Here is a 72,089-nt window from a genome sequence, read left to right on the forward strand (position 1 = left end):
CCCAGACACACACACAGCTAAGTGGCCTTTTAGCCAGAGAAGCAACGGCATGTGTGATAGGATGTTGTTAGGACCAAGAGGACGGGTAGGCCCAGGAGGTGGATCCACTGGGCTGAACACCTCACCGAGGGCAAGGTGCCCGGTAGCCGGAGCACTACAGGTAGCAGGACAGTCCGTTCAGAGGAGTGGAGTGAAGAAGTCCCTGGGACCACGGAGTCTCTGAAGGTAGTCCGGGTGACGGAGCTCAGGTTCGGAGGCCGAGATGACGTCAGGCAGAATCCGGAACCAACGGAGCGAGGAGCTGGGTCACCATACGGATCCAGGGATCGGAGATGGTAGGGACTGACGGGATGGCAGGCAGTCACCGTTCGGGGTTCGGGAGTCGTCAGGACCGGTTGGCGAGACAGGGGCGACTCTACAAGACAGATAGGTAAGTATGGCACAAGACACAAGGAGACCTGACTCCTAGCTTAGCAAACACGAAGAACAGGCCCCGCCCACTTGGAAAGGATCCCCCTATATACCCTGTACCTGATTCTTCAATATCCTGTTGGAGGACACTGGCCCTTTAAGAGAGGGTCAATGACCGCGCGCGCGCCCTAATGCGCATGCGCGAGGCCCGGGTGCCAGATGCCAGAGCAGGGAGCGGTGCACAGGAGGCAGGAGTGCCGGGCTGGCTCAGCGTTACCGATGGGCGCCGGGAGCGGGGACCGGGCTGCCTGGGGACCGCAGGTGATGGGGCATGAAGGCTGTGAAGTGGGGGACCGGGAAGCCTGGCACGGGAGCGGCAGAGCGTAACCTGAGAGCGGGTAAGCATGGCAGGGGAGCCGGTGAGCAAGGCAGGGGAGCCGGGGAGCATGGCAGAGGAACCGGGGAGCGTGACAGTACCCCCTCCCCCACGCCTCCCCTCCCCGCAACCGGGACAGGAAGGCACGTATCAGAGGAGTACCCACATTCTCCCGGGGTTCCCAGGACCTATCCTCAGGACCATACCCAGCCCAGTCCACCAGGAAGAACTGTCGGCCCCGCACGGTCTTCATGGCCACGATATCCCTTATCGCATAGATGTCATCATCAGCAATAGGAGGAGGAGCAGAACTGGCAACAGCGGAGAAGGGACCAAGGACAACTGGCTTGAGCAGGGAGACGTGGAAGGAGTTGGGTATCCTCATCGTGGCCAGGAGCTGCAGCTTGTAGGAGACCTCATTGATCTTGCTGATGACTTTAAACGGCCCGATGTAGCGAGGACCCAGCTTGTATGATGGTAGCTTCAATCATACGTACTTGGAAGCAAGCCAGACCAGATCTCCTGGAGAGAAACACGGAGGATCCAGGCGCCTCTTGTCTGCGTGTCTCTTCATCCGCAGGGAGGCACGTCCAAGGGACGTCTTGACAGAGTCCCAAATTGTTGTAAAGTCACGGACTACAGCATCAGCAGCAGGGACATCCGAGGAAGAAGATACAGGTAATGGGATGGAAGGCTGAAGTCCGTAAACGACATGGAAGGGAGAGCTGGAGGAGGACTCACTGACGTGGTGGTTATGGGAGAATTCAGCCCAAGGAAGAAGCATGGACCAGTCGTCATGATGGGTATTAACGTAGTGACGCAAGAAGGAGGTCAGGATCTGATTGACTCGTTCCATTTGGCCATTTGACTGAGGATGGTAGGCTGAAGAAAAGTCCAGAGCCACTCCCAGATGTTTGCAGAGGGCCCTCCAGAAGCTGGAGGTAAACTGAGTTCCTCTGTCGGACACAATGTGTGATGGAAAGCCATGCAATCGGAAGATGTGCTGTATGTAGGCGTCAGCGAGTTCCTGGGCAGAGGGCAATCCAGCCATAGGGACGAAATGAGCCATTTTGGAGAACCGATCCACCACAACCCATATGACTGTGTGTCCGGCGGACAAGGGTAAGCCTGTAATAAAGTCCATAGCAATGTGTTGCCATGGAACGGAGGGAATTGGCAGAGGCAGAAGTCGACCATATGGCAGGTGTTTGGGCGTCTTGCTCCGGGCACAAGAGGAGCAGGCTGAGAAAAAGGACGCGACGTCCGTGCGAAGGGATGGCCACCAGTAGTGACGTACAATTGTACTCCATGTTCTCTTCTGACCAGCATGGCCGGCTATTCTCGAGGCATGACCCCAATGCAACACTTTTTGTCTGTCAGTCTCAGAGACATAGGTCTTCCCGGGCGGTATCTGGGCCAAGGTGACAGGGGCCACCGGAATGATTTTACTTGGGCAGATGATGGGCTGGGATGTCTCCTCCTCCTGTTCCATGGGCACGAATGACCTGGACAAGACATCTGCTCGTACATTCTTATCCGCGGGCCGAAAATGGAGCTGAACATCGAACCTGGCAAAGAACAAGGACCACCTGGCTTGTCGTGGGTTCAGTCGCTGAGCAGACCGCAGGTATTCCAGGTTCTTGTGGTCCGTGTAAATGATCACGGGGTACACTGCTACCTCCAGAAGGTAGCGCCACTCCTCCAGAGCCAGCTTGACTGCTAATAGCTCTCGGTCACCGATGGTGTAGTTGCGTTCAGGCGCTGAGAAGCTCTTGGAGTAGAAACCGCAATTAACCATCTTCCCAGAGGAGGACTTCTGCATGAGCACTGCTCCGGCTCCCGAGGAGGAGGCATCCACCTCCAAGGTGAACTGTCGGTTTAACTCAGGACGGTGGAGCACAGGAGAGGAAGCAAACGCCTGTTTCAGGGAGCAAAACGCGGCGTCGGCCGCAGGTGACCAGTCCTTTGGATTAGCCCCCTTCTTGGTCAAGGCGGAGAGAGGCGCAGTCAGGGCAGAGAAGTGAGGAATGAACTGACGGTAATAGTTCGCAAATCCAAGAAACCGTTGGATTGCCTTCAGTCCGGAAGGAGGGGGCCAGTTGAGAATGGAAGAGACCTTTTCTGGGTCCATCTGCAGACCGGTATCGGAGATTATGTAACCCAGGAAGGGAAGAGAGGACTGCTCGAAGACACACTTCTCGTACTTGGCGTACAGATGATTCTCTCTCAGTCTTTGTAGTACCAGCTGCACGTTCTCTCTGTGGGTCTGGAGGTCCGGAGAGAAGACCAGGATGTCATCCAGATACACCACCACACAGACGTAGAGAAGGTCCCGGAACACGTCATTCACCAATTCCTGAAAGACTGCTGGTGCGTTACACAGACTGAAGGGCATCACACAGTATTCGTAGTGCCCATCGGGAGTATTGAATGCGGTCTTCCATTCGTCCCCAGAGCAGATGCGGACCAGGTTGTAGGCACCCCGAAGATCCAACTTGGTAAACACACGAGCTCCTCTAAGCCGATCAAACAATTCGGGGATGAGCGGCAGGGGGTATTTTTTTTTTACAGTGATTTGGTTTAATCCCCGGTAGTCAATGCATGGGCGTAGGTCACCCTCTTTCTTCTTAATGAAGAAGAAGCCTGCTCCGGCAGGAGAGGAGGATCTCCGGATGAATCCCCTTGCCAGGTTCTCAGTGATGTAGGCAGACATGGCCCTTGTTTCAGCAGGAGACAAAGGATATATCCGTCCTCGAGGTGGTGTAGTTCCCGGGAGTAGGTCGATGGCACAGTCGTAAGGACGATGTGGCGGCAGTACCTCTGACTCCTTTTTATCAAAGACGTCCGCGTAGGACCAGTAGGCCGAAGGCAGTCCTGGTAGGGACTCCGGAACCGGAGGTCGTCGGATGGGCTGTATGGATTTCAGGCAGTTCTCGTGGCAAGAGGAGCCCCATCGGGTAATTTCACCAGTACGCCAGCTGACCGACGGTTCGTGTGTCCGTAACCAGGGGAGTCCCAGCAGGATTTGATGAGACATGTGTGGGAGGACGTAGAGAGTGATGTTCTCGGTGTGCAAAGCACCGATACGTAGTCCTACTGGCTTGGTGATCCACGAGATTGTGTGAGAGAGGGGTCTCCCATATACAGAGGCAATCACGAGGGGTTTGTCGAGTGGAGTAACCGGCACCTGGTACTTGTCCACCGTGGCCTGCTGGATGAAATTGCCTGCTGCCCCGGAGTCGAGGTGAACCGCGTCTCTCCCGTTGTCACTTGAACGGTCCACGTAACCGGGTCTGAGAGAGTCCCAGCACATAGGGTGGCCTCTCCTACCAACCCTAGGCTTTGGAGTTTCCCGGCCTCTCTGGACAGGAACGTAGCAGGTGTGTGACCTCTCCGCAGTAGAAACAGAGACCCTTAGCGAGCCGTTCTGCTCGGCGTTGTTCGGACTGCCTCAGACGGTCAATCTGCATGGGTTCGTGGACAGAGACGCCAGACGATGCCGACTGAGGTACGACGGGCTTCTGCGGAGGAGAGGAATGCCGTATCGGACGTCTCTCGCGGGACACCTCTTTGGATCGTTCCTGGAATCTGAGGTCCACGCGGGTGGCTAATGCAATTAGGGCATCCAGTGTGGAAGGAACATCGCGGCCTGCCAGCTCGTCCTTAATACGACTGGAGAGTCCTTCCCAGAAGGCGGCGGTGAGGGCTTCATTGTTCCACCCCAATTCTGAGGCCAAGGTGCGAAAGCGGATGGCATACTGCCCCACCGTCAGGGTCCCCTGACGTAGCCTGAGGAGTGATGAGGCGGATGCGGCGGCACGTCCGGGTTCGTCAAAGGTGGTTCTAAACGCCTGAAGGAAGTCCTGGATGTTCACAGTTACAGGGTCCTCCTTCTCCCACAAGGGGTTCATCCAGGCCAGTGCCTCACCCTCCAGATGGGACATCACAAACGCCACCTTGGCTTGATCAGAGGCAAACAGGTGCGGAAGCAGCTTAAAGTGGAGGGAGCACTGATTTAAGAATCCTCTGCAGGTCTTGGGATCTCCGGCATAGCGGGGTGGAGAGGCCAAGCGGAGTTTAGAAGCTTCCGAGGTAGCCGCCACGGGAACTGTGGCCGTGGCCGTGGCCTGTGCTGTTGAAGCCTGAGATGCCAGGGACGTGGCAGTTGCTTGCAGCGTGTTCAGGCGGGTATCCACCGAGGACATGAAGGCCAGCATGCGGGACTGGGTTTCGCGCTGTCGTCCGAGTTCCTGCTGCAAGTTGCCCAGCTGGGCCGCTAGTGCTTCGGCGGGATCCATGGCCTGTTCTTACTGTTAGGACCAAGAGGACGGGTAGGCCCAGGAGGTGGATCCACTGGGCTGAACACCTCACCGAGGGCAAGGTAGCCGGAGCACTACAGGTAGCAGGACAGTCCGTTCAGAGGAGTGGAGTGAAGAAGTCCCTGGGACCACGGAGTCTCTGAAGGTAGTCCGGGTGACGGAGCTCAGGTTCGGAGGCCGAGATGACATCAGGCAGAATCCGGAAACAACGGAGCGAGGAGCTGGGTCACCACACGGATCCAGGGATCGGAGATGGTAGAGACTGACGAGATGGCAGGCAGTCACCGTTCGGGGTTCGGGAGTCGTCAGGACTGGTTGGCGAGACAAGGGCGACTCTATAAGACAGATAGGTAAGTATGGCACAAGACACAAGGAGACCTGACTCCTAGCTTAGCAAACACGAAGAACAGGCCCCGCCTACTTGGAAAGGATCCCCCTATATACCCTGTACCTGATTCTTCAATATCCTGTTGGAGGACACTCGCCCTTTAAGAGAGGGTCAATGACCGCGCACGCGCCCTAATGCGCATGCGCGAGGCCCGGGTGACAGAAGCCAGAGCAGGGAGCGGTGCACAGGAGGCAGGAGTGCCGGGCTGGCTCAGCGTTACCGATGGGCGCCGGGAGCGGGGACCGGGCTGCCTGGGGACCGCAGGTGATGGGGCATGAAGGCTGTGGAGCGAGGGAACGGGAAGCCTGGCACGAGAGCGGCGGAGCGTAACCTGAGAGCGGGGAAGCGTGGCAGGGGAGCTGGTGAGCAAGGCAGGGGAGCCGGGGAGCATGGCAGAGGAACCGGGGAGCGTGACAGATGTCCATGTCACATGTCCCTGCATTATAAAAATGGACATTTTCCTCCAGCACGCCATTATCTGCCTTCTGCGTCCTTGGTGTCAGACACCGCTGGCGCAGCTCCTATCTCCGATACTGCTGTGTACGCTCTATACACAGCGCTGTACAGAATAGGGATAGAAGTTTCTATCAGTCCTTTTAAGGGCTCATACCGGCAGGGTCAGAGCCATAGGTGACAGAGTTTCAAATAGAGTTTAACAGCAAAACAAGATGACAGCGTCTGTGTAGCTAAGGTCAGGGATTTCCTCGCAGCATTTCCCCATTAGGAGGGATAGAAAGGCAGGCTTCCTTTCCTCTACCCAGACCCACAACCCTGCCACTGTACCCTCCTGCCCTTTGCACACTCAAGCTCATTGTTACTAAGCCATTATACTAGCAAACACTGAGTGAACTAAGTGGCATCCTAAACGTGGCTGTTGGACTTTTGTTTTGTCCCACTAGTGCAAAGATATTTGCAGCACGTCTGCCTGCATTGCACACTCAAACTCATTGTTACTAAGCCATTATACTAGCAAACACTGAGTGAACTTAGTAGCATCCTAAACGTGGCTGTTGGACTTCTGTATTGTCCCACTAGTGCAAAGATATTTCCAGCACGTCTGCCTGCATTGCACTCTCAAACTCATTGTTACTAAGCCATTATACTAGCAAACACTGAGTGAACTTAGTGGCATCCTAAAAGTGACTGTTGGACTTCTGTATTGTCCCACTAGTGCAAAGATATTTGCAGCACGTCTGCCTGCATTGCACACTCAAACTCATTGTTACTAAGCCATTACACTAGCAAACACTGAGTGAACTTAGTGGCATCCTAAAAGTGGCTGTTGGACTTCTGTATTGTCCCACTAGTGCAAAGATATTTGCAGCACGTCTGCCTGCATTGCACACTCAAACTCATTGTTACTAAGCCATTATACTAGCAAACACTGAGTGAACTTAGTGGCATCCTAAACGTGGCTGTTGGACTTCTGTATTGTCCCACTAGTGCAAAGATATTTGCAGCACGTCTGCCTGCATTGCACACTCAAACTCATTGTTACTAAGCCATTATACTAGCAAACACTGAGTGAACTTAGTGGCATCCTAAACGTGGCTGTTGGACTTCTGTATTGTCCCACTAGTGCAAAGATATTTGCAGCACGTCTGCCTGCATTGCACACTCAAACTCATTGTTACTAAGCCATTATACTAGCAAACACTGAGTGAACTTAGTAGCATCCTAAAAGTGGCTGTTGGACTTCTGTATTGTCCCACTAGTGCAAAGATATTTGCAGCACGTCTACCTGCATTGCACACTCAAACTCATTGTTACTAAGCCATTATAGTAGCAAACACTGAGTGAACTTAGTGGCATCCTAAAAGTGGCTGTTGGACTTCCATTATTGTCCCACTGGTGCCAAGCTATTTCTAGCACCTGTGCAGGACACCCTCCTGCTCTGTTTTTAATAAGCTATAATGATAGCAAAAAATGCTGCCATTTAGTGGCGTACAAGAAGTGACTGTTGGACTTCCATTTGTGTCCCACTGGTGCAAATCTATTTGCAGCACCTCTGCATGACACCCTCATGCACATTTTGCTACGCTAATTTTATAGCAAACTCAGGGAATTCCTTGCTGCATTTGATCATTCGGACGGATAGAAAGTGAGGCTTCCTTTAGCTTTTCCTTCTGTTCATAGACAGCATCTCCAAGTCCACACCCGAAGAGCAATTTCTCCTCCACGTCTAAGTGTGGAGAGGCAGCTAGTGCGCATGCGTGTGCCGATTTACCCCAGCCGCAGCCTAACTACAGTGTTTCGCCTAGTGAGTATGCTCAGCCTGACTGTGCCATTCCTGAGGCTAAGTCTTCATTTCGGGATACAGCGCATGCTCCCACACTTAGTGCGAAAAGCCTCTTTGCACGGGTACTTGCATTCCGTGCCGGGTCTAAGTCCTGTTTTGTACCTAGACACCATGCTAAAGCTGATAGTCTTTTTTCAGAGACTGTATTTCATGCTACTGAGCATGCTCAGGCACTTACTGCATCAGAGACTAGGTCCGGTAATGAACTCTTTGGCCCTGCCCCTGATGTGGGGGGCCCATATAGACCACAGGGCATCAGGTGTCCTGACGATGTGGCCAGGCCACTGCCAAATGGCTTGCAGAGGCCCGCCCCTATGACTTGTCACCTCATTATTGATGGTCAGACGATCACTGGTGAGGTGTTTGTGTCGTGGCAGCCATCAGGTCATTATTGAAGTTGCGGTTCCAAATAGGACGCTAGTTATGCCACTCATGACGTGTCACTCTGCTTTTGTCTCCAGGAGGTGCATTGTGGTCCACCCTGGTTTGGGGCGGACCCAAGTTATAAAACGGGCTTGAGCCAACAAGGAGGTGCGCAGTCTTCTATTATGCTCCGAAAGAGCACACCTACATGTGTTGAACCCATTGCGGCTTTAGGCCAGAGGTAGGCAGGGATAGGGCGTCGATGCAGGCCGCCACCACAGTTGGTAACGCAGAACGGTTAAAACCAGCTCCTGTACTACAAGTCCTGCTTGTGCAGCCCAGTGGCATTAACAGGCCTGCTGCTGCTGATGCGCCTGCTGTCCACAGGTGTGGCCCCAGTGCACACGGTCAGCATTCTGAATGGCCCCTGTGATGTTAACAGGGAGTTCCTGGGCTGGGTGGGCGTGTGGACCCTGTGACGCTAACAGGGCTCCCAGTCTCCAGATACGAGTGGCGTCTAACTCGGTTCAGGCAACTATTAGTTTCATAGCCACACAGATCTGTATCTTCCACCTAACCTTCCAGTTGCCAACCTCTCCTTTTCCATCTGGGAGCACGGTGGACATTGACTGCTGACGGGGATATATACCTTTCTCTTTCTTTTCTTATTAATTTTCGTTATATAGCGGTAATATAGTATATACCACCTTATCCAAATCTGCCAGTCCCACCGTAACAGATGGTGTTTCTTCATCAAATGTTACTTTTGCTTAACCACCAAACCCACGGACAAAAACTTTTTTCCCCTTTCCAACACAACTGTTCCCCTTTCCACCAGCATCTGTCCTTTTTCAACTCATTTGGTATATGACCAAAAGTGCAACTCTGCAGGGACACCGTACTCAATGCCATCTCAGCACAGCAGCCAGCCCTCGGTCCCTCAGATGTGGACAAGTAAAAGACCATTTCCTCCTATCCATGACAAAGCGTTGAGATTCATTCTGTGCAGCACTGGTGTTTACTGGAAAAGCAGATCTAAGAATCCGTACCACCTTCTGCAGATACTCCTGTATACGTGCGTCCCTTTCTATGGCAGGAATTATTTCGCCAAATTTTGTCTTGTACCGGGGATCTAACAGTGTGGCAACCCAGTAGTTAGCATTACTTCGAATTCGTACAATCCGATGGTCATGTTGTAGGTAGTGCAGCAAGAAGGCGCTCATGTGTCTTGTGCATCCAGGAGGACCAAGTCCTTGGTGTGTTGGTGGCAGAGAGGTGAGAATCGTGCCTCCTTCCTCTGCCCTCTCCCCCCAACCTCGCACAACCGAAATGTGAGCAAGCTCTCACTCATCTGCTGAGTCTTCCATGCCCATCGCCAGTTCGTCCTCCATTTCTTCATGGGCTCCTGCACCTTCCTCAACAATTTTTGCTGATACTATGCACCCTTGTTAATCCCTCTCCCCCACGGTCCCTTGAATTCCACCTAGGTGCCGCTCACCATCTGGACCTTGTAGATCTTATTATCCCTTCTGCATATGACTCCTCCTGTACTTCCTCCCCTTCCTCTTGGACCAACACCTGACTCCGAATAATGCTTACAGTGTGCTCCATCTTGTAGATGACCAGAATTGTCACGCTGAGAATGGCATCGCCAGTACTAAACATCTTCGTCGACATTTGTAAACTGTGTAGAATGGTGCATAGGTCCTTGATCTGACACCACTCCAGCAGCGTGATCTGCACCACCTCTGGATCAAGTTAGCCCAGGGTATACGTCATACCGTATTTCAGCAGGGCTCTGCGGTGCTGCCACAAACGCTGCAACATGTGCAGATTCCAATTCCTGCGTGTCGGAACATCGCATTTCCGGCGTTTAACCGCCAGACCCTAAGACTTCAGGAGCGATGAAAGTTGTTGAGCTGCTGGGTGCGAAGGATGAAAGTGAGCACATAGCAGCGTGCCTGCTGCACAAGGCCATGTAGGCCGGGATGGTATTTTAAAAATTGCTGGAGAATAAGATTCAACACGTGAGCCATACAAGGCACGTGTGTCACATTGCCCTGACGAAGGGCCGCAGACAGGTTTGCATCATTGCCGCACACGGCTGTTAAGTCACCAACGTAGTCCACTCAATCAATTTGTACTCCGGTCGCCAGGTGACAACGTGTTCCTTTCGTGCATAGTGCTGATGATGGGAAAGGAGTCGATGCCAGCGGCGCAGGTGGACGCAGGTTATGGTCACCCACTGGGTTGCGTTACCTTGACAGATACAGAACCACAGGCTGAATGTAGGTGGTGGGTATCTCACAGATGAAGTACCATCATTCAGCTACAACCAATGGGAAGACACCACACCCTTTTTTAGGCCCCTCCTGTCTGCAGACCACTGCCAGACAAAGCTATGAACCTCTTGTTACTGTTACCCCCAGTTCAGTTTTATGATTTTGTGTGCTTGTTACCTGACTACTTTTCCTGCTTGCTGTTTATGTACCTCGTTGGCCGATCCGCATTTCACCTCTGCTTGTTTTCTGATTAAGTCCTGGCCATCCCATTCTGTTCCTCTTCCTCAATTAATGTTTTTGACCCTGCATGACTACTAGTCTCTTGAACTGCAGCCTTCTTCAGGTATTGATCAACTTGGGCCCTGTGTAATTCCAAATCACTGTATAGGGGTTAAAGGGTTTCAGGGTTCTGGGTGTCCAGCTTGGTGAGTGGCTTGCCTCTAGCCTATCCTTTACAGCCCATCTGAGTGTGTCGATCCAGGCAGGCGTTACACCGTGCCCTCTGCAGAAGGCCATGTAGGCCGGGATAGTGTTTTAAAAATTGCTGGACAACCAGGTTCAACACGTGAGCCATACAAGGCACATGTGTCACATTGCCCTGAAGAAGGGTCGCAGACTGGTTTGCATCATTGTCGCACCCGACCTTCCCTGGCTGCTGGTTGAGTGGAGACAACCATTGATGAAACTCGGTCTCACTCTCCAGAGCTTACCGTCCACAACTCCTCAGCGGTGTGACTCACATTTCCCAGACATTTCTAAGTAAAGAGTCGACCGCATCATGCTGTTGAGCTGTGCTGCCAGCATAGTAAGGAGGTGTGTGGGCTTCCTTGGGCGCAGTTACAAGGAAGGGTGGCCTGACCACACAGGGTTTGGGCCGAGGTAAAGGACCCACACGAGGTTGAGGAGTCAGAAGCAGTGGAGGAACTTGTACATACAGAGGAAGGATTGACACACAAGTCGTGGGGACGGCAAGACTTGTACAGCAAACCCTTCTCCATCTCTCACCATAGTTACCCAGTGCCCAGTCAGCAACATGTAACTCCCCTGTCCATGCTTACTGGTCCAAGTATCTGTGGTGAAATGCACCCTGTCACACACAGAGTTTCTCAAGGAATCGGTGAGGTTGTGTGCGACCAGCTGTGGTAGCGCGGGCACGCCTTTCTTGGAGAAGGAGTGACGACTGGCCATTGGCTCTTGGGGCACTGCAATGGGCATAAGGTCTCGAAAATCCTCGGTCTCAAAAGGGTGTAAAGGCAGCCTTTCTGTTGCCAACAAGTTGAAGATGATGAAACTCAACCTCTTAGGCATGTCATGCCCTTTGAAAATCATGTAAAACACAGCGAGGCGACTACAACCACAGTCTCCCTCGTTGCCACTAATTGGGCCACACACACCCCACTTGACTGGCATCAGTTGACCCCCCTTTTGAAAAAGAAAAAGATGCTTTGCATGAAGCACTCTCAAAAATACGCGTGCCTTTCGCCTCCCCTGGCTGACCCAGGGGAAGAAAAGTCCTCTGAGAGCCATGTCCACATTGTCAGTGGACAGACATGTGTGCTTATCTGCCAGCAAACCCCCAGCAGCACTGAAGACAGGTTCCGAGAGAACGCTGGCTGCAGGACACGACAAATCCCCAAGGCGTACGTGGCAAGCTCAGGCAATATATCCAGATTGGAAACCTAAAATGAGCAGGGCTCAAGTGGCACAGTAATGGCATCGATGTTTCCTTGCATATACTCATATATCTGTGTGTCCTCCTCTTTTTCCTTGTCCAGCTCTTTTGTTTTCGCATGAGTATATGTCCTTGTCACTTTCCCATGTGTTTGTGTTGTGTTGTGAGTTGTTTGTCACCTTTTGGACACCTTTGAGGGTGTTTTCTAGGTGTTTTTCTGTGTTTGTGATTGCCTGCCATTGTTTCCTATGCAGTTCGAGTTCGGTTCGTCGAACCGAACTCGGACGAGACCTCCGTTCGGCGAACCGAACTCGAGCCGAACTGGGACCGGTTTGCTCATCTCTAGTCACAAGTATTATGTGAATTAATGTAGAGTCAGTTTCTCACTTCTCTGTGTTGGTGTAGTGGTAGGCTCTTTGCTTGGGCTGCGAGAGGTTGTGGGTTTGACTCTGAAGCAAGGCCCATGAACTTTGTATGGTTGCATGTAATTGCCAAGTCCAATGGACTGTGTTACCTATGAGTTTCCATTGGATTGATAAGCCAGGTACAATCTATTGCTTTTTGTAATTGCCTAGTCCACAACCCACAACCTCTTGCAGCCCAAGCAAAGAGCCTATCACTACACCAACACAGTGAAGTGGGAAACTGATTCTACATTAATTCACATAATCCTAGTGACTGCGCACACCACATGGCCAAACAAAAGCACAAGACAGTACCTGGCCTGTCAATCCATTGGAAACTCATAGGCAACACAGTCCATTAGACCAGGCAATTACATGCAGCCACACAAAGTCTATGGGCCTTGCCTCAGAGTCCAACCCACAACCTCTTGCAGCCAAAGCAAAGTGCCTACCACTACACCAACACAGAGAAGTGGGAAACTGATTCTATATTAATTCACATAATCCTAGTGACTGCGCACACAACATGGCTAAACAAAAGCAAAATACAGTACCTGGCCTATCAATCCAATGGAAACTCATTGGCAACACAGTCCATTAGACTAGGCAATTATGTGACGCCCTGGGTAAGCCAGGGGTCACAGGTCAGAACACCACCACACCCTACACCCCAGATAGGTACACCAAAGCTACACAAAAATCCTTGTTGCCTTTCTCCAGGGGCCGATGTCCACACCAGGGGGTGGGCCAGGCGGTTGGCTCCGCCCACCGAGGAGTTCACAGCCCTGGAGGCGGGAAAACCAGGCAGAACAGTTAGGGAAGTGAAAGAGAGAGCAGTGAGTGAAGTAGAAGTGAAGTGGAAAAGGAGCAAGAGAGAGGAGTAAGGTGGAAGAAAAAGTGACAGTTGAAAGCCTGAAGTTGGTCCGGGTGTGTGCCCCGGGCTGAGACAGCAAGGTCAGCAGACGGCGGTGACTGTCTGCAGGAGAGGCTGCTTGTAGGTTGCCGAAAGGACCGTGGACGGGTGGTGGCCCGGCGGTACCGGAGCGGTATACGAAGAGCAGTCAGCACCATTGGCAGGGGCCTTTCGGATCCCGGCAAGGCTAGGAGTCACCGTGAATTTGCCAAATCCGTCAGTTAAGGTGACCTCTGGGTCTCCCAACAACCAAGTCCCGATTGAAGGCAACAGTCCAACCGTTAGAGAGAGACACCACCAAGGCACCAGTTTCTCAGGGCCAGCGCCTGCGGGCAAAGTAGGGCTCCTCCGGCCCATATCCAAGTCGGGTAGCGGGTTACCGGTGGGAACCCATCGCTACCATCATCATCTTAGGTGCAGGAAAAGGGACTGTCACCGTCAATTACTGGGGAAAAGCAAGTGCAGCCGTCCGTGGGAACCGTCTTTCCAGCCGTGTGTTTTACCGAGAACTGTGTCCCCGTCTCAGGCTGAGTGAGTACCACAGTGCCGTGAGGCACAGCGCTGCCCCTGCGTCCCTGCACCCCACCAAGCCCTGCACCGGCCCCGCCATCCCTCATCACCCACCTCATCACTGGGCCCCGGGACAACTACCCCCTACCCACGGAGGGGAGAACCAACAACTTTGCTGCTCCCTGTCATCGCTCCCGGAATCCCCATACAGAGCAGCGGTGGTGTCCACACAATCACCACAACCGTGGGTGGCGTTGTAAGGGGTGGACGGACCCCTTACTAAGAGGTACAGTTTTCCCCCCCTGAAGATACCCCACGCTGGGGTAGACAAAGCCGTTAATGTTAATGTGTATGTTTTACTGTAATTGCACTGTATAGATGGGTTCCCCTAGTGGCCGGGTGAGACGGCTGTCCCCATAGAAACAGGGCAAGAGAAAGGAGGAGCCGGCAGCAGAAGGGGGAGGGAGAGAGTGTGGTAGAGGAAGGAAGGAAGTTTTTGAGTCAGTCGAGTCCGGGACGGGAGAGAAGAACAGCGGGGGCAGAGTGTGGAAGCTAGGTGGACAGTTAGCAAAGGAAAAGAAAGAGTGTCCTCTGTGGTGAAACAGGTTTGGGTGGGTCAAGTCTGTGGTAGCCGGAGTGGGAGCCCAGATGAAGTGGAGTAGCCGGGCACAGCCCCATGAGAGGATACGACCAGAAGAGTTTTCCCCAGCAGAAGGTGTGAATCGATGCTATCAAATTGCTGCCTTTGTTATGAAGATACGTGTAATAAATATGTCTTCTGATTCAACTGATCTCCGTCTGCAGAGTCTCCCTACGTCTGACAACATTCTCAGTACCACCACACTCTGCCCCACCAAGCCATCTCCTGTCCCAATAGTGACGGCGGAGCCGGGGGTTAGCCTGATAGAAAAAGGGGCCACGACTACAACCCCCGAGGCACCCCCGGCACCCCGTTACATGTGGCGTAGTCGGCAGGATCCGGATTATCTGCAGGGGGTCCCGGTCCCCGAATGTGAAGACCAAGTGGTGCCTAAGGCGTTGGACCAGGCACGGGACGGTACTAAAATGGCCGCCATCTTCACGAACACAGTGAGCGCGCGAAGAATTGGCGCCAAACGAAAAAACCTGAGTTGGCCGACGAAGAAAAAGAAGTACAGAGTGCGCCGCCCAAAGAGGGGAGATGCTGGTCCCAAGATGTTGCTGAAGACATGTGAAGAGGGCGGCATTACAGAAAAGAAGAGGCGTCGCCTGTGCTGGGTCGATTTGATGTGTGAGACTGGGGGTGGAGTGTATACAACAGCGGGAAAAGACGGCCCGCCTCCACCTTCCTTAGCATCTCCACCGTCCCTGGCGCCATTACGAGAGGAGCTGCAAGAGACGCAAACTCCACAACTGACCTTAAGTGAAATGGAGACTCAGATGAAGCAGCGAGCTGCAGCGGGCGCGCTGGTGGCAACCAGCCTGGGGAGAGGACGCCCGAGTCAGACTGCAGCTGAAGAAGCCCTTACCATTAAACTACCGGCTGTGCCAGGAGGTCCGGAGCGGCCTGCAAAAGTAACATGGGTCACTTCCTGGGATGCCGTGACCGGCGAGACATCTACGGAAGTCCGGGCCACCTACAAGACACTACTACAGCCGGGAAGCGAAATGCTGGGAACACCTCTCCAGAGTCCGGAGGTGGTTACACCCGACAAGGTGGGTCCCCCAGCCCCCACAGAAGTTCCGGCCCCGGGAGAGCAGCATGCCCGGGAGTTAGAGGAAGATGAGTGGGGATTCTTCTGGGAGCCGGTAAAACCGGCGCCCCTGACTCGACGACAGTCCCCACCGCCTGAAACCGATCCGGTGCAAGAGAGGTTGCTGGCCGAGATCGTGGCCCGTGAGATGATGGCCGGTCCCCTTAGCGAAGAGTTTGACCGGCAATGCACCGTTGGCACCGTGGTCAAATTCAATCAGGCGGAGGGCTATGGATTCATAGAGGACGAAGAGACCGGGGATCATTTTTTCTATAACCGGGTTAACCTGGACACTGAGGGCTTGCCCCAACGTCTGCATACCCTGTACCTGGGAGAAAAAGTGAAATTCCGGAGAGAAGTGGGATGCCGGGGCCTATTTGCCGTAGGAGTGACCCGGACACCCACTGCTCAAGAGGCCGCCCAATGGCAACAAGAGATTGAATGAGAAGAGTGTCAGGGCCGGAGACGTACACAGCGGAGACCGGTGCTGGCTGAGGCCTACCGGCCGAGAAACATGCTGGCGGTGTCGCCAGAAGTCACTACAGGACTGATAGCTGAGCCGGAAAAGGAGACGCCGGCGGTATTGGCGATTCGTCAAAGCATGGTGACACACCCGGTGGTTGTCGTCGGAAGTCCACAGCCGTCCCGTCCAGCTACCCCGTCACCTCCGCCGGGAACCGAGGGGCCAAAGCCGGAGCCAGAAGAATCGGAGACACCGGTTAACTACGAACCGTTCCGGAGGCTGCGCCGCTTGCCAGGTCAGTCCCTTTCCGATTATGTGAAGGCCCAGCGGGCCGAATGGCTACGAGCTTACCACCCCGTGTGAATCCCAGCGACCGGAGGTGAGGGACATATCTGTGCTAAAAACCGGTATTGTTGAGGAACCGGTGAAGGTTTAAAGTTTGTAACCACGTTTAAGTTACCGAGCCCGGAAGGAGCCTGATGCCGGACTGGGCAAGGACTCCCTCTGTGATGTTGAAGGAGACTTTTATTATCCGTGCTCCCCTGCCTGCAAAGACCGGGAGTGCTGTGAAAGCCTCCGGGCAGAAGACCAGCAAAGACCGGGAGTTCCTATTGGAGGCCTCCGGGCAAACTGCCTACAAAGACCGAGAGCTCCCTTGGAGGGACTCCGGGCGCAGAACTCGTGCGCTCAGTAATTGTTTATGTTTCCTAGAGGGTTTTAACGTTTTATTAAAGGTTGCCTTGCTGCTAAGCTTGTGTTTCACAGGTGCGAGCCTTGTCGGGAGGCTAAGGCAAAAAGAGGGGAGGAATGTAAGGGGTGGACGGACCCCTTACAAAGAGGCACAGTTTTCCCCCCCTGAAGATACCCCACGCTGGGGTAGACAAAGCCGTTAATGTGTATGTTTTACTGTAATTGCACTGTATAGATGGGTTCCCCTAGTGGCCGGGTGGGACGGCTGTCCCCATAGAAACAGGGCAAGAGAAAGGAGGAGCCGGCAGCAGAAGGGGGAGGGAGAGAGTGTGGTAGAGGAAGGAAGGAAGCTTTTGAGTCAGTCGAGTCCGGGACGGGAGAGAAGAACAGCGGGGGCAGAGTGTAGAAGCTAGGTGGACAGTTAGCGAAGGAAAAGAAAGAGTGTCCTCTGTGGTAAAACAGGTTTGGGTGGGTCAAGTCTGTGGTAGCCAGAGTGGGAGCCCAGGTGAAGTGGAGTAGCCGGGCACAGCCCCATGAGAGGATACGACCAGAAGAGTTTTCCCCCAGCAGAAGGTGTGAATCGATGCTATCAAATTGCTGCCTTTGTTATGAAGATACGTGCAATAAATATGTCTTCTGATTCAACTGATCTCCGTCTGCAGAGTCTCCCTACGTCTGACAACATTCTCAGAACCACCACACTCTGCCCCACCAAGCCATCTCCTGTCCCAATAGTGACGGCGGAGCCGGGGGTTAGCCTGATAGAAAAAGGGGCCACGACTACAACCCCCGAGGCAACCCTGGCACCCCGTTACAGCGTCACGGACAATAAACAATCCCAAAAACCAATCCCCTTTTCACTCACGGGCGAGGAGCGCCGTTCGAGTCCCCGGTATCCGGCCCATCGCTCGAGCCACCGAGCAGCAGCAGGCCGCAGCCGGACCCGAGCAGTGGGAGAGCATGGCGTCCCCTCCTCCGCCCGCGACAATTACATGCAGCCATACAAAATCCATGGGCCTTGCCTCAGAGTCAAACCCACAACCTCTCGCAGCCCAAGCAAAGAGCCTACCACTACACCAACACAGAGAAGTGGGAAGCTGACTCTACATTAATTCACATAATCCTAGTGACTGCGCACACAACATGGCCAAACAAAAGCAAAAGACAGTACCTGGCATATCAATCCAATGGTAACTCAAAGGTAACACAGTCCATTGGACTGGGCAATTAAATGCAGCCATACAAAGTCAAACCCCCAACCTCTGGCAGAACAAGCAAGGAGCCTTCCACTAAACCAACACAAAGAAGTGGGAAGCTGAGTCTACAATAATTCACATAATCCTAGTGACTGCGCACACAACATGGCCAAACAAAAGCAAAACACAGTACCTGGCCTATCAATCCAACGGAAACTCATAGGCAACACAGTCCATCGGACTAGGCAATTACATGCAGACATACAAGGTCCATGGGCCTTTTCTCAGAGTCAAACCCACAACTTCTAGCAGCCCAAGCAAAGAGCCTACCACTACACCAACACAGAGAAGTGTGAAGCTGGGTCTACATTAATTCACATAATCCTAGTGACTGCGCACACAACATGGCCAAACAAAAGCAAAAGGAAGTACCTGGCCTATCAATCCAATGGAAACTCATAAGCAACACAGTTTATTGGAAGAGGCAATTACATGCAGCCATACAAAGTCCATGGGCCTTGTCTCAGAGTCAAACCCACAACCTCTCGCAGCCCAAGCAAAGAGCCTACCACTACACCAACACAGAGAAGTGAGAAAATGACACTACATTAATTCACATAATCCTAGTGACTGCGCACACAACATGACCAAACAAAAGCAAAAGGCAGTACCTGGCCTATCAATCCAATGGAAACTCATAGGCAACACAGACCATTGTACTTTGCAATTACTTGAAGCCATACAAAGTCCATGGGCATTGCCTCAGAGTCAAACCCACAACCTCTCACAACCCAAGCAAAGTGCCTACCACTACACCAACACAGAGAAGTGGGAAACTGATTCTACATTAATTCACATAATTCTAGTGACTGCACACACAACATGGCCAAACAAAAGCAAAAGACAGTACCTGGCCTATCAATCGAATGAAAACTCATAGGCAACACAGTCCATTGGACTAGGCAATTACATGCAGTCATACAAAGTCCATGGGCCTTGCATTAGAGTCAAACCCACAACCTCTAGCAGCCCAAGCAAAGAGCCTACCACTACACCAACACATAGAACTGGGAAACTGATTTTACAATAATTCACATAATCCTAGTGACTGCACACACAACATGGCCAAACAAAAGCAAAAGACTTTACCTGGCCTATCAATCAAATGAAAACTCATAGGCAACACAGTCCATTGGACTAAGCAATTACTTGCAGCCATACAAAATCCATGGGCCTTGCCTCAGAGTCAAACCCACAACCTCTCTCAGCCCAAACATACTGCCTACCACTACACCAACACATAGAACTGGGAAACTGATTCTACATTAATTCACATAATCCTAGTGACTGCACACATTACATGGTCAAACAAAAGCAAAAGACAGTACCTGGCCTGTCAATCCAATGGAAACTCATAGGCAACACAGTGCATTGGACTAGGCAATTACATGCAGCCATACAAAGTCCTTGGGCCTTGCCTCAGAGTCAACCCCACAACCTTTCATAGCCCAAGCAAAGAGCCTACCACTACACCAACACAGAGAAGTAGGAAACTAACTCCACATTAATTCACATAATCCTAGTGACTGCGCACACAACATGGCCAAACACAGTACCTGGCCAAACAATCCAATGGAAACTCATAGGCAACACAATCGATTGGACTAAGCAGTTACATGCAGCCATACAAAGTCCATGGGCCTTGCCTCAGAATCGAACCCACAACCTCTCGTAGCCTAAGCAAAGAACCTACCACTACACCATCACAGAGAAGCGGGAAACTGATTTTACATTAATTCACATAATCCTAGTGACTGCGCACACAACATGGCCAAACAAAAGCAAAAGACAGTACCTGGCATATCAATCCAATGGTAACTCATAGGTAACACAGTCCATTGGACTGGGCAATTAAATCCAGCCATACAAAGTCCATGGGCCTTGCCTCAAAGTCAAACCCACAACCTCTGGCAGAACAAGCAAGGAGCCTTCCACTAAACCAACACAAAGAAGTGTGAAGCTGAGTCTACAATAATTCACATAATCCTAGTGACTGCGCACACAACATGGCCAAACAAAAGCAAAAGACAGTACCTGGCCTATCAATCCAATGAAAACTCATAGGTAACACAGTCCATTGGACTAGGGAATTAATGCAGCCATACAAAGTCCATGGGCCTTGCCTCAGAGTCAAACCCTCAACTTCTCGGAGCCCAAGCAAAGAGCCTACCACTACACCAACACAGTGAAGTGGGGAACTGATCCTACATTAATTCACATAATCCTAGTGACTGCGCACACAACATGGCCAAACAAAAGAAAAACACAGTACCTGGCCTATCAATCCAACGGAAACTCATAGGCAACACAATCGATTGGACTAAGCAGTTACATGCAGCCATACAAAGTCCATGGGCCTTGCCTCAGAATCAAACCCACAACCTCTCGTAGCCTAAGCAAAGAACCTACCACTACACCATCACAGAGAAGCGGGAAACTGATTTTACATTAATTCACATAATCCTAGTGACTGCGCACACAACATGGCCAAAGAAAAGCAAAAGACAGTACCTGGCATATCAATCCAATGGTAACTCATAGGTAACACAGTCCATTGGACTGGGCAATTAAATCCAGCCATACAAAGTCCATGGGCCTTGCCTCAAAGTCAAACCCACAACCTCTGGCAGAACAAGCAAGGAGCCTTCCACTAAACCAACACAAAGAAGTGTGAAGCTGAGTCTACAATAATTCACATAATCCTAGTGACTGCGCACACAACATGGCCAAACAAAAGCAAAAGACAGTACCTGGCCTATCAATCCAATGAAAACTCATAGGTAACACAGTCCATTGGACTAGGGAATTAATGCAGCCATACAAAGTCCATGGGCCTTGCCTCAGAGTCAAACCCTCAACTTCTCGGAGCCCAAGCAAAGAGCCTACCACTACACCAACACAGTGAAGTGGGGAACTGATCCTACATTAATTCACATAATCCTAGTGACTGCGCACACAACATGGCCAAACAAAAGAAAAACACAGTACCTGGCCTATCAATCCAACGGAAACTCATAGGCAACACAGTCCATCGGACTAGGCAATTACATGCAGACATACAAGGTCCATGGGCCTTTTCTCAGAGTCAAACCCACAACTTCTAGCAGCCCAAGCAAAGAGCCTACCACTACACCAACACAGAGAAGTGTGAAGCTGGGTCTACATTAATTCACATAATCCTAGTGACTGCGCACACAACATGGCCAAACAAAAGCAAAAGGAAGTACCTGGCCTATCAATCCAATGGAAACTCATAAGCAACACAGTTTATTGGACTAGGCAATTACATGCAGCCATACAAAGTCCATGGGCCTTGTCTCAGAGTCAAACACACAACCTCTCGCAGCCCAAGCAAAGAGCCTACCACTACACCAACACAGAGAAGTGAGAAAATGACACTACATTAATTCACATAATCCTAGTGACTGCGCACAAAACATGGCCAAACAAAAGCAAAAGGCAGTACCTGGCCTATCAATCCAATGGAAACTCATAGACATCACAGACCATTGTACTTTGCAATTACTTGAAGCCATACAAAGTCCATGGGCATTGGCTCAGAGTCAAACCCACAACCTCTCACAACCCAAGCAAAGTGCCTACCACTACACCAACACAGAGAAATGGGAAACTGACTCTACATTAATTCACATAATTCTAGTGACTGCACACACAACATGGCCAAACAAAAGCAAAAGACAGTACCTGGCCTATCAATCGAATGAAAATTCATAGGCAACACAGTCCATTGGACTAGGCAATTACATGCAGCCATACAAAGTCCATGGGCCTTGCATTAGAGTCAAACCCACAACCTCTAGCAGCCAAAGCAAAGAGCCTACCACTACACCAACACATAGAACTGGGAAACTGATTTTACAATAATTCACATAATCCTAGTGACTGCACACACAACATGGCCAAACAAAAGCAAAAGACTTTACCTGGCCTATCAATCCAATGGAAACTCATAGGCAACACAGTCCATTGGACTAAGCAATTACTTGCAGCCATACAAAATCCATGGGATTTGCCTCAGAGTCAAACCCACAACCTCTCTCAGCCCAAACATACTGCCTACCACTACACCAACACATAGAACTGGGAAACTGATTCTACATTAATTCACATAATCCTAGTGACTGCACACACAACATGGCCAAACAAAAGCAAAAGACAGTACCTGGCCTGTCAATCCAATGGAAACTCATAGGCAACACAGTCCATTGGACTAGGCAATTACATGCAGCCATACAAAGTCCTTAGGCCTTGCCTCAGAGTCAACCCCACAACCTTTCATAGCCCAAGCAAAGAGCCTACCACTACACCAACACAGAGAAGTAGGAAACTGACTCCACATTAATTCACATAATCCTAGTGACTGCGCACACAACATGGCCAAACACAGTACCTGGCCAAACAATCCAATGGAAACTCATAGGCAACACAGTCGATTGGACAAAGCAGTTACATGCAGCCATACAAAGTCCATGGGCCTTGCCTCAGAATCGAACCCACAACCTCTCGTAGCCTAAGCAAAGAACCTACCACTACACCATCACAGAGAAGCGGGAAACTGATTTTACATTAATTCACATAATCCTAGTGACTGCGCACACAACATGGCCAAACAAAAGCAAAATACAGTACCTGGCCTATCAATCCAATGGAAACTCATAGGCAACACAGTCCATCGGACTAGGCAATTACATGCAGCCATACAAAGTCCATGGGCCTTGCCTCAGAGTCAAACCCACAACCTCTCGTAGCCCAAGCAAAGAGCCCACCACTACACCAAAACAGGGAAGTGGGAAACTGACACTACATTAATTCACATAATCCTAGTGACTGCGCACACAACATGGCCAAACAAAAGCAAAAGACAGTACCTGGCCTATCAATCCAATGGAAACTCATAGTCAACACAGTCCATCGGACTAGGCAATTACATGCAGCCATACAAAGTCCATGGGCCTTGCCTCCGAATCGAGCCCACAACCTCTCATTGCCCAAGCAAAGAGCCTACCATTACACCAACACAGAGAAGTGGGAAATTGATTCTACATTAATTCACATAATCCTAGTGACTGCACACAGCATTGCCAAGCAAAAGCAAAAACAGTACCTGGCCTATCAATCCAATGGAGACTCATGGGCAACACAGTCCATTGGACTAGGCAATTACCTGCATCCATACAAAGTCCATGGGCCTTGCCTCAGAGTCAAACCCACAACCTTTCGAAGCCCAAGCAAAGTGCCTACCACTACACCAACACAGAGAAGCTGGAAACTGATTCTACAATAATTCACATACTCCTAGTGACTGCGCACACAACATGGCCAAACAAAAGCAAAAGACAGTACCTGGCCTATCAATCCAATATAAACTCATAGGCAACATAGTCCATTGGACTAAGAAATTACATACAGCCATAGAAAGTCCACGGGCCTTGCCTCAGAGTCAAACCCACAACCTCTTGTAGCCCAACCAAAGAGCCTACCACTACACCAACACAGAGAAATATGAAACTGATTCTACATTAATTCACATAATCCTACCGACTGCGCACACAACATGGCCAAAAAAAATCAAAAGACAGTACCTGGCCAATCAATCCAATGGAAACTAATAGGTAACACAGTCCATTAGACTAGTTTAATTACATGCAGCCATACAAAGTCCATGGGCCTTGCCTCAGAGTCGAACCTGCAACCTTTTGGAGAACAAGCAAAGAGCCTACCACTACACCAACACAAAGAAGTGGGAAGCTGAGTCTACATTAATTCTCATAATCCTAGTGACTGCGTACACAACATGGCCAAACAATAGCAAAAGACAGTACCTTGCTTATCAATACCATGGAAACTCATAGGTAACACAGTCCATTGGACTAGACAGTTGCATGCAGCCATACAAAGCCCATGGGCCTTGCCCCAAAGTCGAACCCACAACCTCTCGTAGCCCAAGCAAAGAGCCTATCACTACACCAACACAGAGAAGCGGTAAACTGATTCTACAATAATTCACATAATCCTAGTGACTGCGCACACAACATGGCCAAACAAAAGCAAAAGACAGTACCTGGCCTCGCAATCCAATGGAAACTCATATGTAACACAGTCCATTGGACTATGCAATTACATGCAACCATACAAAGTCCATGGGCCTTGCCTCAGAGTTGAACCCACAACCTCTCGCAGCCCAAGCAAAGAGCCTAACACCACACCAACACAGAAAAGTGAGAATCTGACTCTACAATTAATTCACATAATCCTAGTGACTGTGCACACAACATGGCCTAACAAAAGCAAAAGACAGTACCTGGCCTATTAATCCAATGTAAACTCATATGTAACAAAATGCATTGGACTAGGCAATTACATGCAGCCATACAAAGTCCATGTGCCTTGCCTCATAGTTGAACCCACAACCTATCGCAGCCCAAGCAAAGAGCCTAACACCACACCAACACAGAGAAGTGGGAAACTGGCTCTACATTAATTCACATAATCCTTGTGACGGCGCAAACAACATGGCCAAACAAAAGCAAAAGACAGTACCTGGCCTATCAAACCAATGGAAACTAATAGGCAACACAGTCAATTGGACTAGGCAATTACATGCAGCCATACAAAGTCCATGGGCCTTGCCTCAGAGTCAAACCCACAACCTCTCGCAGCCCAAGCAAAGAGCCTACCACTACACCAATACAGAAAAGTGGGAAACTGATTTTACATTAATTCACATAATCCTAGTGACTGCGCACACAACATGGCCAAATAAAAGGAAAAGGCAGTACCTGGCCCTTCAATCCAATAGAAACGCATAAGCAACACAGTCCATTGGACTAGGCAATACATACAGACATGCAAAGTACATGGGCATTAGCCTCTGAGTCGAACCCATAATCTCTCGCAGCCCAGGCAAAGAGCCTACCACCACACCAACACAGAAAAGTGGGATTCTCACTCTTCAATTAATTCACATAATCCTAGTGACTGTGCACACAACATGGCCAAACAAAAGCAAAAGACAGTACCAGGCCTGTCAATCCAATGGAAACTCATAGGTAACACAGTCCATTAGACTAGGCAATTAAATGCAGTCATACAAAGTCCATGGACCTTGCCTCAGAGTCAAACCCACAACCTCTCGCAGATCAAGCAAAGAGCCTACCACTACACCAACACAGAGTAGTGTGAAATTGATTCTACATTAATTCACATAATCCTAGTGACTGCGCACATAACATGGCCAATCAAAAGCAAAAGTCAGTACCTGGCCTATCAATCCAATGGAAACTCATAGGCAACACAGTCCATTGGACTAGGCAATTACATGCAGCCATACAAAGTCCATGGGCCTTGCCTCAGAGTTGAACCCACAACATCTTGCAGTCCAAGCAAAGAGCCTACTGTGACGACATGGACTCTCATGGGTTAAAGTTTCTTAAAATTCAGCCAGACAGGATGATAGATTGTTTATAGACGGAGGATAAGTCCCTCATTGTTTTTACAAGACTCTTGTTGACTCATGTAATTGTGTTGGCCACTGAAAGCCAGACGTATTGTTCCTCCAGACTCTTCCAGTAATCATTGTATTGTAGTTGTGTATTGCTAATGTGATTACCTTGGTAGCCATTATCTAGTATGTGCATTCCAGACTACATGTATACCCTCAGTATTTCTCTAGATATCATGTGGATGAACATTGTCCATGCAGCTTGAGATTCATCCAATGGGAGAGGCGATCTTGTTCAACCAATCGATGAGAACGCAGTGTGCCCAGAGGGAGGGCTGTGGCTATAAGAGAGGACTTCTTTAAGCCACCAGATTGATGAAGGTTCTTGATGGATGCTGATGGATCCAGTCTAAGCTCTTAGGAGCTGACTAGAGGATCAGGATATCTATGGTTTCAATCTAGGGACTCCGGTTCCGGTTGGAGACCATATCCATAGCCTAGGGATTTTGACTCCAGCTGCCAGGATTGTAACATCATACCAGGACTACCTAAGGAGGACACTCAGGTTGGGACAGTTCAGCCACCTGCTACAGACTTTGCAGACCTCACACAGCTTCCTAAATCTGGCATTATTCCTTTCTCGGTGGGTGCCCGCCAAAAGCAGGGTGCTGCTGGATTGGAGTAAGCGGCCCTGGAAGCTCTGAGGAAAAGACATTCTAATCCCTGGTGAGGCAGCGGAAGGGTGAGACTCTGTTGCCTGTTACATTTGTGTTTTGCTGGTTATGTATATGTGCCGTTAATTGTTTTGGAATCCAATAAAGTCTAATTATTGTGGTTCCCTCACCCTGTGTTGTCTGAGTAGTGCTCCGCCCACGGTTAAGGAGGTTGTGCGTTCAGTTGGGATGAGCCCTGTTCCACGCTGTCTTTCTAAAGGCAGCTGGTTCAGTGGACAATAGCACCCACTGAGCCTTGTGTCTCCACACATACCACTACATTAACTCAGAGAAGTGGGAAACTGACTCTACATTAATTCACAAAATCCTAGTGACTGCGCACACAACATGGCCAAACAAAAGCAAAAGACAGTACCTGGTCTATCAATCCAATGGAAACTCATAGGTAACACAGTCCATTGAACTAGGCAATTACATGCAGCCATTCAAAGTTCATGGGCCTTGTCTCAGAGTTGAACCCACAACCTCTCGCAACCCAAGCGAAGAGCCTACCACTACACCAACACAAAGAAGTGGAAGCTGAGTCTACATTAATTCACATAATCCTAGTGACTGCGCACACAACATGGCCAAGCAAAAGACAGTACCTGGCCTATCAATCCAATGGAAACTCATAGGTAACACAGTCCATTGGACTAGGCAATTATATGGAGCCATACAAAGTCCATGGGCCTTGCCTCAGAGTCAAACCCACAAACTCTCGCGGCCCAAGCAAAGAGCCTACCACTACACCAAAGCAGAAAAGTGGGAAACTGACTCTATATTAATTCACATAATCCTAGTGACTGCGCACACAACATGGCCAAACAAAAGCAAAAGACAGTACCTGGCCTATCAATCCAATGGAAACTCAAAGGCAACACAGTCCATTGGAGTACTAGTAGAGGAGGGCGCAAACATCGGAAACACCAGGTATCCGGACCGCAGGAAGCTGAGATACTAACCTGTCCAGTCTGGAACCTTTCAGCTCAGATTCTTTCACAGCATCACTTATCAGTTTTATCCAAAGGACTCAGTTTTTGTCCCACAAATAAATTTAACCTTTTCAACACGTTGCTGGATATAAATAAATTGGCCAGAAATTTAACCTTGAAGTGCCATTTCAGTAACGGTGAAGATTCACAGGATAATTTCAGTCCTTCCTCAGATCTTGACATGCTTGATTCCAATGTGATTCCTAAGTTCTGTGAGTTGAAAAAACTTTCTGATTTACGACAACTAGAATCGGAATCCAGAAGTTATGAATTTCTCCCTGACAAGTTCATGACTACCAATTCTGTTTTATCCTATTCAGTCCAGGCCATCTGTATTGGATATTTTTCAGGAACATATTGAGGAGGATTTGGTTGCCTTAGATAGAATAATGAGTATTAAAAACAACAATCTCAACCCCCAAAAAGCTTTGGCTTTACAAGATTTACAGTCCAATACTGGTTTGATCATCAGGGAAGCCGATAAGGGGGAGGGGGGTTGTTGTTTTAGATTCACCTTTGTATTTCAAAATGAACCATGCCATTTTATCTGACGATAACACCTATTTACCTATCAGGGGGATCCAACCAATTTCTATAAGACAAAAATTGATAAAATGCTTCAGGCAGGTTTTGAGGGGGGCATTTTTTCACAAAAAATTTATGACTTTCTCAAGGTGGACCATCCCATTATTCCTGTGTATCATGCCCTCCCCAAACTACATAAAGGCATCTTTCCACCCCCCTTTAGGCCCATCATATCCGGCATTGGTTCCCTTGGTGAAAAACTTGGTGCTTGGTTAGACTATTTTTTACAGCCTTCGGTTAGGGATTTGCCAGGTTTCCTGAGGGATACCAAATCTCTTATTAACAATCTGAATTCCATACCCTGGCATAGTAACTACATGTGGTTGACCTGTGACATCGTCAGCCTTTATCCCTCCATTCCACATCATGTAGCCACCGATTGCTTGCAATTATTTCTTGATAACAGAGAGTGATAGAAGAAGGGTCTTAATTCCGCGCCAAGGACTCAATGGATCCAGGAAGAGATTAATGCTTCTTTAATAACATGCACAAGTCTACGCGTTTCTGGAGACACAGCTCCCTTCATCAGGACATTGGCAAGAGAACATCAAATCTGGTTTCAAGTGAGATGGTGAAGTATAAAAGCATGCAATGATGTCATAGGAAACACCCATCCTGAAAAAAACTTTGAAAGCGGGCGGGATCCAGATCATTCTAGAAATCTGTATGTTCAAACAGTTCCCTGAATATTAAATTATGATCAAAAAAAGTTATATACACTTCTACTAACATACAGTAAATATGTACAATAATCCTGACAAAAGAAAAAACAAAATAAATATATAATATATAATAGATACTGAATGACATACACGGGGTTAGAACCTGGTGTAAAAGAAAGAAAAACAGCACGATTTCATGGAGGAGCAGAGACATCAACCACAGGACTACCACCCCGAGTCGTAATTTATCATAGTCCTAAGTCCTATCATAGTCCTAAGGTAGTTTCCTATTAGGCAGGCAGCCTAAGGGTATAATGATGGAGCTCAAATTGCTGTCAAGGAATTGCTAGAAGAGAGCGGATGGCCGAGGGCTATGTGTGGAGTATATTGTGGAACCTTCAATGAAATGCAGTACGGAGCTAGTGTCAGAGAGGTGAACAAAGTTCAGAGGCGTGGGGGAAAAAAACACAACCAACATACGCCTGTGCAGACTGGTGCTCAGAAAAAACAGGCAAAAATCAGAGAGACACAGTGTCTAACATATAGAAACTCGGGGGATATATAAAAAACGACAAGGGGCAAACTAAGTTTGAACCTCATTCAAACTATAATAAGTTCAATTACTGGAGGAGGGGGATGGTCATAATGTAAAAGACTGGATAAGGGAGGAAAAAAAAAAAAAAAAAAAAAAAAAAAAGTCTGCACAGGCGTATGTTGGTTGTGTTTTTTTCCCCCACGCCTCTGAACTTTGTTCACCTCTCTGACACTAGCTCCGTACTGCATTTCATTGAAGGTTCCACAATATACTCCACACATAGCCCTCGGCCATCCGCTCTCTTCTAGCAATTCCTTGACAGCAATTTGAGCTCCATCATTATACCCTTAGGCTGCCTGCCTAATAGGAAACTACCTTAGGACTATGATAGGACTTAGGACTATGATAAATTACGACTCGGGGTGGTAGTCCTGTGGTTGATGTCTCTGCTCCTCCATGAAATCGTGCTGTTTTTCTTTCTTTTACACCAGGTTCTAACCCCGTGTATGTCATTCAGTATCTATTATATATTATATATTTATTTTGTTTTTTCTTTTGTCAGGATTATTGTACATATTTACTGTATGTTAGTAGAAGTGTATATAACTTTTTTTGATCATAATTTAATATTCAGGGAACTGTTTGAACATACAGATTTCTAGAATGATCTGGATCCCGCCCGCTTTCAAAGTTTTTTTCAGGATGGGTGTTTCCTATGACATCATTGCATGCTTTTATACTTCACCATCTCACTTGAAACCAGATTTGATGTTCTCTTGCCAATGTCCTGATGAAGGGAGCTGTGTCTCCAGAAACGCGTAGACTTGTGCATGTTATTAAAGAAGCATTAATCTCTTCCTGGATCCATTGAGTCCTTGGCGCGGAATTAAGACCCTTCTTCTATCACTCTCTGTTATCAAGAAATAATTGCAAGCAATCGGTGGCTACATGATGTGGAATGGAGGGATAAAGGCTGACGATGTCACAGGTCAACCACATGTAGTTACTATGCCAGGGTATGGAATTCAGATTGTTAATAAGAGATTTGGTATCCCTCAGGAAACCTGGCAAATCCCTAACCGAAGGCTGTAAAAAATAGTCTAACCAAGCACCAAGTTTTTCACCAAGGGAACCAATGCCGGATATGATGGGCCTAAAGGGGGGTGGAAAGATGCCTTTATGTAGTTTGGGGAGGGCATGATACACAGGAATAATGGGATGGTCCACCTTGAGAAAGTCATAAATTTTTTGTGAAAAAATGCCCCCCTCAAAACCTGCCTGAAGCATTTTATCAATTTTTGTCTTATAGAAATTGGTTGGATCCCCCTGATAGGTAAATAGGTGTTATCGTCAGATAAAATGGCATGGTTCATTTTGAAATACAAAGGTGAATCTAAAACAACAACCCCCCTCCCCCTTATCGGCTTCCCTGATGATCAAACCAGTATTGGACTGTAAATCTTGTAAAGCCAAAGCTTTTTGGGGGTTGAGATTGTTGTTTTTAATACTCATTATTCTATCTAAGGCAACCAAATCCTCCTCAATATGTTCCTGAAAAATATCCAATACAGATGGCCTGGACTGAATAGGATAAAACAGAATTGGTAGTCATGAACTTGTCAGGGAGAAATTCATAGCTTCTGGATTCCGATTCTAGTTGTCATTCAGTATCTATTATATATTATATATTTATTTTGTTTTTTCTTTTGTCAGGATTATTGTACATATTTACTGTATGTTAGTAGAAGTGTATATAACTTTTTTTGATCATAATTTAATATTCAGGGAACTGTTTGAACATACAGATTTCTAGAATGATCTGGATCCCGCCTGCTTTCAAAGTTTTTTTCAGGATGGGTGTTTCCTATGACATCATTGCATGCTTTTATACTTCACCATCTCACTTGAAACCAGATTTGATGTTCTCTTGCCAATGTCCTGATGAAGGGAGCTGTGTCTCCAGAAACGCGTAGACTTGTGCATGTTATTAAAGAAGCATTAATCTCTTCCTGGATCCATTGAGTCCTTGGCGCGGAATTAAGACCCTTCTTCTATCACTCTCTGTTATTAGCCAACTTTGGGACTGCTGCCTGGACCTGGATCTTACATATGCCTGTTTAGTGGTTGTGACTGGCACAACCATTATAGGTGAGTGTGTTTTTATTACATATCTTCCTCCCTTTTTGGGGTAAGACCCTATTGCGCTTTTCTTTCCACAGTTTCTCATCTGCAATTATTTCTTAGGAAACACAGTTCATATCCCATTCACATACAAAATTTCATTATCACTGCAATTAATTTTTTGTTAATCCACAATTATTTTTCTTTTGATGAAGAATTTTTTCTACAGAAATGTGGCGTTAGCATGGGAGGGAAATTTTCCCCCTCCCTTGCTAACATCGTTGTTGCTATTTTTGAGGAATTTTACATTTTTAATGATGATAATAATTTTTCAGACCACATAATTTTTTACATACGTTATATCGACGATTTATTGATCATATGGAAGGGGGATGTTGCTACAGCACATTCCTTCATTAATCATCTTAATCAAAATTCTTTCAATCTCAAATTTACTTTTCAGACACATTCCACTAGCATTAACTATTTGGATGTTACCCTGATCGGTAATGGCAGTACGGTGGAGATTCTTCCCTATCACAAGGAGACGGACTCCAACTCTATTTTACTGGCTAGTTCGTGTCATTCTCCGCACATCATTAAAAATATTCTGCTTGGTGAGTTAATCAGACTGAAACGCAATTGCTCCCGTCCTGATCTCCTACAAGCGGAATCTGATACTGTTCTGGCAAAGCTTAAACACAGGGGCTATCCGAAATGGTGCCTGGACCGGGCACAACTATAGTCAACAAAATTGATAGATCTGATCTCTTTAAGGATAACAACAAAAATAAAAATAAGGACAAATTTAATAATAAGGTGACGTCAGGGCCGGATTAAGGTTGGTGGGGGCCCCTGGGCAGAAAATCTGGTGAGGGCCCCATAACGTTAACATTTTTAGCTATAACAGTAGAGCGCGAACCGTAGCATTGAGATATAAATCCAATGAACATTTATCTTATCCTGTTCTGCCACATTCAGATTTACAGTACTACAATACAAACACAGTCCAGGATAACTCACAGCAGTCACTTATACACAGAAAGTAGAGTTAGGCTATGTGCGCACGTTGCGGTTGTCTCTGCAGAAATTTCTGCAGCAATTTGAACAGCACACGTGCGCTTCAAATCGCTACAGAAAGAGTCCGTAATGAAAAGCCAATTTCATGCGCTCTGAGTGCAGCCCCTCCCATAGACAGAGCAGGGGCTGCATCCAAAGCACATGAAAGAAGTGACACGTCACTTCTTAGAACGCAGCACTTCAGGCAGCAGCCGAATCGCTACACTCTAATACGGCACGTGCGCACGGCCCCTGCACAATCTCCATAGACTGTGCTGGGGACGCAGGACGCATGCAGTTACGCTGCGGTGCAGTTACGCTGCGGTGCAGATCGCAGCGTAACTGCATGCAAATACGCAACGTGCGTACAGAACCTTACTCACATATTTTTTATTGATCCCAATATTAAGGCAGCCAGGGCCGGCTCCAGGTTTTTGTGGCCTCCGGTTGAAAGAGTCTCAGTGGACCCCATCCACACACAGACATGCACATGCACATACAGGCATACGTATATATACATATTTGAAGACAAATTCAGAAAAATACATATAAACAGACAAATATATGCACGGTCATATACACTGACATACATGCAGACACAGACGCATTAGGGCTCGTGCGCACGTTGCGTAATTCCATGCATTTATGCTGCGTATAGCACTGCAGTGTAAATGCATGCGTCCTGCGTCCCCTATACAAGCTATGTAGATTGTGCATGATACGTGCGCACGTTGCTTTTATGAACGCAGCGATTTGGATGCTAAAATGTTGACCCAAATCTGTGAGTTCATAAAATGAGCATGTCAATTATTCCGTGCGCTATGGATGCAGCTCCCACTCTGTCTATGGTGGGGGAAGCAGCCAGAGCGCATGAAATCGGCATTTTTTGTAAAGAAAAACTGCATCCATTATGCAGTGTTTCTGCAGCGATTTGACGCGCACATGTGCTGTCAAATCGCTGCAGAATATTCAGTAGTTACGTGCGTATGAGCCCTTACAGGTATTAATATGGGGAAATCGCCAGCAGCCTCACTCACCTCTCCCGCTTGTTTCCGTCCAGCTCCTTTAGGACATGTGGCTGTGTTTCACGATGGCTGTCACTAACAGACATGACTGCACACTGACAGCACTGCTGTATATACATCACAGGAGGGGCTGGGGGCTACAATATATACATTACAAGAGGGGCAGGGGGCATAGACGTTATTGGAGTGGCAAACAGCTCTGGTGGTGTACTCATTACTGGGATGGGTGACATAGCGCTCTGGGGGACCCATATAGTTCTGGGGGGCTGCACAGACTGCTTCTTACACACACAGCTCTGACACACACACCCACAGCTCTGACACACACACCCACAGCTCTGACACACACACCCACAGCTCTGACACACACACCCACAGCTCTGACACACACACACAGCTCTGACACACATACACAGCTCTGACACACACACACACACACACACACAGCTCTGACACACACAGCTCTGACACACATACACAGCTCTGACACACATACACAGCTCTGACACACATACACAGCTCTGACACACACACACACAGCTCTGACACACACACAGCTCTGACACACACACAGCTCTGACACACACACAGCTCTGACACACACAATGCACCCACCCATCACCCCCTACACACACACAATGCACCCCCCTTTACCGCCTACACACACACACACAATGCACCCCCCATCACCCCCTACACACACACAATGCACCCCCCTTTACACACACACACACACACACACACACACACACACAATGCACCCCCCATCACCCCCTACACACACACACAATGCATCCCCCATCACCCCCTACACACACACACACAATGCACTCCCCATCACCCCCTACACACACACACAATGCACCCCCCATCACCCCCTACACACACACACAATGCATCCCCCATCACCCCCTACACACACACACACAATGCACCCCCCATCACCCCCTACACACACACACAATGCATCCCCCATCACCCCCTACACACACACACACAATGCACTCCCCATCACCCCCTACACACACACAATGCACCCCCCTTTACACACACACACACACACACACACACACACACACAATGCACCCCCCATCACCCCCTACACACACACACAATGCATCCCCCATCACCCCCTACACACACACACACAATGCACTCCCCATCACCCCCTACACACACACACAATGCACCCCCCTTTACCGCCTACACACACACAGCTCTGACACACACAATGCACCCACCATCACCCCCTACACACACACACAATGCACCCCCCTTTACACACACACACACACACACACAATGCACCCCCCATCACCCCCTACACACACACACACACACACAATGCATCCCCCCATCACCCCCCCCACACACAATGCATCCCCCCATACCCCCCCCACACACACAATGCACCCCCCCATCACCTCTACACACAATGCACCCCCCCATTACCCCTCCCCCCACACACAATACAATGCAACCCTCATCACTCCCTACACACACAAATCACACTGCCCCATCCCTACACACTCCTGCCTCCCCCCCCTCCCTCGGAATACAGTACCCCCCCTCTGCCTGTCACAAAGCTGTGTTCCACTTCCTTCACAGATGTTCCCCGTTATGTGTCCTCAGCCCCTCCCCACTCATCATCATTAATTAAACCTGTCTCTTCGGCTCCTTCATGGAGCGCTTACCATCTGATGTCCCCAGTGTGCCGGCACCCGCAGCACTGTGATGACGTCAGCAAGGTGCTGATCTCATCACGTTGCTGCAAGTCGGGGGCGGGGCCCAGTCCCGGCGCGCTGTTCAAATGTATTTACGTCTGAAAGACGCAAATGCATTTGAATAGGAAGAAGGAGGAAGCTGCGAGCACCGGCTCCGGCTCCGCTGCGCTCCTCTGCATTGTGTGCATGCCGGGCACACAGCACACAGCAGAGCCGGCACAGCACAGCGCTGCCTCCTGCGCCTGCTGCAGCTAGTGTGTCGGGCCTGCATGCACACACTGCGGAGGACCGTGGTTGCACATACAGCGGCCCATTACACCATGCCCCTGCTTCTAGGAAGGGGGGGCAGGTGCCCCCCCGCCCCTCGCTGGGTACGCCCATGACGGCCGCAGCACATACCAGGGAGCTCATTGGCACACCTCTGACCCCGGAAGTGCAATCGCTGGTACTTCCGGGGTCATTCAGCGTCCTGTGCCCGCAGTTTGTTTTTGCGTCTTAAAGACGCAGATACAAATAAATGCCGGTGCACCGCCCCCCCCCTCTGAAAACACAGCTGATTTATTAGACTGTCTTTACGGAGGGGGAGAGGGTGTGAAGAAAAAAAAAAGCTGACAAGTATGGCCCTGGTGGTGGGGGCCCCCTTAGAAGCTCTTTTGGTGGGGGCCCCTGGGCTGGAGCCCCGCTTGCCCCGCCTATAATCCGGCCCTGGGTGACGTTCACAACGAATTTTTCTCCACAATTTCATGACATAGTAAAAATAGTACAAAAACATTTGCCCATTTTACAAAGTAATGATTTACTGAGCCGTATTCTCACTAAGAACAAAATTAATTTTGTGGCTAAAAGAGCTCCCAATCTCGCTAATATTTTATCCCCCAGCTTGGTCGTCAGCAAAAAAGACAATGCCATCTCCAAAAATTGGTTGTCTTGTACGGGTTTTTTTGGTTGCGGGCACAACTTCTGCATCTCATGTAAACATGTAAAAAAATGTAAATCATTCACGTCTACCTATACGGGTCTCTCTTATAATATCAATAGTTTCATAAACTGTAATACCCCCAATGTGTTATATTTAATAGAATGTACTTCTTGCCATGTACAATATGTAGGTTGCACAAGTTGTCCCCTTAAACAAAGAATATGTAGACATATGTCAGATACACTTTATACATCTGCGGTGAATGTATCTGACACTTTACTTCTGATCATAATAGGTGTCTGGATACCATTGTATTCACCGGTATAGAAAAAGTAAACAGACCGATTAGAGGAGGGGATCTCAGAAGAAAGATTCTCAACAGAGAATCTTTCTGGATTTTTAAATTGGGCACTAGAATTCCGCATGGTCTAAACATGAGGAGAGATCTTGTTATGCAGTACACCTGAAGATCTCTATCCCCGTGCCCATTCCATAATATAGTCAACTTCTGATTGTCTGCTTTATATTCTCAATGTTAGCAATAATATTACTTTTTATTCTGACATACTATTGGAATTTAACGTTTGAGAGTCATTCCCTCTCCTCCCCCTCTTTTCAGGCTATTTTTTAGCATATAAATCTACACTATATAAAAATATGGAGAATGCTTGTTTTTTATTTAATTCCACCAAAAACCTCTTTGTCTACAATAGTACTGTTATGATAACTTCTACTAGTCTGCATTCTTCTCCTGTGGCTTCTCTGGTCATATTTGCTTTTAACCACTCTATTTACTTGTATTGTATTTTCCATTTTTCTGTTGTCTGCAAATTCTGGTGCAGTTGTCTCTGTTTTTTATTTTTTTCTGTGCTTTCTACACCAAGAGTGGTGGGTGTGTATCTCATTCAATTAATTTAACCTGTTTTGACGTGCACAGACTTCAAATACTGCTTTGGTGACTTTCTCTGCGCATTCCATGATTAAGACCTCCACAGGTCGAAACGCGTAGGAAATTGCTGCTCTGTCTCATCTGCCTCCTAATTTTTGTTCTGTATTGATGGAAGATTTTTATCATTAAATAAAGAAATTGTTTTTAAGTCGATTCTCTTCTGGAGTTGCTGGAATATTCCCTTTTTTCTCTCCACGTGTTCTCCACCCAGGTCAGGGTGTTTCCGTATACCGGAGGTAAGATCTGGAGTGAAGAAGGGTGAGCTGAATTTCTCCATTTTTTGGCATTGGCAATTACATGCAGCCATACAAAGTACATGGGCCTTGCCTCAGAGTTGTACTCACAACCTCTCGTAGCCCAAGCAAATAGCCTACTACTACACCAACACAAAGAAGTGGGAATCTGGTTCTACATTAATTCACATAATCCTAGTGACTGCGCACACAACGTGGCCAAAAAAAGCAAAGCACAGTACCTGGCCTATCAATCCAATGGGCACTCATAGGTAATACAGTCTATTGGACTAGGCAATTACATGCAGACATACAAAGTCCATGGGCCTTGCCTCAGAGTCGAACCCATAACTTCTCATAGCCCAATCAAAAAACCTAACACTACACCAACACAGAGAAGTGGAAACCTGACTCTACATTATTTCACATAATCCTAGTGACTGCGCACACAACATGGCCAAACAAAAGCAAGAGACAGTACCTGGCCTACCAATCCAACAGAAAGTCATAGGCAACACAGTCCATTGGACTAGGCAATTACATGCAGCCTTACAAACTCCACGGGCCTTGCCTCAGAGTCGAACCCATAACCTCTCATAGCCCAATCAAAGAACCTACCACTACACCAACACAGAGAAGTGGAAAGCTGATTTTACATTATTTCACATAATCCTAGTGACTGCGCACACAACATGGCCAAACAAAAGCAAAAAACAGTACCTGGCCTATCAATCCAATGGAAAGTCATAGGCAACATAGTCCATTGGACTAGGCAATTACATGCAGCCATACAAAGTCCATGGGCCTTGCCTCAAAGTCTAACCCTCAGGCTCTCGTAGCACCAAGCAAGGAGCCTACCTCTACACTAACACAGAGAAGAGGGAAATTGATTCTACATTAACTCACATAATCCTAATGACTGGGCACACAACATGGCCAAACAAAAGCAAAAGCCAGTGCCTGGCCTATCAGTCCAATGGAAACTCATAGACAACACAGTGCATTAGACTAGGCAATTACATGCAGCCATACAAAGTCCATGGGCCTTGCCTCAGAGTCGAATCCACAACGTCTCGTAGTCAAGCAATGAGCCTACCATTAAACCAACACAGTGAAGTGGGCAACTGACACTACAGTAATTCACATAATCCTAGTGCCTGCGCAGACAACATGGCCAAACAAAAGCAAAATACAGTATCTGGCCTATCAATCCAATGGAAACTCATAGGCAACACAGTCCATTGGACTATGCCATTACATGCAGCCATACAAAATCCATGGGAATTGTCTAAGAGTCAAACCCACAACTTCCTGCAGAACAAGCAAAGAGCCTACCACTACACCAACACAAAGAAGTGGGAAACTGACTTTACAATAATTCACATAATCCTAGTGACTGAGCACACAACATAGCCAAACAAAAGCAAAAGACAGTACCTAGCCTAACAATCCAATGGAAACTATTCGGCAACACAGTCCATTGGACTAGGGAATTACATGCAGCCTTACAAAGTCCATGGGCCTTGCTTCAGAGTCGAACCCACAACATCTCGTAACCCAAGCAAAGAGCCTACCACTACACCAACACAGAGAAGTGGGAAACTGACTTTACAATAATTCACATAATCCTAGTGACTGAGCACGCAACATGGCCAAACAAAAGCAAAAGACAGTACCTGGCCTAATAATCCAATGGAAACTCATAGGCAACACAGTCCATTGGACTAAGTAATTACATGCAGCCTTATAAAGTCCATGAGTCTTGCCTCACAGTCAAACACACAACCTCTCGTAGCCCAAGCAAAGAGCCTACCTCTACACCAACACAGAGAAGTGGGAAACTAATTATACATTAATTCACATAATCCTAGTGACTTCGCACACAACATGGCCAAACAAAAGCAAAAGACAGTACCTGGCCTATCAATCCAATGGATACTCATAAGCAACACAGTCCTTTGGACTCGGCAATTACATGCAGCCATACAAAGTCCATGGGCCTTGCCTCAAAATCAAACCCACAACCTCTCGCAGCCCAAGCAAAGAGCCTACCACTACAGCAACACAGAGAAGTGGGGAACTGTCTCTACATTAATTCACATAATCCTAGTGACTGCGCACACAAGATGGCCAAACAAAAGCAAAAGCCAGTACCTGGCCTATCAATCCAATGGAAACGCATAGGCAACACAGTCCATAGGACTAGGCAATTACATGCAGCCATACAAAGTCCATGGACCTTGCCTCAGAGTCAAACCCACAATCTCTCGTAGTCCAAGCAAAGAGCCTACCACTACTCCAACACAGAGAAGTGGGAAACTGATTCTACATTAATTCACATAATCCTAGTGACTGCGCTCACAACATGGCCAAACAAAAGCAAAAGACAGTACATGGCCTACCAATCCAAATGTAACTCACAGGCTACACAGTCCATTGGACTAGGCAATTACATGCAGCCATGCAAAGTCCATTGGCCTTGTCTCAGAGTCAAACCCACAACCTCTCGTAGCCAAAGCAAAGAGCCTACCACTACACCAACTCAGAGAAGTGGGAAACTGGCTCTACATTAATTCACATAATCCTAGTGACTGCGCACACAACATGGCCAAACAAAAGCAAAAGACAGTATCTGGCCTATCAATCCAATGGAAACGCATAGGTAACACAGTCCATTTGGCTAGGCAATTACATGCAGCCATAAAAAGTCAACGGGCCTTGCCTCAGAGTCAAACCCACAACCTCTCGTCGCCCAAGCGAACTGACTCTCGCAGCCCAAGCAAAGAGCCTACCACTACACCAACACAGAGAAGTAAGAAACTGATTCCACATTAATTCTCATAATCCTAGTGACTTATAGGCAACACAGTCCATTGGACTAAGAAATTACATGCAGCCATACAAAGTCCATGGGCTTTGCATTAGAGTCGAACCACAACCTCGCGCAGCCCAAGCAAAGGGCCTACCACTACACCAACACAGAGAAATGGAAAACTGTCTCTACATTAATTCACATAATCCTAGTGACTGTGAACACAACATGGCAAAACAAAAGCAAAAGACAGAACCTAGCGTATCAATCCAATGGAAACTCATAGGCAACACAGTCCATTGGACTAGGCAATTACATGCAGCTATACAAAGACCATGGGCCTTGCATTAGAGTCGACCCCACAACCTCTAGCAGCCCAAGCAAAGAGCCTACCACTACACCAACACATAGAAGTGGGAAACTAATTCTACATTAACTCACATAATCCTAGTGACTGCGAACGCATCATGGACAAACAAAAGCAAAAGACTGTACTTGGCCTATCAATCCAATGGAAACTCATAGGGAACACAGTCCATTGGACTAGGTAATTACATGCAGCCACACATAGTCCATGGGCGTTGCCTCAGAGTCGATCCCACAATCTCTCGCAGCCCAAGCAAAGAGCCTACCACTACACCAACACAAAGAAGTGGCAAAATGATTCTATATTAATTCACATAATCCTAGTGACTGCGCACACAACATGGCCAAACAAAAGCAAAAGACAGTATCTGGGTTATCAATCCAATAGAAATTCATAGGCAACACAGTCCATTGGACTAGGTAATTACATGCAGCCATACAAAGTCCATGGGCGTTGCCACAGAGTCGAACCCACAATCTCTCGCAACCCAAGCAAAGAGCCTATAACTACACCAACACAAAGAAGTAGGAAGCTGACTCTACATTAATTCACATAATCCTAGTGACTGCGCACACAACATGGCCAAACAAAAGCAAAAGATAGTACCTAGCCTATCAATCCAATGGAAACTCATAGGGAACACAGTCCATTGGACTAGGTAATTACATGCAGCCACACATAGTCCATGGGCGTTGCCTCAGAGTCGATCCCACAATCTCTCGCAGCCCAAGCAAAGAGCCTACCACTACACCAACACAAAGAAGTGGCAAAATGATTCTACATTAATTCACATAATCCTAGTGACTGCGCACACAACATGGCCAAACAAACGCAAAAGACAGTACGTGGCCTATCAATCCAATGGAAACGCATAGGCAACACAGTCCATTAGACTGATGTGGATCTTTCTAACATCTTTTCCAAGGATAATTCACATTCCCAGTCTCCAGCATCCACTTCTGAGCCAAGAACCGTGAGTAAGCCAAACCAAGATGTAGCTATTGACTGGGGGAAGATTGATAGTAAGAAATATATGCAAGCCCAACTCATCGACCCCACCTTAGTGCTTGTCCACAATATGGCTGCTCAACTTAGGGGAGGTAAACAGGGGGAGGTGTATAGATGCGAGCCTCTGTTGCTGACCTCACCATTAAAAAGGACAATGCCGTCAAGTGGAGAAGGATGATCGGAAGCCTATTATGTCTGACTAATATTAAGAAGGGGGAGGAATGTGACGACATGGACTCTCATGGATTAAAGTTTCTTAAAATTCAGCCAGACAGGATGATAGATTGTTTATAGACGGAGCATAAGTCCCTCATTGTTTTTACAAGACTCTTGTTGACTCATGTAATTGTGTTGACCGCTGAAAGCCAGTCGTATTGTTTCTCCAGACTCTTCCAGTAATCATTGTATTGTAGTTGTGTATTGCTAATGTGATTACCTTTGTAGCCATTATCTAGTACAGACCTGGGCAAGGGGCGGCCCGCGGGCCACATCCGGCCCGCCTGCTCTCTGTGACCGGCCCGCCCGTCTTCAGCCGGTGCAGTGGAGCCGGGCTGCAGCGTGCCGAGCAGGGAGAGATCCTGTGCAGGTCCGTACTCCGCACAGTCAGTGCAGGCAGCGGAACGCAGGAGTCTTTCCTCTGTTCCCTGCCGGCACTAATTGTCAGTGACACACGCGCGCGCTCTGACGTTGTCAGTACTGCGCTGCGTGTGTCATTTCAAAAGTTCCCGCCGGGCAGGAGAAGAAGCAGCACAGCAGACGGAATAATTCATCCTGCACTGTAGGACCTGCGATGATGTCACGCCCATGTGACTGTGTGGGAGGAGACACAGGATGCCGGCAGAAAGCAAAGATACTGAATCCTGAAGGAGATGTGGACACATGATGACTGGTAATGAGAAAAGAGGGGACATGAGGGAAGATGGAGCTGCAGGGTGAGTGCATATGTGGGAAGGTGGAGCTGCAGGGTGAGTGCATATGTGGGAACATGGAGCTGCAGGGTGAGTGCATATGAGGGAAGATGGAGTTGCAGGGTGAGTGCATATGTGGGAACATGGAGCTGCAGGGTGAGTGCATATGTGGGAACATGGAGCTGCAGGGTGAGTGCATATGAGGGAAGATGGAGTTGCAGGGTGAGTGCATATGTGGGAACATGGAGCTGCAGGGTGAGTGCATATGTGGGAAGATGGAGCTGCAGGGTGAGTGGCATATGTGGGAACATGGAGCTGCAGGGTGAGTGCATATGTGGGAACATGGAGCTGCAGGGTGAGTGCATATGTGGGAACATGGAGCTGCAGGGTGAGTGCATATGTGGGAACATGGAGCTGCAGGGTGAGTGCATATGTGGGAACATGGAGCTGCAGGGTGAGTGCATATGTGGGAACATGGAGCTGCAGGGTGAGTGCATATGTGAGAACATGGAGCTGCAGGGTGAGTGCATATGTGGGAAGATGGAGCTGCAGGGTGAGTGCATATGTGGGAAGATGGAGCTGCAGGGTGAGTGCATATGTGGGAACATGGAGCTGCAGGGTGAGTGGCATATGTGGGAAGATGGAGCTGCAGGGTGAGTGCATATGTGGGAAGATGGAGTTGCAGGGTGAGTGCATATGTGGGAACATGAAGCTGCAGGGTGAGTGCATATGTGGGAAGATGGAGTTGCAGGGTGAGTGGCATATGTGGGAACATGGAGCTGCAGGGTGAGTGCATATGTGGGAAGATGGAGCTGCAGGGTGAGTGCATATGTGGGAAGATGGAGCTGCAGGGTGAGTGCATATGTGGGAAGATGGAGCTGCAGGGTGAGTGCATATGTGGGAAGATGGAGCTGCAGGGTGAGTGGCATATGTGGGAAGATGGAGCTGCAGGGTGAGTGGCATATGTGGGAACATGGAGCTGCAGGGTGAGTGGCATATGTGGGAAGATGGAGCTGCAGGGTGAGTGCATATGTGGGAACATGGAGCTGCAGGGTGAGTGCATATGTGGGAAGATGGAGTTGCAGGGTGAGTGGCATATGTGGGAACATGGAGCTGCAGGGTGAGTGCATATGTGGGAAGATGGAGCTGCAGGGTGAGTGCATATGTGGGAACATGGAGCTGCAGGGTGAGTGCATATGTGGGAACATGGAGCTGCAGGGTGAGTGCATATGTGGGAACATGGAGCTGCAGGGTGAGTGCATATGTGGGAAGATGGAGCTGCAGGGTGAGTGCATATGTGGGAAGATGGAGCTGCAGGGTGAGTGCATATGTGGGAAGATGGAGCTGCAGGGTGAGTGCATATGTGGGAAGATGGAGCTGCAGGGTGAGTGGCATATGTGGGAACATGGAGCTGCAGGGTGAGTGGCATATGTGGGAAGATGGAGCTGCAGGGTGAGTGGCATATGTGGGAACATGGAGCTGCAGGGTGAGTGCATATGTGGGAACATGGAGCTGCAGGGTGAGTGCATATGTGGGAAGATGGAGCTGCAGGGTGAGTGGCATATGTGGGAAGATGGAGCTGCAGGGTGAGTGCATATGTGGGAACATGGAGCTGCAGGGTGAGTGGCATATGTGGGAAGATGGAGTTGCAGGGTGAGTGGCATATGTGGGAAGATGGAGTTGCAGGGTGAGTGGCATATGTGGGAAGATGGAGTTGCAGGGTGAGTGGCATATGTGGGAACATGGAGCTGCAGGGTGAGTGGCATATGTGGGAACATGGAGCTGCAGGGTGAGTGCATATGTGGGAACATGGAGCTGCAGGGTGAGTGGCATATGTGGGAAGATGGAGTTGCAGGGTGAGTGGCATATGTGGGAAGATGGAGTTGCAGGGTGAGTGGCATATGTGGGAACATGGAGCTGCAGGGTGAGTGGCATATGTGGGAACATGGAGCTGCAGGGTGAGTGCATATGTGGGAACATGGAGCTGCAGGGTGAGTGCATATGTGGGAAGATGGAGTTGCAGGGTGAGTGGCATATGTGGGAAGATGGAGTTGCAGGGTGAGTGCATATGTGGGAAGATGGAGTTGCAGGGTGAGTGGCATATGTGGGAAGATGGAGTTGCAGGGTGAGTGCATATGAGGGAAGATGGAGCTGCAGGGTGAGTGCATATGAGGGAAGATGGAGTTGCAGGGTGAGTGGCATATGTGGGAAGATGGAGTTGCAGGGTGAGTGGCATATGTGGGAAGATGGAGTTGCAGGGTGAGTGGCATATGAGGGAAGATGGAGTTGCAGGGTGAGTGGCATATGAGGGAAGATGGAGTTGCAGGGTGAGTGGCATATGTGGGAAGATGGAGTTGCAGGGTGAGTGCATATGAGGGAAGATGGAGTTGCAGGGTAAGTGGCATATGAGGGAAGATGGAGTTGCAGGGTGAGTGGCATATGTGGGAAGATGGAGTTGCAGGGTGAGTGGCATATGAGAGCTGCAGACTGACAGAAGGATGTGAAGGGGTGCAGAGTGTTTGAGAGGGGTAAGTTGGGGTACAGGCAGGGTGAAATATGTGGGCAGGGTGTGTGACATATGGGGGTGTAGTGTGTGTGATATGGGGGTGCAGGCTGTATGGGGAGCAGGGTGTGTGACATATGGGGGTGTAGTATAATACAGGTGTGCTATATAGGGGGTATAGTGATGTAGTATATTACAGGTGTACTATATGGAGGTGTAGTATATTACAGGTGTGCTATATGGAGGTGTAGTATATTACAGGTGTGCTATCTGGAGGTGTAGTATATTACAGGTGTGCTATATGGAGGTGTAGTATATTACAGGTGTAGTATATGGGGTGTAGTGATGTAGTATATTACAGGTGTATATAGGGGTGTAGTGATGTAGTATATTACAGGTGTACTATATGGAGTTGTAGTATATTACAGGTGTGCTATATGGAGGTGTAGTATAGTACAGGTGTACTATATTACAGGTGTAGTATATGGGGTGTAGTGATGTAGTATATTACAGGTGTAGTATATTACAGGTGTACTATATGGAGGTGTAGTATATTACAGGTGTAGTATATGGGGTGTAGTGATGTAGTATATTACAGGTGTATATAGGGGTGTAGTGATGTAGTATATTACAGGTGTACTATGTGGAGTTGTAGTATATTACAGGTGTGCTATATGGAGGTGTAGTGATGTAGTATATTACAGGTGTAGTATATGGGGTGTAGTGATGTAGTATATTACAGGTGTGCTATATGGAGGTGTAGTATATTACAGGTGTGCTATATGGAGGTGTACTATATTACAGGTGTAGTATATGGGGTGCAGTGATGTAGTATATTACAGGTGTAGTATATAGGGGTGTAATGATGTAGTATATCGGAGGTGTATTATATAGTGGTGTAGTATAATACAGGTGTATATGGGGGTGTAGTATATTACAGGTATATGGAGGGAGTGTAGTATAATACAGGTGTATACGGGGGGTGTAGTATAATACAGGTGTAGTATATAGGGGTGTAGTGGTGTAGTTTATTACAGGTGTAGTATATGGAGGGGGTGTAGTGATGTAATATATTGGGTAGAACTGAGGTAATTATATTAGTCCGGCCCTCTAAACCAATCCCAATTTCTCATGCGGCCCCATGGGAAAATTAATTGCCCACCCCTGATCTAGTATGTGCATTCCAGACTACATGTATACCCTCAGTATTTCGTTAGACATCATGTGGATGAACATTGTCCATGCAGCTTGAGATTCATCCAATGGGAGAGGAGATCTTGTCCAACCAATCGATGAGGACGCAGTGTGCCCAGAGGGAGGGCTGTGGCTATAAGAGAGGACTTCTTTAAGCAACCAGATTGATGAAGGTTGTTGATGGATGCTGATGGATCCAGTCTAAGCTCTTAGGAGCTGACTAGAGGATCAGGATATCTATGGCTACAATCTAGGGACTCTGGTTCTGGTTGGAGACCATATCCACAGCCTAGGGATTTCGACACCGGCTGCCAGGATTGCATCATTATACCAGGACTACCTAAGGAGGACACTCAGGTTGGGACAGTTCAGTCACCTGCTACAGACTTTGCAAACCTCACACAACTTCCTAAATCTGGCATTATTCCTTTCTCGGTGGGTGCCAGCCAAAAGCAAGGTGCTGCTGGATTGGAGAAAGTGGCCCTGGAAGCTCTGAGGCAAAGACATTCTAATCCCTGGTGAGCCAGCGGAAGGGTGAGACTCTGTTGCCTGTTACATTTGTGTTTTGCTGGTTATGTATATGTGCCGTTAATTGTTTTGGAATCCAATAAAGTCTAATTATTGTGGTTCCCTCACCCTGTGTTGTCTGAGTAGTGTTCCGCCCACGGTTAAGGAGGTTGTGCATTCAGTTGGGATGAGCCCTGAGCCACGCTGTCTTTCTAAAGGCAGCTCGTTCAGTGGACAAGAGCACCCACTGAGCCCCGTGTCTCCACACCTACCACTACACCAACTCAGAGAAGAGGGAAACTGGCTCTACATTAATTCACAAAATCCTATAGGGTTAGAACAACCAACATACACGGGAAGGGAACCCGTGCCATAATGTGTACATGGAAAAAGCCATATACAGATATAGTTTCGAATGAGAAAGACAAAAACTGTACACAGGGCTTAGGAAAATTATGAAAGTTTATTCAAGTCAAAGGCTTACAAAAGGTAAAAAGGTTAAAAAGGATTTGAAATGAGAAAACCAGCAGGTGGCGTAATCACAACACAACTCAGTAATCAAGTCTATACAGGTTGAGAGGGTTATACTAACACAACATGCTGGGATACCGATCAAACACTGCTCATATGATGAAAGTGTAAATGGCTGCCAAACAGCATACCCTAGAGATCAATGGCCATACAAAGGTGCTAAACAGTGTCAAGAGGAAAAATGGCTATACTAACACATCATGCTGGAATGCCTATCAAAACACTGCTCGTAAGATGAAAATATAAATGGCTGCCAAACAGCATGCCCTAGAGACCAATGGTCATACAGAGGAGCTGAACAATGTCCAGAGGAAAGACAGCAGGTGTAAGCAAACCAAAACAGCATACCATCAGTAAAAAGGTCATATACCTGGGTTGTGGAGTGAGAAGCCGAGAGACCCCGACCTAGGTTTCGATCTTAATGCCTTCTTCCGGGGGTTAATTCACAAAATCCTAGTGACTGTGCACACAACATGGCCAAACAAAAGCAAAAGGAAGTACCTGGCCTATCAATCCAATGGAAACTCATAGACAACACAGTCCATTGGACTAATCAATTACATGCAGCCATACAAAGTCCATGGGTCTTGCCTCAGAGTCAAACCCACAACCTCTCACAGCCCAAGCAAAGAGTTTACCACTACACCAACACAGCTAAGTGGGAAACTGACTCTACATTAATTCACATAATCCTAGTGACTGCGCACACAACATGACCAAACGAAAGCAAAAGACAGTACGTTGCCTATCAATCCAATGGAAACTCATAAGCAACACAGTCCATTGAGATAGGTAATTACATGCAGCCATTCAAAGTCCACAAGCCTTGCCTCAGAGTTGAACCCACAACCTCTCGTAGCCCAAGCAAAGAACCTATCACTATACCAACAAAGAGAAGTAGGAAACCGACTCTACATTAATTCACATAATCCTAGTGGCTGCGCACACAACATGGCCAAACAAAAGCAAAAGACTGGCATTGGCCTATCCATCCAATGGAAGCTCATAGGCAACATAGTCCATTGGAATAAGCAATTACATGCAGCCATACAAAGTCCATGCACCTTGCTTCAGAGTCAAACCCACAAACTCTCCCAGACCAAGGAAAGAGCCTACCACTACACCAACACAGAGAAGTGGAAAACTGACACTAAATTAATTCACATAATCCTAGTGACTGCGCACACAACATGGCCAAACAAAAGCAAAAGACAGTAACTGACCTATCAATCCAATGGAAACTCATAGGCAACACAGTCCATTGGACTAGGCAATTACATGTAGCCATAAAAAGTCCATGTGTCTTGCCTTAGAGTCAAACTCACAACCTCTCATAGCCCAAGCAAAGAGCCTACCACTACACCAACACAGATAAGTAGGAAACTGACTTTACATTCATTCACATAATCCTAGTGACTGCGCACACAACATGGCCAAACGAAAGCAAAAGACAGTACCTGGCCTATCAATCCAATGGAAACTCATAAGAAACACAGTCCATTGGATTAGGCAATTACATGCAGCCATACAAAGTCCATGGGCCTAGCCTCAGAGTCGAACCCACAACCTCTTGCAGAACAAGCAAAGAGCCTACCACTACACCAACACAAAGAAGTGGGAAACTGACTCTACATTAATTCACATAATCCTAGTGACTGCGCACACAACATGGCCAAACAAAAGCAAAAGACAGTACCTGGCCTATCAATCCAATGGAAACTCATAGGCAACACAGTCCATTGAACTAAGCAATTACATGCAGCCATACAAAGTCCATGGGCCTTGCCTCAGAATCAAACCCACAACCTCTCGCAGCCCAAGCAAAGAGCCTACCACTACACCAACACAGAGAAGTGGGAAACTGACATCTACATTAATTCTCATAATCCTAGTGACTGCGCACACAACATGGCCAAACAAAAGCAAAAGACAGTACCTGGCCTAACAATCCATTGGAAACTCATAGGTAACACAGTCTATTGGACTTGGCAATTACATGCAGCCATACAAAGTCCAAGGGCCTTGCCTCAGAGTCGAACCCACAACCGCTCATAGCCCAAGCAAAGAGCCTACCACTACACCAACACAGAGAAGTGGGAAACTTACTCTACAATAATTCACATAATCCTAGTGACTGCGCACACAACATGGCCAAACAAAAGCAAAAGACAGTACCTGGCTTATCTATCCAATGGAAACTCATAGGCAACACAGTCCACTGGACTAGGCAATTACATGCAGCCATACAAAGTCCATGGGCCTTGCCTCAGAGTCAAACCCACAACCTCTCGATGCCCAAGCAAAGAGCCTACCACTACTCCAACACAGAGAAGTGGGAAACTGACTTTACATTAACTCAAATAATCCTAGTGACTGCGCACACAACATGGCCAAACAAAAGCAAAAGAGAGTACCTGGCCTATCAATCCAATGGAAACACAGTCCATTGGACTAAGCAATTACATGCAGCCTCACAGTCAAACCCACAACCTCTCGTAGACCAAGCAAAGAGCCTAACACTACACCAACACGGAGAAGTGGGAAACTGACTCTACAATAATTCACATAATCCTAGTGACTGCGCACACAACATGGCCAAACAAAAGCAAAAGACAGTACCCGGCCTATTAAGCCAATGGAACCTCATAGGCAACACAGTCCATTGGATTATGCAATGACATGCAGCCTTACAAAGTCCATGGGCCTTGCCTCAGAGTCAAACCCACAAACTCTCGCAGCACAAGCAAGGAGCCTACCACTACACCAACAAAGAGAACTGGGAAACTGACTCTACATTAATTCACATAATCCTAGTGACTACGCACCCAACAAAAGTAAAAGACAGTACCTGGCCTATCAATCCAATGGAAACTCATCAGCAACATAGTCCATTAGACAAGGTAATTACATGCAACCATACAAAGTCCATGGGCCTTGCCTCAGAGTCGAACCCACAACCTCTCGCAGCCCAAGCAAAGAGCCTACCACTACACCAAGACAGAGAAGTGGGAAACTGTCTCTACATTAATTCACATAATCCTAGTGACTGCGCACACAACATGACCAAACAAAAGCAAAAGATAGTACCAGGCCTATCAATCCAATGGAAAATCATAGGCAACACAGTCCGTTGGACTAAGCAATTAAATGCAGCCATACAAAGTCCATGGGCCTTGCCTCATCGTCGAACCCACAACCTCTCGTAGCCCAAGCAAAGAGCCTACCACTACACCAACACTGAGAAGTGGGAAACTGAATCTACATTAATTCACATAATCCTAGTGACTGCGCACACAACATGGCAAAACAATAGCAAAAGACAGTACCTTGCCTAACAATCCAATGGATACTCATAGGCAACACAGTCCATTGGACTATTCAATTACATGCAGCCATACAAAGTCCATGGGCTATGCCTCAGAATCGAACCCACAACCTCTCATAGCCCAAGCAAAGAGCCTACCACTACACCAACACAGATAAGTAGGAAACTGACTTTACATTCATTCACATAATCCTAGTGACTGCGCACACAACATGGCCAAACAAAAGCAAAAGACAGTACCTGGCCAATCAATCCAATGGAAACGCATAGGTAACACAGTCCATTGTGCTAGGCAATTACATGCAGTCATACAAAGTCCATGGGCCTTGCCACAGAGTCGAACCCACAATCTCTCGTAGCCCAAACAAAGAGCCTAACACTTCACCAACACAGAGAAGTTGGAAACTGACTCTACATTAATTCACATAATCCTAGTGACTGCGCTCATGTGACGCCCTGGGCAAGCCAGGGGTCACAGGTCACAACACTAGCACACCCTACACCCCAGTTAGGAACACCAAGGCTAACCTAAAATCCTTGTTGCCTTCCTCCAGGGGCTGATGTTCACACCAGGGGGCGGGCCAGGCGGTTGGCTCCGCCCACCGAGGAGTTCTCAGCCCTGGAGGCAGGAGAACCAGGCAGATAGAGTTTGGAGGAGGAAGTGAGAGGAGTAAACAGTAAGAAATGAGAACAGTTAAGGAAGTGAAAGTAGAAGGAAGTAGTAATGGAGCTAAGGAGAAAAGCTGAAGTGACAGAAAAAGTGAGAGTAGTAAAGCCTGAAGTTGGTCCGGGTGTGTGCCCCGGACAGTGACAGCAAGGTCAGCAGACGGCGGTGATAGTCTGCAGGGGGACTGCTCGGAGGTTGCTGGAAGGACCGCGGACGGGTGGTGACCCGGCCGTCTGGAGCAGTATACGAAGAACAGTCAGCACCAGGGCAGGGGCCTTTCGGATCCCGGCAAGGCTAGGAGTCGCCATAATTTGCCAAATCCGTCAGTGAAGGGGACGTCTGTCTCCTAACAACCAAGTCCCGATTGAAGGCAACAGTCCAACCGTAATGGAGAGACACCGCCACCGCCAGGGCACCAGTTTCTCAGGGCCAGCGCCTGCGGGCAAAGTAGGGCTCCTCCGGCCCATATCCAAGCCGGGGAGCGGGTTACCGGTGGGAACCCATCGCAACCATTATTATCATAGGTGCAGGACAGAGGGACCGTCACCGTCAACTACTGGGGAAAGCAAGTGCAGCCGTCCGTGGGAACCGTCTTTCCAGCCGTGTGTTTTACCGAGAACTGTGTCATCGTCTCAGGCTGAGTGAGTACCACTGTGCCGCCAGGCACAGCGCTGCCCCCGCGTCCCTGCGCCCACCAAGCCCTGCATCACCCACCTCATCACTGGGCCCCGGGATCACCAACCCCTACCCACGGAGGGGCAACACAACAACTGGCTGCTCCATACCATCCTTCCCGGGATCCCCATACAAAGCAGCGGTGGTGTCAACAAATCACCACAACCGTGGGTGGCGTCACGGACAATAAATAATCCCCACACCCAAACAACCCCTTTCACTCACAGGCGAGGAGCGCCGCTCGAGTCCCCGGGATCCGGCCCATCGCTCGAGCCACCGAGCAGCGGCAGCAGGCTGCAGTGCCAGCCGGACCCGAGCAGTGGGAGAGCGCGGCGTCCCCTCCTCCGCCCGCGACACACACAACATGGCCAAACAAAAGCAAAAGACAGTACCTGGCCTATCAATCCAATGGAAACTCATAGGCAACACAGTCCATTGGACTAGGCAATTACATTCAGCCGTACAAAGTCCATGGGCCTTGCCTCAGAGTCGAACCCACAACATCTCGCAGTCCAAGCAAAGAGCCTACTGTGATGACATGGACTCTCATGGGTTAAAGTTTCTTAAAATTCAGCCAGACAGGATGATAGATTGTTTATAGACGGAGGATAAGTCCCTCATTGTTTTTACAAGACTCTTGTTGACTCATGTAATTGTGTTGGCCACTGAAAGCCAGACGTATTGTTCCTCCAGGCTCTTCCAGTAATCATTGTATTGTAGTTGTGTATTGCTAATGTGATTACCTTGGTAGCCATTATCTAGTATGTGCATTCCAGACTACATGTATACCCTCAGTATTTCTCTAGACATCATGTGGATGAACATTGTCCATGCAGCTTGAGATTCATCCAATGGGAGAGGCGATCTTGTCCAACCAATCGATGAGGACGCAGTGTGCCCAGAGGGAGGGCTGTGGCTATAAGAGAGGACTTCTTTAAGCCACCAGATTGATGAAGGTTGTTGATGGATGCTGATGGATCCAGTCTAAGCTCATAGGAGCTGACTAGAGGATCAGGATATCTATGGCTTCAATCTAGGGACTCCGGTTCCGGTTGGAGACCATATCCATAGCCTAGGGATTTCGACTACAGCTGCCAGGATTGTAATATCATACCAGGACTACCTAAGGAGGACACTCAGGTTGGGACAGTTCAGTCACCTGCTACAGACTTTGCAGACCTCACACAGCTTCCTAAATCTGGCATTATTCCTTTCTCGGTGGGTGGCCGCCAAAAGCAAGGTGCTGCTGGATTGGAGAAAGTGGCCCTGGAAGCTCTGAGGCAAAGACATTCTAATCCCTGGTGAGCCAGCGGAAGGGTGAGACTCTGTTGCCTGTTACATTTGTGTTTTGCTGGTTATGTGCCATTAATTGTTTTGGAATCCAATGAAGTCTAATTATTGTGGTTCCCTCACGCTGTGTTGTCTGAGTAGTGTTCCGCCCACGGTTAAGGAGGTCGTGCATTCAGTTGGGATGAGCCCTGGGCCATGCTGTCTTTCTAAAGGCAGCTGGTTCAGTGGACAATAGCACCCACTGAGCCCCGTGTCTCCACACCTACCACTACACCAACTCAGAGAAGTGGGAAACTGACTCTACATTAATTCACAAAATCTTAGTGACTGCGCACACAACATGGCCAAACAAAAGCAAAAGACAGTACCTGGTCTATCAATCCAATGGAAACTCATAGGTAACACAGTCCATTTGACTAGGCAATTACATGCAGCCATACAAAGTCCATGGGCCTTGCCTCAAAGTCGAACCCACAACCTCTTGGATAACAAGCAAAGAGCCTACCACTACACCAACACAAAGAAGTGGGAAGCTGAGTCTACATTAATTCACATAATCCTAGTGACTGCGCACACAACATGGCCAAGCAAAAGACAGTACCTGGCCTATCAATCCAATTGAAACTCATAGGCAACACAGTCCATTGGACTAGGCAATTATATGGAGCCATACAAAGTCCATGGGCCTTGCCTCAGAGTCAAACCCACAAACTCTCGTAGCCCAAGCAAAGAGCCTACCACTACACCAACACAGAGAAATGGGAAACTGACTCTACATTAATTCTCATAATCCTAGTGACTGCGCACACAAAATGGCCAAACAAAAGCAAAATACAGTACCTGGCCTATCAATCCATTGGAAACTCATAGGTAACACAGTCCACTGGACTAGGCAATTACATGCAGCCATACAAAGTTCATGGGCCTAGCCTCTGAGTCGAACCCAAAACCTCTTGGATAACAAGCAAAGAGCCTACCACTACACCAACACAGAGAAATGGGAAACTGATTCTACATTAATTCTCATAATCCTAGTGACTGCGCACACAACATGGCCAAACAAAAGCAAAAGACAGTACCTGGCCTATCAATCCATTGGAAACTCATAGGTAACACAGTCCATTGGACTAGGCAATTATATGGAGTCATACAAAGTCCATGGGCCTTGCCTCAGAGTCAAACCCATAACCTCTCATAGCCCAAGCAAAGAGCCTACCACTACACCAAAGCAGAGAAGTGGGAAACTGATTCTATATTAATTCACATAATCCTAGTGACTGCGCACACAACATGGCCAAACAAAAGCAAAAGACAGTACCTAGCCTATCAATCCAATGGAAACTCAAAGGCAACACAGTCCATTGGAGTACTAGTAGAGGAGGGCGCAAACATCGGAAACACCAGGTATCCGGACCGCAGGAAGTGGAGATACTAACCTGTCCAGTCTGGAACCTTTCAGCTCAGATTCTTTCACAGCATCACTTATCAGTTTTATCCAAAGGACTCAGTTTTTGTCCCACAAATAAATTTAACCTTTTCAACACGTTGCTGGATATAAATAAATTGGCCAGAAATTTAACCTTGAAGTGTCATTTCAGTAACAGTGAAGATTCACAGGATTATTTCAGTCCATCCTCAGATCTTGACATGCTTGATTCCAATGTGATTCCTAAGTTCTGTGAGTTGAAAAAACTTTCTGATTTACGACAACTAGAATCGGAATCCAGAAGCTATGAATTTCTCCCTGACAAGTTCATGACTACCAATTCTGTTTTATCCTATTCAGTCCAGGCCATCTGTATTGGATATTTTTCAGGAACATATTGAGGAGGATTTGGTTGCCTTAGATAGAATCACGAGTATTAAAAACAACAATCTCAACCCCCAAGAAGTTTTGGCTTTACAAGATTTACAGTCCAATACTGGTTTGATCATCAGGGAAGCCGATAAGGGGGGGAGGGGGGTTGTTGTTTTAGATTCACCTTTGTATTTCAAAATGAACCATGCCATTTTATATGACGATAACACCTATTTACCTATCAGGGGGATCCAACCAATTTCTATAAGACAAAAATTGATAAAATGCTTCAGGCAGGTTTTGAGGGGGGCATTTTTTCACAAAAAATTTATGACTTTCTCAAGGTGGACCATCCCATTATTCCTGTGTATCATGCCCTCCCCAAACTACATAAAGGCATCTTTCCACCCCCCTTTAGGCCCATCATATCCGGCATTGGTTCCCTTGGTGAAAAACTTGGTGCTTGGTTAGACTTTTTTTTTTTTAGATTTTTTACAGCCTTCGGTTAGGGATTTGCCAGGTTTCCTGAGGGATACCAAATCTCTTATTAACAATCTGAATTCCATATCCTGGCATAGTAACTACATGTGGTTGACCTGTGACATCGTCAGCCTTTATCCCTCCATTCCACATCATGTAGCCACCGATTGCTTGCAATTATTTCTTAGGAAACACAGTTCATATCCCATTCACATACAAAATTTCATTATCACTGCAATTAATTTTTTGTTAATCCACAATTATTTTTCTTTTGATGAAGAATTTTTTCTACAGAAATGCGGCGTTAGCATGGGAGGGAAATTTTCCCCCTCCCTTGCTAACATCGTTGTTGCTATTTTTGAGGAATTTTACATTTTTAATGATGATAATAATTTTTCAGACCACATAATTTTTTACATACGTTATATCGACAATTTATTGATCATATGGAAGGGGGATGTTGCTACAGCACATTCCTTCATTAATCATCTTAATCAAAATTCTTTCAATCTCAAATTTACTTTTCAGACACATTCCACTAGCATTAACTATTTGGATGTTACCCTGATCGGTAATGGCAGTACGGTGGAGATTCTTCCCTATCACAAGGAGACGGACTCCAACTCTATTTTACTGGCTAGTTCGTGTCATTCTCCGCACATCATTAAAAATATCCTGCTTGGTGAGTTAATCAGACTGAAACGCAATTGCTCCCGTCCTGATCTCCTTCAAGCGGAATCTGATACTGTTCTGGCAAAGCTTAAACACAGGGGCTATCCGAAATGGTGCCTGGACCGGGCAAAACTATAGTCAACAAAATTGATAGATCTGATCTCTTTAAGGATAACAACAAAAATAAAAATAAGGACAAATTTAATAATAAGGTGACGTCAGGGCCGGATTAAGGTTGGTGGGGGCCCCTGGGCAGAAAATCTGGTGAGGGCCCCATAACGTTAACATTTTTAGCTATAACAGTAAAGCGCGAACCGTAGCATTTAGATATAAATCCAATGAACATTTATCTTATCCTGTTCTGCCACATTCAGATTTACAGTACTACAATACAGACACAGTCCAGGATAACTCACAGCAGTCACTTATACACAGAAAGTAGAGTTAAGGCTACTTTACACACTGCGATATCGGTCCCGATATCGCTAGTGTGGGTACCCGCCCCCATCTGTTGCGCGACACGGGCAAATCGCTGCCCATGTCGCACAACATCGCCCAGAGCCGTCACACATACATACCTGTCCGGCGACGTCGCTGTGACGGGCGAACCGCCTCCTTTCTAAGGGGGCGGTCCGTGCGGCGTCACAGCGACGTCACTGAAACGTCACTGAACCGCCGCCCAATAGCAGCGGAGGGGCGGAGATGAGCGGGACGTAACATCCCGCCCACCTCCTTCCTTCCGCATAGCAGCCGGGAGGCAGGTAAGGGGAGCTTCCTCGTTTCTGCGGCGTCACACGCAGCGATGTGTGCTGCCGCAGGAACGAGGAACAATCTCGTTACTGCTGCAGTAACGAGATTTGAGAATGGACCCCCGTGTCGCCGATTAGCGATTTTGCACGTTTTTGCAACGATGCAAAATCGCTTATCGGTGTCACACGCCACGGCATCGCTAATGCGGCCGGATGTGCATCACGAATTCCGTGACCCCAACGACTCCGCATTAGCGATGTCGTAGCGTGTAAAGCCCGCTTTAGGCTATGTGCGCACGTTGCGTTTGTCTCTGCAGAAATTTCTGCAGCAATTTGAACAGCACACGTGCGCTTCAAATCGCTACAGAAAGAGTCCGTAATGAAAAGCCAATTTCATGCGCTCTGAGTGCAGCCGCTCCCATAGACAGAGCAGGGGCTGCATCCAAAGCACATGAAAGAAGTGACACGTCACTTCTTAGAACGCAGCACTTCAGGCAGCAGCCGAATCGCTACACTCTAATATGCCACGTGCGCACGGCCCCTGCACAATCTCCATAGACTGTGCTGGGGACGCAGGACGCATGCAGTTACGCTGCGGTGCAGTTACGCTGTGGTGCAGATCGCAGCGTAACTGCATGCAAATACGCAACGTGCGTACAGAACCTTACTCACATATTTTTTATTGATCCCAATGTTAAGGCAGCCAGGGCCGGCTCCAGGTTTTTGTGGCCTCCGGTTGAAAGAGTCTCAGTGGACCCCATCCACACACAGACATGCACATGCACATACAGGCATACGTATATATACATATTTGAAGACAAATTCAGAAAAATACATATAAACAGACAAATATATGCACGGTCATATACACTGACATACATGCAGACACAGACGCATTAGGGCTCGTGCGCACGTTGCGTAATTCCATGCATTTATGCTGCGTATAGCACTGCAGTGTAAATGCATGCGTCCTGCGTCCCCTATACAAGCTATGTAGATTGTGCATGATACGTGCGCACGTTGCTTTTATGAACGCAGCGATTTGGGTGCTAAAATGTTGACCCAAATCTGTGAGTTCATAAAACGAGCATGTCAATTATTCCGTGCGCTATGGATGCAGCTCCCACTCTGTCTATGGTGGGGGAAGCAGCCAGAGCGCATGAAATCGGCATTTTTTGTAAAGAAAAACTGCATCCATTATGCAGTGTTTCTGCAGCGATTTGACGCGCACATGTGCTGTCAAATCGCTGCAGAATATTCAGTAGTTACGTGCGCATGAGCCCTTACAGGTATTAATATGGGGAAATCGCCAGCAGCCTCACTCACCTCTCCCGCTTGTTTCCGTCCAGCTCCTTTAGGACATGTGGCTGTGTTTCACGATGGCTGTCACTAACAGACATGACTGCACACTGACAGCACTGCTGTATATACATCACAGGAGGGGCTGGGGGCTACAATATATACATTACAAGAGGGGCAGGGGGCATAGACGTTACTGGAGTGGCAAACAGCTCTGGTGGTGTACTCATTACTGGGATGGGTGACATAGCGCTCTGGGGGACCCATATAGTTCTGGGGGGCTGCACAGACTGCTTCTTACACACACAGCTCTGACACACACACCCACAGCTCTGACACACACACCCACAGCTCTGACACACATACACAGCTCTGACACACACACACAGCTCTGACACACATACACAGCTCTGACACACATACACAGCTCTGACACACACACACATAGCTCTGACACACACACAGCTCTGACACACACACAGCTCTGACACACACAAGGCACCCACCCATCATCCCCTACACACACACAATGTACCCCCTTTACCGCCTACACACACACACACACACAATGCACCCCCCATCACCCCCTACACACACACAATGCACCCCCTTTACACACACACACACACATACTACGCACCCCCCACCACCCCCTACACACACACACACAATGCACTCCCCATCACCCCCTACACACACACAATGCACCCCCCTTTACCGCCTACACACACACACACACACACAATGCACCCCCCATCACCCACTACACACACACATACACACACACACAATGCACCCCCCTTTACCGCCTACACACACACACACACAATGCACCCCCCTTTACCCCTACACACACACACACACAATGCACCCCCCATCACCCCCTACACACACACACAAACACACACAATGCAACCCCCATCACCCCCTACAAACACAATGCACCCCCCATAGCCCCCTACACACACACACACACACACAAACACACAAATACAATGCACCCACCATTCCTCCCTACACACACACAAATACAATGCACCCCCCATTACTCCCCCCACACAAAACACACATACAATGCACCCACCCATCACCCCCTACACACACACACACACACACACACACAAATACAATGCACCCACCATTCCTCCCTACAAACACACAAATACAATGCACCCCCCATTACTCCCCCCACACAAAACACACACATAATGCACCCCCCATCACCCCCTACACACACACACAATGCATCCCCCCATCACCCCCCCACACACAATGCATCCCCCCATCACCCCCCCACACACAATGCATCCCCCCATCACCCCCCCACACACAATGCATCCCCCCATACCCCCCCCACACACACAATGCACCCCCCCATCACCTCTACACACACACACACAATGCACCCCCCCATTACCCCTCCCCCACACACAATACAATGCAACCCTCATCACCCCTTACACACACAAATCATACTGCCCCATCCCTACACACTCCTGCCTCCCCCCCCCTCCCTCGGAATACAGTACCCCCCCCCTCTGCCTGTCTCAAAGCTGTGTTCCACTTCCTTCACAGATGTTCCCCGTTATGTGTCCTGAGCCCCTCCCCACTCATCATCATTAATTAAACCTGTCTGTTTGGCTCCTTCATGGAGCGCTTACCATCTGATGTCCCCAGTGTGCCAGCGCCCGCAGCACTGTGATGACGTCAGCAAGGTGCTGATCTCATCACGTTGCTGCACGTCGGGGGCGGGGCCCAGTCCCGGCGCGCTGTTCAAATGTATTTACGTCTGAAAGACGCAAATTCATTTGAATAGGAAGAAGGAGGAAGCTGCAAGCACCGGCTCCGGCTCCGCTGCGCTCCTCTGCATTGTGTACATGCCGGGCACACAGCACACAGCAGAGCCGGCACAGCACAGCGCTGCCTCCTGCTCCTGCTGCAGCTAGTGTGTCGGGCCTGCATGCACACACTGCGGAGGACCGTGGCTGCTCATACAGCGGCCCATTACACCGTCCCCCTGCTTCTAGGAAGGGGGGGCAAGAGCCCCCCCGCCTCTCGCTGGGTACGCCCATAATGGCCGCAGCACATAGCAGGGAGCTCATTGGCACACCTCTGACCCCGGAAGTGCAATCACTGGTACTTCCGGGGTCATTCAGCGTCCTGTGCCCGCAGTTTGTTTTTGCGTCTTAAAGACGCAGATACAAATAAATGCCGGTGCACCGCCCCCCCCCCCCTCTGAAAACACAGCTGATTTATTAGCCTATCTTTACGGAGGGGGATCACTGGGCCCCGGGATCACCAACCCCTACCCACGGAGGGGCAACACAACAACTGGCTGCTCCATACCATCCTTCCCGGGATCCCCATACAAAGCAGCGGTGGTGTCAACAAATCACCACAACCGTGGGTGGCGTCACGGACAATAAATAATCCCCACACCCAAACAACCCCTTTCACTCACAGGCGAGGAGCGCCGCTCGAGTCCCCGGGATCCGGCCCATCGCTCGAGCCACCGAGCAGCGGCAGCAGGCTGCAGTGCCAGCCGGACCCGAGCAGTGGGAGAGCGCGGCGTCCCCTCCTCCGCCCGCGACACACACAACATGGCCAAACAAAAGCAAAAGACAGTACCTGGCCTATCAATCCAATGGAAACTCATAGGCAACACAGTCCATTGGACTAGGCAATTACATTCAGCCGTACAAAGTCCATGGGCCTTGCCTCAGAGTCGAACCCACAACATCTCGCAGTCCAAGCAAAGAGCCTACTGTGATGACATGGACTCTCATGGGTTAAAGTTTCTTAAAATTCAGCCAGACAGGATGATAGATTGTTTATAGACGGAGGATAAGTCCCTCATTGTTTTTACAAGACTCTTGTTGACTCATGTAATTGTGTTGGCCACTGAAAGCCAGACGTATTGTTCCTCCAGGCTCTTCCAGTAATCATTGTATTGTAGTTGTGTATTGCTAATGTGATTACCTTGGTAGCCATTATCTAGTATGTGCATTCCAGACTACATGTATACCCTCAGTATTTCTCTAGACATCATGTGGATGAACATTGTCCATGCAGCTTGAGATTCATCCAATGGGAGAGGCGATCTTGTCCAACCAATCGATGAGGACGCAGTGTGCCCAGAGGGAGGGCTGTGGCTATAAGAGAGGACTTCTTTAAGCCACCAGATTGATGAAGGTTGTTGATGGATGCTGATGGATCCAGTCTAAGCTCATAGGAGCTGACTAGAGGATCAGGATATCTATGGCTTCAATCTAGGGACTCCGGTTCCGGTTGGAGACCATATCCATAGCCTAGGGATTTCGACTACAGCTGCCAGGATTGTAATATCATACCAGGACTACCTAAGGAGGACACTCAGGTTGGGACAGTTCAGTCACCTGCTACAGACTTTGCAGACCTCACACAGCTTCCTAAATCTGGCATTATTCCTTTCTCGGTGGGTGGCCGCCAAAAGCAAGGTGCTGCTGGATTGGAGAAAGTGGCCCTGGAAGCTCTGAGGCAAAGACATTCTAATCCCTGGTGAGCCAGCGGAAGGGTGAGACTCTGTTGCCTGTTACATTTGTGTTTTGCTGGTTATGTGCCGTTAATTGTTTTGGAATCCAATGAAGTCTAATTATTGTGGTTCCCTCACCCTGTGTTGTCTGAGTAGTGTTCCGCCCACGGTTAAGGAGGTCATGCATTCAGTTGGGATGAGCCCTGGGCCATGCTGTCTTTCTAAAGGCAGCTGGTTCAGTGGACAATAGCACCCACTGAGCCCCGTGTCTCCACACCTACCACTACACCAACTCAGAGAAGTGGGAAACTGACTCTACATTAATTCACAAAATCTTAGTGACTGCGCACACAACATGGCCAAACAAAAGCAAAAGACAGTACCTGGTCTATCAATCCAATGGAAACTCATAGGTAACACAGTCCATTTGACTAGGCAATTACATGCAGCCATACAAAGTCCATGGGCCTTGCCTCAAAGTCGAACCCACAACCTCTTGGATAACAAGCAAAGAGCCTACCACTACACCAACACAAAGAAGTGGGAAACTGAGTCTACATTAATTCACATAATCCTAGTGACTGCGCACACAACATGGCCAAGCAAAAGACAGTACCTGGCCTATCAATCCAATTGAAACTCATAGGCAACACAGTCCATTGGACTAGGCAATTATATGGAGCCATACAAAGTCCATGGGCCTTGCCTCAGAGTCAAACCCACAAACTCTCGTAGCCCAAGCAAAGAGCCTACCACTACACCAACACAGAGAAATGGGAAACTGATTCTACATTAATTCTCATAATCCTAGTGACTGCGCACACAAAATGGCCAAACAAAAGCAAAATACAGTACCTGGCCTATCAATCCATTGGAAACTCATAGGTAACACAGTCCACTGGACTAGGCAATTACATGCAGCCATACAAAGTTCATGGGCCTAGCCTCTGAGTCGAACCCAAAACCTCTTGGATAACAAGCAAAGAGCCTACCACTACACCAACACAGAGAAATGGGAAACTGATTCTACATTAATTCTCATAATCCTAGTGACTGCGCACACAACATGGCCAAACAAAAGCAAAAGACAGTACCTGGCCTATCAATCCATTGGAAACTCATAGGTAACACAGTCCATTGGACTAGGCAATTATATGGAGTCATACAAAGTCCATGGGCCTTGCCTCAGAGTCAAACCCATAACCTCTCATAGCCCAAGCAAAGAGCCTACCACTACACCAAAGCAGAGAAGTGGGAAACTGATTCTATATTAATTCACATAATCCTAGTGACTGCGCACACAACATGGCCAAACAAAAGCAAAAGACAGTACCTAGCCTATCAATCCAATGGAAACTCAAAGGCAACACAGTCCATTGGAGTACTAGTAGAGGAGGGCGCAAACATCGGAAACACCAGGTATCCGGACCGCAGGAAGCGGAGATACTAACCTGTCCAGTCTGGAACCTTTCAGCTCAGATTCTTTCACAGCATCACTTATCAGTTTTATCCAAAGGACTCAGTTTTTGTCCCACAAATAAATTTAACCTTTTCAACACGTTGCTGGATATAAATAAATTGGCCAGAAATTTAACCTTGAAGTGTCATTTCAGTAACAGTGAAGATTCACAGGATTATTTCAGTCCATCCTCAGATCTTGACATGCTTGATTCCAATGTGATTCCTAAGTTCTGTGAGTTGAAAAAACTTTCTGATTTACGACAACTAGAATCGGAATCCAGAAGCTATGAATTTCTCCCTGACAAGTTCATGACTACCAATTCTGTTTTATCCTATTCAGTCCAGGCCATCTGTATTGGATATTTTTCAGGAACATATTGAGGAGGATTTGGTTGCCTTAGATAGAATCACGAGTATTAAAAACAACAATCTCAACCCCCAAGAAGTTTTGGCTTTACAAGATTTACAGTCCAATACTGGTTTGATCATCAGGGAAGCCGATAAGGGGGGGGGGGGGTTGTTGTTTTAGATTCACCTTTGTATTTCAAAATGAACCATGCCATTTTATATGACGATAACACCTATTTACCTATCAGGGGGATCCAACCAATTTCTATAAGACAAAAATTGATAAAATGCTTCAGGCAGGTTTTGAGGGGGGCATTTTTTCACAAAAAATTTATGACTTTCTCAAGGTGGACCATCCCATTATTCCTGTGTATCATGCCCTCCCCAAACTACATAAAGGCATCTTTCCACCCCCCTTTAGGCCCATCATATCCGGCATTGGTTCCCTTGGTGAAAAACTTGGTGCTTGGTTAGACTTTTTTTTTTTTAGATTTTTTACAGCCTTCGGTTAGGGATTTGCCAGGTTTCCTGAGGGATACCAAATCTCTTATTAACAATCTGAATTCCATACCCTAGCATAGTAACTACATGTGGTTGACCTGTGACATCGTCAGCCTTAATCCCTCCATTCCACATCATGTAGCCACCGATTGCTTGCAATTATTTCTTAGGAAACACAGTTCATATCCCATTCACATACAAAATTTCATTATCACTGCAATTAATTTTTTGTTAATCCACAATTATTTTTCTTTTGATGAAGAATTTTTTCTACAGAAATGCGGCGTTAGCATGGGAGGGAAATTTTCCCCCTCCCTTGCTAACATCGTTGTTGCTATTTTTGAGGAATTTTACATTTTTAATGATGATAATAATTTTTCAGACCACATAATTTTTTACATACGTTATATCGACAATTTATTGATCATATGGAAGGGGGATGTTGCTACAGCACATTCCTTCATTAATCATCTTAATCAAAATTCTTTCAATCTCAAATTTACTTTTCAGACACATTCCACTAGCATTAACTATTTGGATGTTACCCTGATCGGTAATGGCAGTACGGTGGAGATTCTTCCCTATCACAAGGAGACGGACTCCAACTCTATTTTACTGGCTAGTTCGTGTCATTCTCCGCACATCATTAAAAATATCCTGCTTGGTGAGTTAATCAGACTGAAACGCAATTGCTCCCGTCCTGATCTCCTTCAAGCGGAATCTGATACTGTTCTGGCAAAGCTTAAACACAGGGGCTATCCAAAATGGTGCCTGGACCGGGCAAAACTATAGTCAACAAAATTGATAGATCTGATCTCTTTAAGGATAACAACAAAAATAAAAATAAGGACAAATTTAATAATAAGGTGACGTCAGGGCCGGATTAAGGTTGGTGGGGGCCCCTGGGCAGAAAATCTGGTGAGGGCCCCATAACGTTAACATTTTTAGCTATAACAGTAAAGCGCGAACCGTAGCATTTAGATATAAATCCAATGAACATTTATCTTATCCTGTTCTGCCACATTCAGATTTACAGTACTACAATACAGACACAGTCCAGGATAACTCACAGCAGTCACTTATACACAGAAAGTAGAGTTAAGGCTACTTTACACACTGCGATATCGGTCCCGATATCGCTAGTGTGGGTACCCGCCCCCATCTGTTGCGCGACACGGGCAAATCGCTGCCCGTGTCGCACAACATCGCCCAGAGCCGTCACACATACATACCTGTCCGGCGACGTCGCTGTGACGGGCGAACCGCCTCCTTTCTAAGGGGGTGGTCCGTGCGGCGTCACAGCGACGTCACTGAAACGTCACTGAACCGCCGCCCAATAGCAGCGGAGGGGCGGAGATGAGCGGGACGTAACATCCCGCCCACCTCCTTCCTTCCGCATAGCAGCCGGGAGGCAGGTAAGGGGAGCTTCCTCGTTTCTGCGGCGTCACACGCAGCGATGTGTGCTGCCGCAGGAACGAGGAACAATCTCGTTACTGCTGCAGTAACGAGATTTGAGAATGGACCCCCGTGTCGCCGATTAGCGATTTTGCACGTTTTTGCAACGATGCAAAATCGCTTATCGGTGTCACACGCCACGGCATCGCTAATGCGGCCGGATGTGCGTCACGAATTCCGTGACCCCAACGACTCCGCATTAGCGATGTCGTAGCGTGTAAAGCCCGCTTTAGGCTATGTGCGCACGTTGCGTTTGTCTCTGCAGAAATTTCTGCAGCAATTTGAACAGCACACGTGCGCTTCAAATCGCTACAGAAAGAGTCCGTAATGAAAAGCCAATTTCATGCGCTCTGAGTGCAGCCGCTCCCATAGACAGAGCAGGGGCTGCATCCAAAGCACATGAAAGAAGTGACACGTCACTTCTTAGAACGCAGCACTTCAGGCAGCAGCCGAATCGCTACACTCTAATATGCCACGTGCGCACGGCCCCTGCACAATCTCCATAGACTGTGCTGGGGACGCAGGACGCATGCAGTTACGCTGCGGTGCAGTTACGCTGTGGTGCAGATCGCAGCGTAACTGCATGCAAATACGCAACGTGCGTACAGAACCTTACTCACATATTTTTTATTGATCCCAATGTTAAGGCAGCCAGGGCCGGCTCCAGGTTTTTGTGGCCTCCGGTTGAAAGAGTCTCAGTGGACCCCATCCACACACAGACATGCACATGCACATACAGGCATACGTATATATACATATTTGAAGACAAATTCAGAAAAATACATATAAACAGACAAATATATGCACGGTCATATACACTGACATACATGCAGACACAGACGCATTAGGGCTCGTGCGCACGTTGCGTAATTCCATGCATTTATGCTGCGTATAGCACTGCAGTGTAAATGCATGCGTCCTGCGTCCCCTATACAAGCTATGTAGATTGTGCATGATACGTGCGCACGTTGCTTTTATGAACGCAGCGATTTGGGTGCTAAAATGTTGACCCAAATCTGTGAGTTCATAAAACGAGCATGTCAATTATTCCGTGCGCTATGGATGCAGCTCCCACTCTGTCTATGGTGGGGGAAGCAGCCAGAGCGCATGAAATCGGCATTTTTTGTAAAGAAAAACTGCATCCATTATGCAGTGTTTCTGCAGCGATTTGACGCGCACATGTGCTGTCAAATCGCTGCAGAATATTCAGTAGTTACGTGCGCATGAGCCCTTACAGGTATTAATATGGGGAAATCGCCAGCAGCCTCACTCACCTCTCCCGCTTGTTTCCGTCCAGCTCCTTTAGGACATGTGGCTGTGTTTCACGATGGCTGTCACTAACAGACATGACTGCACACTGACAGCACTGCTGTATATACATCACAGGAGGGGCTGGGGGCTACAATATATACATTACAAGAGGGGCAGGGGGCATAGACGTTACTGGAGTGGCAAACAGCTCTGGTGGTGTACTCATTACTGGGATGGGTGACATAGCGCTCTGGGGGACCCATATAGTTCTGGGGGGCTGCACAGACTGCTTCTTACACACACAGCTCTGACACACACACCCACAGCTCTGACACACACACCCACAGCTCTGACACACATACACAGCTCTGACACACACACACAGCTCTGACACACATACACAGCTCTGACACACATACACAGCTCTGACACACACACACATAGCTCTGACACACACACAGCTCTGACACACACACAGCTCTGACACACACAAGGCACCCACCCATCATCCCCTACACACACACAATGTACCCCCTTTACCGCCTACACACACACACACAATGCACCCCCCATCACCCCCTACACACACACAATGCACCCCCTTTACACACACACACACACATACAATGCACCCCCCACCACCCCCTACACACACACACACACACTCACACACAATGCATCCCCCATCACCCCCTACACACACACACACAATGCACTCCCCATCACCCCCTACACACACACAATGCACCCCCCTTTACCGCCTACACACACACACACACACACACACAATGCACCCCCCATCACCCACTACACACACACATACACACACACACAATGCACCCCCCTTTACCGCCTACACACACACACACACAATGCACCCCCCTTTACCCCTACACACACACACACACAATGCACCCCCCATCACCCCCTACACACACAATGCACCCCCCATAGCCCCCTACACACACACACACACACAAACACACAAATACAATGCACCCACCATTCCTCCCTACACACACACAAATACAATGCACCCCCCATTACTCCCCCCACACAAAACACACATACAATGCACCCACCCATCACCCCCTACACACACACACACACACACACACACACAAATACAATGCACCCACCATTCCTCCCTACAAACACACAAATACAATGCACCCCCCATTACTCCCCCCACACAAAACACACACATAATGCACCCCCCATCACCCCCTACACACACACTCAATGCATCCCCCCATCACCCCCCCACACACAATGCATCCCCCCATCACCCCCCCACACACAATGCATCCCCCCATCACCCCCCCCACACACAATGCATCCCCCCATACCCCCCCCACACACACAATGCACCCCCCCATCACCTCTACACACACACACACAATGCACCCCCCCATTACCCCTCCCCCACACACAATACAATGCAACCCTCATCACCCCTTACACACACAAATCATACTGCCCCATCCCTACACACTCCTGCCTCCCCCCCCCTCCCTCGGAATACAGTACCCCCCCCCCTCTGCCTGTCTCAAAGCTGTGTTCCACTTCCTTCACAGATGTTCCCCGTTATGTGTCCTGAGCCCCTCCCCACTCATCATCATTAATTAAACCTGTCTGTTTGGCTCCTTCATGGAGCGCTTACCATCTGATGTCCCCAGTGTGCCGGCGCCCGCAGCACTGTGATGACGTCAGCAAGGTGCTGATCTCATCACGTTGCTGCACGTCGGGGGCGGGGCCCAGTCCCGGCGCGCTGTTCAAATGTATTTACGTCTGAAAGACGCAAATTCATTTGAATAGGAAGAAGGAGGAAGCTGCGAGCACCGGCTCCGGCTCCGCTGCGCTCCTCCGCATTGTGTACATGCCGGGCACACAGCACACAGCAGAGCCGGCACAGCACAGCGCTGCCTCCTGCTCCTGCTGCAGCTAGTGTGTCGGGCCTGCATGCACACACTGCGGAGGACCGTGGCTGCTCATACAGCGGCCCATTACACCGTCCCCCTGCTTCTAGGAAGGGGGGGCAAGAGCCCCCCCGCCTCTCGCTGGGTACGCCCATAATGGCCGCAGCACATAGCAGGGAGCTCATTGGTACACCTCTGACCCCGGAAGTGCAATCACTGGTACTTCCGGGGTCATTCAGCGTCCTGTGCCCGCAGTTTGTTTTTGCGTCTTAAAGACGCAGATACAAATAAATGCCGGTGCACCGCCCCCCCCCCCCTCTGAAAACACAGCTGATTTATTAGCCTATCTTTACGGAGGGGGATCACTGGGCCCCGGGATCACCAACCCCTACCCACGGAGGGGCAACACAACAACTGGCTGCTCCATACCATCCTTCCCGGGATCCCCATACAAAGCAGCGGTGGTGTCAACAAATCACCACAACCGTGGGTGGCGTCACGGACAATAAATAATCCCCACACCCAAACAACCCCTTTCACTCACAGGCGAGGAGCGCCGCTCGAGTCCCCGGGATCCGGCCCATCGCTCGAGCCACCGAGCAGCGGCAGCAGGCTGCAGTGCCAGCCGGACCCGAGCAGTGGGAGAGCGCGGCGTCCCCTCCTCCGCCCGCGACACACACAACATGGCCAAACAAAAGCAAAAGACAGTACCTGGCCTATCAATCCAATGGAAACTCATAGGCAACACAGTCCATTGGACTAGGCAATTACATTCAGCCGTACAAAGTCCATGGGCCTTGCCTCAGAGTCGAACCCACAACATCTCGCAGTCCAAGCAAAGAGCCTACTGTGATGACATGGACTCTCATGGGTTAAAGTTTCTTAAAATTCAGCCAGACAGGATGATAGATTGTTTATAGACGGAGGATAAGTCCCTCATTGTTTTTACAAGACTCTTGTTGACTCATGTAATTGTGTTGGCCACTGAAAGCCAGACGTATTGTTCCTCCAGGCTCTTCCAGTAATCATTGTATTGTAGTTGTGTATTGCTAATGTGATTACCTTGGTAGCCATTATCTAGTATGTGCATTCCAGACTACATGTATACCCTCAGTATTTCTCTAGACATCATGTGGATGAACATTGTCCATGCAGCTTGAGATTCATCCAATGGGAGAGGCGATCTTGTCCAACCAATCGATGAGGACGCAGTGTGCCCAGAGGGAGGGCTGTGGCTATAAGAGAGGACTTCTTTAAGCCACCAGATTGATGAAGGTTGTTGATGGATGCTGATGGATCCAGTCTAAGCTCATAGGAGCTGACTAGAGGATCAGGATATCTATGGCTTCAATCTAGGGACTCCGGTTCCGGTTGGAGACCATATCCATAGCCTAGGGATTTCGACTACAGCTGCCAGGATTGTAATATCATACCAGGACTACCTAAGGAGGACACTCAGGTTGGGACAGTTCAGTCACCTGCTACAGACTTTGCAGACCTCACACAGCTTCCTAAATCTGGCATTATTCCTTTCTCGGTGGGTGGCCGCCAAAAGCAAGGTGCTGCTGGATTGGAGAAAGTGGCCCTGGAAGCTCTGAGGCAAAGACATTCTAATCCCTGGTGAGCCAGCGGAAGGGTGAGACTCTGTTGCCTGTTACATTTGTGTTTTGCTGGTTATGTGCCGTTAATTGTTTTGGAATCCAATGAAGTCTAATTATTGTGGTTCCCTCACCCTGTGTTGTCTGAGTAGTGTTCCGCCCACGGTTAAGGAGGTCGTGCATTCAGTTGGGATGAGCCCTGGGCCATGCTGTCTTTCTAAAGGCAGCTGGTTCAGTGGACAATAGCACCCACTGAGCCCCGTGTCTCCACACCTACCACTACACCAACTCAGAGAAGTGGGAAACTGACTCTACATTAATTCACAAAATCTTAGTGACTGCGCACACAACATGGCCAAACAAAAGCAAAAGACAGTACCTGGCCTATCTATCCAATGGAAACTCATAGGTAACACAGTCCATTAGACTAGGCAGCCATACAAAGTCCATGGGCCTTGCCTCAGAGTCAAACCCACAACCTATCGCAGCCCAAACAAAGAGCCTACCACTACAGCAACACAGAGAAACAAGAAACTGACTCTACATTAATTCACATAATCCTAGTGACTGCGCACACACAACATGGCCAAACAAAAGCAAAAGAAAGTACCTGGCCTATCAATCCAATGGAAACTCATAAGCAACACAGTCCATTGGACTAAGCAATTACATGCAGTCATTCAAAGTCCATGGGCCTTGCCTCAGAGTCGACCCCACAACCTAGCGCAGCCCAAGCAAAGAGCCTACCACTACACCAACACAGAGAAGTGGGAAAATGACTCTACAATAATTCACATAATCCTAGTAACTGCGCACACAACATGGCCAAACAAAAGCAAAAGACAGAACCCGTCCTATCAATCCAATAGAAACTCATAGGTAACACAGTCCATTTGGCTAGGCAATTACATGCAGCCATACAAAGTCCATGGGCCTTGCCTCAAAGACGAACCCACAACCTCTCGCAGCCCAAGCAAAGAGCCTACCACTACATCAACACAGAGAATTGTGAAACTGACTCTACATTAATTCACATAATCCTAGTGACTGCGCACACAACATGGCCAAACGAAAGCAAAAGACAGTACCTGGCCTATCAATCCAATGGAAACTCATAGGGAACACAGTCCATTAGACTAGGCAATTACATGCAGCCATACAAAGTCCATGGGTCGTGCCTCAGACTCAAACCCACAACCTCTCGCAGCCCGAGCAAAGAGCCTACCACTACACCAACACAGAGTAGTGAGAAACTGACCCTACATTAATTCACATCATCCTAGTGACTGCACACTCAACATGGCCAAACAAAAGCAAAAGACTGTACCTGGCCTATCAAACCAATTGAAACTCATAGGCAACACAGTCCATTGGACTAGGCAATTACATGCAGCCATACAAAGTCCATTAGCTTTGCCTCAGAGTTGATCCCACAATGTCTCGCAGCCCAAGCAAAGAGCCTACCATTACACCAACACAAAGAAGTGGAAAACAGAATCTACATTAATTCACATAATCCTAGTGACTGCGCACACAACGTGTCCAAAAAAAGCAAAAGTCAATACCTGGCCTATCAATCCAATGGGCACTCATTGGTAACACAGTCCATTGGACTAGGCAAATACATGCAGCCATATAAAGGCCATGGGCCTTGCCTCAGATTCAAACCCATAACCTCTAAGAGCCCAAGCAAAGAGCCTACGACTACACCAACACAGAGAAGTGGGAAACTGACTCTACATTAATTCATATAATCCTACCGACTTCACACACATCATGGCCAAACAAAAGCAAAAACAGTAACTGGCCTATAAATCAATTGGAATCTCATAGGCAACACAGTCCATTGGACTAGGAAATTACATGCAGCCATATAAAGCCCATGGGCCTTGCCTCAGAGTGAAACCCACAACCTCTCGTAGCCCAAGCAAAGAGCCTACCACTACACCAACACAGAGAAGTTGGAAACTGACGCTACAATAAATCACATAATCCTAGTGACTGCGCACACAACATGGCCAAACAAAAGCAAAAGACAGAACATGGCCCATCAATCCAATAGAAAGTCATAGGCAACACAGTACATTGGAGTGGGCAATTTCATGCAGCCATACAAAGTCTATGGGTCTTGCTTCAGAGTCAAACTCACAACCTCTCGTAGCCCAAGCAAAGAGCCTACCACTACACCAACACAGAGAA

This window comes from Anomaloglossus baeobatrachus, chromosome 3 (assembly GCF_048569485.1).
Source record: "Anomaloglossus baeobatrachus isolate aAnoBae1 chromosome 3, aAnoBae1.hap1, whole genome shotgun sequence".
In the NCBI taxonomy this organism is placed as follows: domain Eukaryota; kingdom Metazoa; phylum Chordata; class Amphibia; order Anura; family Aromobatidae; genus Anomaloglossus; species Anomaloglossus baeobatrachus.